Here is a 72089-nt window from a genome sequence, read left to right on the forward strand (position 1 = left end):
GAGTTTACCAGGATCCATTTTAAAACCTTCCCCAGAAATCACGTACCCAAGAAAGTCTACCTGAGACTGATCAAAACTGCACTTCTCCAATTTGCAGTATAGACCATGTTGCAGAAGTTTGTGTAACACCTTTCTGACCTGTCTATGGTGAGTCTCAATCTCCTTAGAGTGTATTAGTATATCGTCCAGGTAAACAATAACACAATCATGCTGAAACTCCCTAAGTACCTCATTAATCAACTCTTGAAATACTGCAGGAGCATTGCATAGTCCAAATGGCATAACAGTGTATTCGTAATGGCCATACCGGGTATTGAATGCCGTCATCCACTCGTGACCTTGCTGGATTCTCACCAAATTGTAAGCCCCTCTGAGATCTAACTTGGTGAAGATTTTGGAGCCCTTAAGACGATCAAATAACTCGGTAATCAGTGGGATGGGATAGGCATTTCTGACAGTTATTTTATTCAAGCCTCGGTAATCGATACAAGGTCTCAGCGTGCCATCTTTCTTTTTAATGAAAAAGAACCCCGCCCCGGCCGGAGAAGAAGACCTCCTGATGAATCCCTTTTCTAAATTCTCCTGAATATACTCCTCTAGAACCGAGTTTTTCTGAACAGACAAAGGATATACATGGCCCCTCGGAGGCATAGTCCCGGGTAGAAGCTTAATTTTACAGTCAAATGACCTGTGTGGCGGCAAAGAATCGGCATTCTTCTTGTCAAACACTGCCCTTAAGTCTAGGTAAAGGTCTGGTATTTGTCTTTCTGTGGACTGAGTAGGATTCTCCTGTATGTTAATATTAGCTAATGGAGAAACCTTGCACAAACACCGATCCTGGCAGCCCTGGCCCCACGAGAGTATCTCCCCTAACTCCCAATCAATAATAGGGTTATGTTCTTTCAACCATGGGTACCCCAGAACTATGGGAACGGAAGGAGACGAAATGAGCAGAAGAGATAAATTCTCCACGTGTAGGATACCAACATTTAACTCAATGGGTATGGTCTCACGAAAGATAACAGGGTCTAGTAGTGGTCTACCATCTATGGCCTCAACGGCTAAGGGTGTCTCCCTTAGCTGGGATGGGAAATTGTTTTTACTAGCAAAGGCTTGGTCGATAAAATTCTCAGCAGCACCGGAATCTATCAAAGCCATAGCCCTTACTACTTCCCTCCCGCAAGTTAAGGAAACTGGTAGCAGAAGCCTGTGATCTTTATAATTAGGAGTAGAGGACAAAATAGAAACACCCAAGGCCTGTCCTCTAGAGAGACTTAGGTGCGAGCGTTTCCCGGGCGGTTAGAACAGTTTGAGAGTAAATGACCCTTAGCTCCACAATACATACACAAACCCTCTCTTCTCCTGTACTGTCTTTCCTCCTCAGAGAGCCGGGTATACCCTATCTGCATAGGTTCAGGAAGCAAAGATACCGTGGAGTCAGGACTTGGAAAAGCGGGGGCTAACCTAAAAGAAGGTCTCCGGTTCCTCTCTCGAGTGTTCTGTCTCTCTCTTAAACGTTCATCTATACGAGAGATGAACAAAATTAAATCCTCTAAATTCTCAGGGAGTTCTCTGGTAGCAACCTCATCAAGGATTACTTCAGATAAGCCATTCAAAAATACATCCATATACGCCTGCTCATTCCACTTGACCTCTGACGCCAGAGACCTGAACTCTAGTGCATAATCCACCAGTGTTCGGTTCTCCTGTTTCAGACGCAACAGTAATCTGGCTGCATTAACCTTTCTACCTGGAGGGTCAAATGTTCTTCTAAAAGCCGCTACAAAGGCGTTATAGTTATAAACTAATGGGTTATCGTTCTCCCATAATGGGTTGGCCCATCTCAGAGCTTTCTCAATAAGTAGGGTGATAATAAATCCTACCTTTGCCCTATCTGTAGGATAAGAGCGAGGTTGCAATTCAAAATGGATACTAATTTGGTTTAAGAAACCACGACACTTCTCAGGAGCCCCACCATAGCGTACTGGGGGGGTAATGCGAGAAGAAGCACCCACTGTGGCTACCTCTAGACCTGAACCGACAGGAGAAACAGGGGTATTACGTATCTCCTCTGGTGGGTTATTGGCACGAGATAATAGAGCCTGTAGCGCAAGCGCCATCTGATCCATTCTGTGATCCATGGCTTCAAACCTAGGATCAGGAGAAGCAAGCTGACTGTTTGTACTTGCAGGATCCATTGGCCCTGTCGTAATGTCAGGATCGGGACAGGGATCCAACACGCAGAGTACAAACAGTAGCCAGATACGTATACCGGACCTTAGAATGGCCGGACTAACGTAAGTAGTACAGTATAGAATGGTCAAAGACAAGCCGAGGTCGAGGGTAACAGAAGACAGGTAAGCGAGAGACAAGCCGAATCAAGGGTAACAGAGATAAGCAGAGTAAGGTAAACAAGCCGGGTCAAAACCAAAAGGGATAATAGAATACACAAGCACTGAGTGACTAGAACAAGCTAGAACCACGACAGGGCAATGAGCTAATGAACGAAGCTCTGTTAAATACCCTGTTCAGAGCAGTAACCACGCCTCCGAGGCGTCCTGATTGGTCCTGCAGCAATTGAGTGACAGGTCGTTCCGGAGGAGTGTCCTGATGACAACTTCCTGCCTAGATGCTGTAAAAGGCAGTCACTCCCTCGCGGCCGGCCTTGCATGACCGGATAGACCTTGGGGAAGGGAGCCATCAGGCCGTCTGGATGGAGGAACAGCTAAGTCTCTACCTCTTTCGGAGGTAGAGACCGCAGGTACCCTGACAGTGTACCGGCAGTGGTAAGAAATCCTCTTGTTTTCCAAATGAGGCCGAAGTCATGTGCCACACCCAGGGCATATCTCGAATCTGTATAGATGTTGGCACGTTTTCCTTCGGAAATTTTGCATGCTGAAGTCAGGGCTTGTAATTCAGCTTCTTGTGCAGACATTGCTGGTGGTAGAGATGATTATTTGATAATTTCATCTGTTGTGGTCACGGCATATCCTGTGTGGTATTTTCCTTCTTCATCAGCATACCTTGAGCCGTCCACAAACAGGGTGAGATCAGGATCTGTTAATGGAGTCTCATGTACTGTTGGTAGGTGCATTGTTTCCATTTTCATTTGTTCAAAGCAGTCATGAGGTGTTTCTGGGTCATATTCATTCTCTATGACCAGATCTTGAAATTCATTTTCCAGGAAATGGCGTGGCCATGCTTCAAGATGGTCATTTGTTGGGTATTTGGCAATGCCATTTTCCTGTAGCTGTAATTCATCCATGGTGGCCCATACTTTTGCCATGGGCCCAAGATCATTCCATGATTTTGTTTTCAATTTGGTGACAGGGACATGTGGAATGGCAGTGTCCCAATGACGGTACAAGTATTTGAGCTCTGAGGGTAGTTGGATCAGGACCATGCTATTGCCTTCAGAGTCACAATAAAAGTCTTGAGCAGTGAGTGTCACCTCCACCTGATGATAGAGTTCATCTTCATAGCAAGGTTCAGGAGAGATGTTTGGTTTGTACCACATGGTACAGAAGGCATATCCTGGACCCTCACAGAGAGGTTTTTGTCCTTCATGAAAGGTGTGCATTCTCTTGATGGTACCAGTGAGAAGGTTGATGTAGGTTTCATCCATGATAAACCCATAGTGGATACCCCCCTCAGGGAGTGGAAGAAGAGTGGATGGATTAAGAACTTGACATCTTTGAATGGTAATGTTGTCAGGTAGCAGGAGATGACACTGTAGACGCAGGTGTCTGGCAGGAGACACATGCTTGAGCTGGACTTGGTTGATGATGGCTGAAATATCATGAGGGGCCAAGACAACTAGAGGGTGGCCAAGGACCAGGTCTGCAGTTCTTTCAATAAGTTCTCTTGCTGCAAAGACTGCCCGAAGGCAAGATGGGGTCCCTCTGGCCACAATATCCAGTTGGCAGGAGAAAAATCCAATGGGCCTTTGACGGCCTCGTGAGTCATTTGTTTGAGTAAGAACTCCTGTGGCGTGGCCTTGTCTTTCAGAGACAAACAACTTGAAGGTCTTGGTGTAGTCTGGTAGGCCTAGAGCAGGAGCAGATGCAATGGCACGTTTTAGTGTATGGAAATTATCCAGTGCTTCATTGGTCAGGCAGAATGGGTCTGACTTGAGTGCATCATAGAGAGGTTGCATGAGCAGGGAGGCCTCTGGGATCCAGGCCCTGCAGTAGGAAATGAGGCCTAAAAAGGCATGTAGAGATTTTGAAGTCCTTGGAGGTGGGATATCCAGTACTGCTCTGACTCGGTCCCGAGTGAGATGTCTGGTACCCTGAGATAGACAATGTCCAAGGAAGATAACAGTGTTTTGACAAAATTGAAGCTTGAGAAGTGAAGTTTTGCATCCTTGTTCTGCTAGATAGCAGAGGAGACTAATTGAACATTCTTCAGTTGTGGGTATGTCATCCCCACAGAGCAGTAAATCATCCACATACTGGAGTAGGACAACTTTTGGATGGTCTGCTTGCCATGGGTCCAGGATGGAGCACATGGCCTTTGCAAATTGACTTGGAGAGTTTTGTGCCCCTTGGGGCATGACAGTCCATGTATACTGTTGCATTTCATGGGTGAAGGCAAACAGGTATTGGCAAATTGGATCCAGTGGAACACTGAAGAAGGCATTAGCCAGATCAATGACTGTGAAGTATTTTGCAGATGGTGGGACTCCAGAGAGCAGAGTGTGAGGGTTTGGCACAATAGGGGTGTCCAGGACAGTTGCTTCATTAACAGCACGGAGATCCTGAACCATTCTGTACTTCTCTGGCTCACCTTTTGGAGTTTTCTTCTTCACAGGAAATAATGGAGTGTTACACTTTGATTCACATTTCACGAGAGCACCCTTCTCCAAGAGTGCTTTGATTTGAATTGAAATGGCTGCAGCTTGTGCTGGCTTTAAAGGGTATTGTGGTTTTCTTGGTAATTTTGCTCCTGGGATGAGCTTTACCACCACAGGTGGAACCTTTAGGTGGCCTATGTCTTCTGGGCCTGAGGACCATAGTTTTGCAGGTACCCTTGTCTTCAGTGAATCTGGGAAATTGGACCTCAGTTCCTTTGCCTCCCCAAGGGGTTCTTCTAGATGGAGCATTAGGGGCAGGGAGCACAAGGCTGAGGTATCTGATACAGATAGAGGGGTAGACAGTTCTACTTGTCCATCTGGAGTGAATGTAATAGAGGCCTGCAGGCGGGAGAGGACATCAGCGCCTAACAGGTTAATTGGGCATGTGGAGGATACCACAAAGCGAGCAAGCAAGCTGGGGTAGTTGCCAACTCGTAATGGAGTTGTTAAGGGATTGTGTCTTGGTTGGCCATCCACTCCAACACAAGAGACATCAATATTTGATAGAAATTATGGATCTGGCAGGTCTTGTTCTCTTAGAACACTTCGGGCTGCACCTGTGTCAACCAAAAAGGTAGTAGGTTGTCCTTCAATGGGTAGAGTCACAGTGGCAAGTGCCCCCCCCCTTATCCCCTGAAGACACTGCCATGACAGGGGTTAATGACACAGGCTTGCCAATTTCCTAATCATCTGGTTCCTCAACAATTGGAACCGTTTTTGTTGCCTTGGGGGCAGGGGCAGGCTTGGACATCCTCTTGGGTTCTTTCTTGGGTTCTGGGCAATCACTTCTGAAATGTCCCTTAGCCCCACAATTAAAGCAATGTTTGGTGCCTTTTGGGACAGGGGTGGAGCGGGACACCATGAGAGGAGCTGAGGTGGACCTTCTGGGAGTCTGGGCAGATTCCAGACCTCTAGCAACTAAGAGTAAGGTATCCAGAGGGACTACCTTATATTCAGGGCGTGCAGCAATGATTCCCTTTCGTATGGAGTCTTTAACACCTTGGACAAATGCACCAGACAGCATTTGTGAGTGAATCTTGTCAGTAAGATCAAAACCCAAATCTGTAAACATTTGAAACAGTCTTGCATGAAACCTTTCCACTGATTCTCCTTTGTCTTGTATAATATCAGTAAGGCCAGCAGCCTGATCTGCAAGTTTGTCCTTAGCCCACTCTTTTAGTTGGTTGCAAAAAGTTACTCCAGAGGGGTAATCAATGTCACTTATAAGCAGATCTGTACTGAGGTGGCAGGCCATGCTGGGCCAATATGCATCCCCGGCCTTAATAGCACAAATGCTCAGTAAATCACGCCATGCTGCGGAATAAGTCTTTTGAATCTGAACTATCCCTCGGTAAAAAGGCATAGGTTGCTTTTCTGGGTCAGGGAGTGATTTCATTAAAGCACTAGCTTGAGTAGGATTAAAAGCAACATATTTAGGAGGGGCCCGATCCCCCCGACCTGTATGTCCGAAAGGATCATCGATGGAACGGCGGGGCGGGGGCCCCGCAACCTCCAATGAGTCCTGGGAACCCTCTTCATCCTCATCCTCATCTGTGGTCTGGGCCCTTCTGCGTAATGGGACCACCTGAGGTGTCAGAACCGGGGGAAATGAGGGATTCCCAGATGCTGGGGTGGCTAGTGGGTTATGAGCTTGGGGTGAATAGTCATCGGGAAGTACCGGCATCAGGGGTGCTGGATGACTGGGGGCCGCCATATTGGAGGCGTGAAAGGAAGCTGCGTTAGGGTTAAGGGAAGAAGTGGCGGCCATGTTGGATGTGGGCACATCGGGGGCAGACTGTGCAGGACTGGGCATGACCGGGGTCTGGGGAGTGGCTTGGGGAAGGGGGTATGGATAATTTGGATAGGGCAGGGGCATGGGGTAGGGGAAGGGGTATGGCCAGGCCATCTGGGTGGGGATTGGGGCGGAACCTGGGGAGGGCGGGACAGTTGGGTAAGGATTAGTGAAGAAGGTGGGGACCTGGGCTGTGGGAGGAGTGAGTAAGGGAGAAGACAGGGAGAGATTAGTAGAGGTGGGTGTAGAAGGAGGAGCCAGAGCGGGTGCAGTAGGATCGGCAGTAGCAAGGGAGGAGGGGTTAGTGAACTGGGTGGATGCAGATGGAAGGTTGGGATTATCAACGGAGAGAGAGCGTAGGGAAGGAATGGTAGATGAAATGTTTGGATTGGACACAGAAGGTAGTGCAGGGATGGATGAGGATGATGGGAATGTTAGGGATGGTGAAGGGGAAAATAAAGATCCATCAGAATTCAGGACCGGGCAAACAGGGGAAGTGACGGGATGGGTGTTGGGAGGATTGGGAGTGGGGAACATGGTCAGCTGGCTATCACCTATTGGTGACTGAACCTTGGGAATGGACATCCCCTGGGCGCCATTTTGGGGCGCTGGCTGAGGGAATGCCCCAGCAACACAATTATTATGATACACATACAGTTTTACACCTTTATGATCTATTTCTTCCTCAACCCAACCTTCCTGCTGAATAGCCTTCGCTACTCTGTACCATGCTTCAGCAGTACGCAATAAATCATTATCTGCAAGCTTGCCTTTCTTCTCTGTCAGTAATCTACGCCAGCTTTCTGGCTGCAATCTACCACATGAAGGCACAGCAATTTTACACACTTTAGCAATCTTTTCAACACCTTTAACCATCTCCTCACCCTCTCTGTCTTCAACTAAATCACATGCGAGCCAGCCCCTACCGGGCTTACTCAATTCCTGCCCCATATCCTCCTATACAAGGCGTCCCGAATATAGGTAAAGGAAAATGAAACAGAACGTCTACAATGCTCGACTGCCACTCAAGAAGGGTGGGTCCCCCTCTAGTGCGTCTTCCCAAAACGTAGACCAGTCACTGAATCCGTGTACCCGAGGTGGTAGCCACGGATTGGAGCGGGGTGAGAAGTGTGTGACCAATCACTTCTCTCACAAGAGAAATAGGAGTGGATAGTGAGAATAATACAGGAAGTAGGGTAAGAGTCAAAGTGAAGTGAAAGTAGAGACAGACACGGGAGTTCGAATGACTCCCAATTAAACAAAAACAACAATTCAATTAAAATACAGTGCATGCATCACAGTTCAAATAAAATCAACAGTAATCCCTTTCCTTTACTCGTGTGACCAAAGTCACCTCCCTCAACCTCGTAGTGTCCCCGCTCGGAGAACGACTTTCGTAAGTCTCACTACCAGCGGCCACAGGAAACAGCAATCCTCTCCGACCCGAATCCTGTATAGCCTCCCTCGGTACAGCAGTCCACTAAGTGTGGCCACCTCTATCCTCACTCCCGTAGTGCCCCTACGGACCCACCCGTAAGTCTCACTACCACGTGGTGCTGGAGACAAGCAATACCTGCTTGAATCCGCCCGCCACAAATAAAATTGGAATGCCACCAGCCTCAGCGCTCGAAGCTGGAGGGTACCACCTCTCTGCAAGCAGAGTTATGTGCACAATGAGGCTAGCTAGGCTATCAAAGTGACACCATGGGGAATCCCCAGAAAGCAATGAGTCTACACCCCTCCACAGATTCCCCCCTCCTCTTTTTCCTTACTGCTGCAGCTACCCAGCACCTAAAAGAGGTAAACAGGCAAAGAAGACCCCCAGGAAAACTTCCACAGGTCCACCCCCCTTTTTCCTTACAACCACAGCCACGTGGTTCCTAAAAGGAGTAAACAGGCAAACAGAGGACCCCCAGGCAAACTACCACAGGTCCACCCCCCTTTATCCCAAAAGGGGTAAACAGATAAACACTCTACCCGGGCACTTAAGCTAAAACAGGCCAATACAAACACACCCAGGCAACAGATAGACTAAATGCAGGTAAACAAGTGAGTAACAAGACACCGGGCAAGATATTACCTGTCTTTGATGTCCTCCCGGAAAGCAGTCACAGACACGTGGACGGGTCAATCAAAGGGGCTGGAACATACCGGTGGCTCTGCAGAAGTCTCTACCGTGTATTCGGAGGTGATCAGTCTCCCTTCCTTCCCCCCGGATTCCTCCGTCCAACAGCGTCTACCTTAGGACGGCTTACCGGCCGGAGGCCATAGCCCGATGCCCCACGTTCTGGGCGCCAAATTGATGTAGATTAATTTAGAAATAAACAAATATGTTTAAATGTCTATCTGTTCCTGTCCAAATCTGAGATGAATAAATTGCGTATACGCAGAAGTAATTCAGACTGACACACGGAGTGCAGGTTAAAATAACTTCGAGGAAATTTATTGGCATCTGGTTAAAAGTGGGCTCGCAGGCCCTTATAAAAGCAAAATTGCGTCATCATTGAATATCAAGATATCAGTAAATAAACATCGTTAATTGGATTAATTGTTAAGTGGCTGTGTCAATGTCCACCCATCAATATGATTAATTGGCTCAAAACTAAGTGGTTAGCTAGGTGTCCTCCCACCGAGAGGTGGTATTGTTCTGGACACGGGTGTGGACGGAGCACGAGGCTTACTCGGTGGAAAGGGGGGCTTGGGCGTCATTTGTGTAGTTAGTGATGTCAGTCTCGTGGTCAGGTGCAAGGTTCTTTTATGAATAGAACATTTCATTAGGCCGGCGTTCTCATGGCCTTCATATTATACTATGTTGCAAATTACAGGAGATTCAGCAATTCCGGGGTTAGTCATGTCTTTATAGAAAATACAGTCTCTTATTCATTATACTAAATGCTGTTAGGAAATTCTGTCATGTAATGTGGACAAAATGGAGGGTCTGTCATAATGTGAGGTTATGTGAGATCAAAATGGAGTTAGTAAAATAATTCAATACAGGTACAAAATAAAGATCATTTTTAATAATTCTACATCAAATGTAATGAGTTTTTTGGGTTTGTTTTTAACATGCTACTGATTATAATAAGGGATACAAGAATAATAATAGTGATAGAGAGGGTGCGAAAAGTAAAAAAAAAAAAATCACTTAAGTGAGATTTCACACAGGGTTATTCGCTAAGGAAAGAATTCAAAGTGAATTTAAAGGGACACTACAGCTTATAGGAGCACTATAACGTTAGGAATACAAAAGTTTATTCCTAACATTATCGTGTCCCTCTGTCCCCCCCTCCCATGTGCCCCCTGGCAGGAATTGGGACAGTCACACCAGGACAGCTGGAAGCTATGGGACAAGAGACTGGAATTGGTACGGTCCAAGTATGGAAGCGGCTGCAGAGCGGAGTTACAGGGAGGTTTATTGCTTTTTATTCATTTATAAACAAGGTGTGAGCAAGGAACCCATCTTTATTTGGAATGTTCTTTGAAGTTGGTCTCATAAGACCTCTGTAAGAATCACTGAATGTTTGCTCCCAGCACTGTGACTATTACTCTCTCACTGCGCATGCGCCCTGGGCAGATCAGCGCACGCGTGCAGGACAGGCAATCAGCTGGTACTACACGTTTCCATAGAGACGGTGGAACCTCCGCGCATGCGCCCGAGACCGGTATGCGGTAAAGAAACTACGTTTCCCGTGATCCTCCGCACTTGCCTGTCTGGCGATTGTGACGTAATGTTCCGGCCAAATCACAGAAGAAAGGGATGAGTAATGGATCCAGAGCTCAGGTATCAGGTGTTTGGGATGCTGCCGGGCTCAGGGCTCAATAATGAGAGTAAGAACCTCTGCCCAGACTGAATAATGGCAGACGGTGCCCTGGGGGAGGGGTAACATGGGTAAAGAGAGGGGTACCTGGGGGAGGGGTAATATGGGTAAAGAGAGGGGTACCTGGGGGAGGGGTAATATGGGTAAAGAGAGGGGTAACTGGGGGAGGGGTAATATGGGTAAAGAGAGGGGTACCTGGGGGAGGGGTAATATGGGTAAAAAGAGGTAACTGGGGGAGGGGTACCATGGGTAAAGAGGGGTACCTGGGGGAGGGGTACCATGGGTAAAGAGGGGTACCTGGGGGAGGGGTAACATGGGTAAAGAAAGGGGTACCTGGGGGAGGGGTACCATGGGTAAAAAGAGGTAACTGGGGGAGGGGTAACATGGGTAAAGAAAGGGGTAACTGGGGGGAGGGGTAATATGGGTAAAGAAAGGGGTACCTGGGGGAGGGGTACCATGGGTAAAAAGAGGTAACTGGGGGAGGGGTAACATGGGTAAAGAAAGGGGTAACTGGGGGGAGGGGTAATATGGGTAAAGAGAGGGGTACCTGGGGGAGGGGTACCATGGGTAAAAAGAGGTAACTGGGGGAGGGGTAACATGGGTAAAAAGGGGTAACTGGGGGAGGGGTACCATGGGTAAAGAGGGGTACCATGGGTAAAGAGGGGTACCTGGGGGAGGGGTAACATGGGTAAAAAGGGGTAACTGGGGAGGGGTAACATGGGTAAAGAGGGGTAACTGGGGGAGGGGTAACATGGGTAAAGAGGGGTAACTGGGGGAGGGGTACCATGGGTAAAGAGGGGTACCTGGAGGAGGGGTACCATGGGTAAAGAGGGGTAACTGGGGGAGGGGTACCATGGGTAAAGAGGGGTAACTGGGGGAGGGGTACCATGGGTAAAGAGGGGTAACTGGGGGAGGGGTACCATGGGTAAAGAGGGGTAACTGGGGAGGGGTAACATGGGTAAAGATGGGTAACTGGGGGAGGGGTAACATTGGTAAAAAGGGGTAACTGGGGGAGGGGTACCATGGGTAAAGAGAGGGTACCTGGGGGAGGGGTAACATGGGTAAAGAGGGGTAACTGGGGGAGGGGTAATATGGGTAAAGAGAGGGGTACCTGGGGAGGGTTAACATGGGTAAAGAGAGGGGTACCTGGGGGAGGGGTAACATGGGTAAAGAGAGGGGTACCTGGGGGTGGGGTAATATGGGTAAAGAGAGGGGTACTTGGGGGAGGGTTAACATGGATAAAGAGAGGGGTACCTGGGGAGGGGTAACATGGTTAAAGAGAGGGGTACCTGGGGGAGGTGTAACATGGGTAAAGAGAGGTAACTGGGGAGGGGTAACATGGGTAAAGAGAGGTAACTGGGGAGGGGTAACATGGGTAAAGAGGGGTACCTGGGGGGAGGGGTAACATGGGTAAAGAGGGGGTACCTGGGGGGAGGGGTAACATGGGTATAGAGAGGGGTAACTGGGGGAGGGGTAACATGGGTAAAGAGAGGGGTACCTGGGGAAGGGGTAACATGGGTAAAGAGTGTGCACCTTGGGGGGAGGGGTAACATGGGTAAAGAGTGTGCACCTTGGGGGGAGGGGTAACATGGGTAAAGAGAGGGTACCTGGGGGAGGGGTAACATGGGTAAAGAGTGTGCACCTTGGGGGGAGGGGTAACATGGTTAAAGAGAGGGGTACCTGGGGGAGGTGTAACATGGGTAAAGAGAGGTAACTGGGGAGGGGTAACATGGGTAAAGAGAGGTAACTGGGGAGGGGTAACATGGGTAAAGAGGGGTACCTGGGGGAGGGGTAATATGGGTAAAGAGAGGGGTACCTGGGGGAGGGGTAATATGGGTAAAGAGAGGGGTACCTGGGGGAGGGGTAATATGGGTAAAGAGAGGGGTACCTGGGGGAGGGGTAATATGGGTAAAGAGAGGGGTACCTGGGGGAGGGGTAATATGGGTAAAAAGAGGTAACTGGGGGAGGGGTAACATGGGTAAAGAAAGGGGTAACTGGGGGGAGGGGTAATATGGGTAAAGAAAGGGGTACCTGGGGGAGGGGTACCATGGGTAAAAAGAGGTAACTGGGGGAGGGGTAACATGGGTAAAGAAAGGGGTAACTGGGGGGAGGGGTAATATGGGTAAAGAGAGGGGTACCTGGGGGAGGGGTACCATGGGTAAAAAGAGGTAACTGGGGGAGGGGTAACATGGGTAAAAAGGGGTAACTGGGGGAGGGGTACCATGGGTAAAGAGGGGTACCTGGGGGAGGGGTACCATGGGTAAAGAGGGGTACCTGGGGGAGGGGTAACATGGGTAAAAAGGGGTAACTGGGGGAGGGGTAACATGGGTAAAGAGGGGTAACTGGGGGAGGGGTAACATGGGTAAAGAGGGGTAACTGGGGGAGGGGTACCATGGGTAAAGAGGGGTACCTGGAGGAGGGGTACCATGGGTAAAGAGGGGTAACTGGGGGAGGGGTACCATGGGTAAAGAGGGGTAACTGGGGGAGGGGTACCATGGGTAAAGAGGGGTAACTGGGGGAGGGGTACCATGGGTAAAGAGGGGTAACTGGGGAGGGGTAACATGGGTAAAGATGGGTAACTGGGGGAGGGGTAACATTGGTAAAAAGGGGTAACTGGGGGAGGGGTACCATGGGTAAAGAGAGGGTACCCGGGGGAGGGGTAACATGGGTAAAGAGGGGTAACTGGGGGAGGGGTAATATGGGTAAAGAGAGGGGTACCTGGGGAGGGTTAACATGGGTAAAGAGAGGGGTACCTGGGGGAGGGGTAACATGGGTAAAGAGAGGGGTACCTGGGGGTGGGGTAATATGGGTAAAGAGAGGGGTACCTGGGGGTGGGGTAATATGGGTAAAGAGAGGGGTACTTGGGGGAGGGTTAACATGGGTAAAGAGAGGGGTACCTGGGGAGGGGTAACATGGTTAAAGAGAGGGGTACCTGGGGGAGGTGTAACATGGGTAAAGAGAGGTAACTGGGAGGGGTAACATGGGTAAAGAGAGGTAACTGGGGAGGGGTAACATGGGTAAAGAGGGGTACCTGGGGGGAGGGGTAACATGGGTAAAGAGGGGGTACCTGGGGGGAGGGGTAACATGGGTATAGAGAGGGGTAACATGGGTAAAGAGGGGTAACTGGGGGAGGGGTAACATGGGTAAAGAGAGGGGTACCTGGGGAAGGGGTAACATGGGTAAAGAGTGTGCACCTTGGGGGGAGGGGTAACATGGGTAAAGAGTGTGCACCTTGGGGGGAGGGGTAACATGGGTAAAGAGAGGGTACCTGGGGGAGGGGTAACATGGATAAAGAGTGTGCACCTTGGGGGGAGGGGTAACATGGTTAAAGAGAGGGGTACCTGGGGGAGGTGTAACATGGGTAAAGAGAGGTAACTGGGGAGGGGTAACATGGGTAAAGAGAGGTAACTGGGGAGGGGTAACATGGGTAAAGAGGGGTACCTGGGGGGAGGGGTAACATGGGTAAAGAGGGGGTACCTGGGGGGAGGGGTAACATGGGTATAGAGAGGGGTAACATGGGTAAAGAGGGGTAACTGGGGGAGGGGTAACATGGGTAAAGAGAGGGGTACCTGGGGAAGGGGTAACATGGGTAAAGAGTGTGCACCTTGGGGGGAGGGGTAACATGGGTAAAGAGTGTGCACCTTGGGGGGAGGGGTAACATGGGTAAAGAGTGTGCACCTTGGGGGGAGGGGTAACATGGGTAAAGAGAGGGTACCTGGGGGAGGGGTAACATGGGTAAAGAGTGTGCACCTTGGGGGGAGGGGTAACATGGGTAAAGAGAGGGTACCTGGGGAGAGGGGTAACATGGGTAAAGAGAGGGTACCTGGGGGAGGGGTAACATGGGTAACGAGAGGTTACTGGGGGAGGGATAACATGGGTAAAGAGTGGGTACCTGGGGGGAGGGGTAACATGGGTAAAGAGAGGGTACCTGGGGGAGGGGTAACATGGGTAAAGAGAGGTTACTGGGGAGGGGTAACATGGGTAAAGAGAGGTTACTGGGGGAGTGGTAACATGGGTAAAGAGGGGTAACTGGGGGAGGGCTAATATGGGTAAAGAGAGGGGTACCTGGGGGAGGGGTAACATGGGTTAAGAGAGGGATACCTGGGGGAGGGGTAACATGGGTAAAGAGGGGTAACTGGGGGAGGGATAATATGGGTAAAGAGAGGGATACCTGGGGGAGGGGTACCTGGGGGGAGGGGTAACATGGGTAAAGAGCGGTTACTGGGGGAAGGGTAACATGGGTAAAGAGTGGTAACTGGGGAGGGGTAATATGGGTAAAGAGAGGGGTACCTGGGGGAGGGGTAACATGGGTAAAGAGAGGGGTGCCTGGGGGAGGGTTAACATGGGTAAAGAGAGGTAACTGGGGAGGGGTAACCTGGGTAAAGAGGGGTAACTGGGGGAGGGGTAATATGGGTAAAGAGAGGGGTACCTGGGGGAGGGGTAACATGGGTAAAGAGAGGTAACTGGGGGAGGGGTAATATGGGTAAAGAGAGGGATACCTGGGGGAGGGGTAACATGGGTAAAGAGAGGGGTACCTGGGGGAAGAGTGCGTACCTGGGGGAGGGGTAACATGGGTAAAGAGGGGGTACCTGGGGGAGGGGTAACATGGGTAAAGAGGGGGTACCTGGGGGAGGGGTAACATGGGTAAAGAGAGGGGTACCTGGGGAGGGGTAACATGGGTAAAGAGAGGGGTACCTGGGGGAGGGGTAATATGGGTAAAGAGAGGGGTACCTGGGGAGGGGTAATATGGGTAAAAAGGGGTAACTGGGGGAGGGGTAACATGGGTAAAGAAAGGGGTAACTGGGGGGAGGGGTAATATGGGTAAAGAGAGGGGTACCTGGGGGAGGGGTACCATGGGTAAAAAGAGGTAACTGGGGGAGGGGTAACATGGGTAAAAAGGGGTAACTGGGGGAGGGGTAACATGGGTAAAAAGGGGTAACTGGGGGAGGGGTACCATGGGTAAAGAGCGGTACCTGGGGGAGGGGTAACATGGGTAAAAAGGGGTAACTGGGGGAGGGGTAACATGGGTAAAGAGGGGTAACTGGGGGAGGGGTACCATGGGTAAAGAGGGGTACCTGGGGGAGGGGTAACATGGGTAAAAAGGGGTAACTGGGGGAGGGGTAACATGGGTAAAGAGGGGTAACTGGGGGAGGGGTAACATGGGTAAAGAGGGGTAACTGGGGGAGGGGTACCATGGGTAAAGAGGGGTACCTGGAGGAGGGGTACCATGGGTAAAGAGGGGTAACTGGGGGAGGGGTAACATGGGTAAAAAGGGGTAACTGGGGAGGGGTACCATGGGTAAAGAGGGGTAACTGGGGAGGGGTACCATGGGTAAAGAGGGGTAACTGGGGAGGGGTAACATGGGTAAAGATGGGTAACTGGGGGAGGGGTAACATTGGTAAAAAGGGGTAACTGGGGGAGGGGTACCATGGGTAATGAGAGGGTACCTGGGGAGGGGTAACATGGGTAAAGAGGGGTAACTGGGGGAGGGGTAATATGGGTAAAGAGAGGGGTACCTGGGGAGGGTTAACATGGGTAAAGAGAGGGGTACCTGGGGGAGGGGTAACATGGGTAAAGAGAGGGGTACCTGGGGGTGGGGTAATATGGGTAAAGAGAGGGGTACCTGGGGGTGGGGTAATATGGGTAAAGAGAGGGGTACTTGGGGAGGGTTAACATGGGTAAAGAGAGGGGTACCTGGGGGAGGGGTAACATGGTTAAAGAGAGGGGTACCTGGGGGAGGTGTAACATGGGTAAAGAGAGGTAACTGGGGAGGGGTAACATGGGTAAAGAGAGGTAACTGGGGAGGGGTAACATGGGTAAAGAGGGGTACCTGGGGGAGGGGTAACATGGGTAAAGAGGGGGTACCTGGGGGAGGGGTAACATGGGTAAAGAGGGGTAACTGGGGAGGGGTAACATGGGTAAAGAGGGGTACCTGGGGGGAGGGGTAACATGGGTAAAGAGGGGGTACCTGGGGGGAGGGGTAACATGGGTATAGAGAGGGGTAACATGGGTAAAGAGGGGTAACTGGGGAGGGGTAACATGGGTAAAGAGGGGTAACTGGGGGAGGGGTAACATGGGTAAAGAGAGGGGTACCTGGGGAAGGGGTAACATGGGTAAAGAGTGTGCACCTTGGGGGGAGGGGTAACATGGGTAAAGAGAGGGTACCTGGGGAGGGGTAACATGGGTAAAGAGTGTGCACCTTGGGGGGAGGGGTAACATGGGTAAAGAGAGGGTACCTGGGGAGAGGGGTAACATGGGTAAAGAGAGGGTACCTGGGGGAGGGGTAACATGGGTAACGAGAGGTTACTGGGGAGGGATAACATGGATAAAGAGTGGGTACATGGGGGAGGGGTAACATGGGTAAAGAGAGGGTACCTGGGGGAGGGGTAACATGGGTAAAGAGAGGTTACTGGGGAGGGGTAACATGGGTAAAGAGAGGTTACTGGGGGAGTGGTAACATGGGTAAAGAGGGGTAACTGGGGGAGGGCTAATATGGGTAAAGAGAGGGGTACCTGGGGGAGGGGTAACATGGGTTAAGAGAGGGATACCTGGGGGAGGGGTAACATGGGTAAAGAGGGGTAACTGGGGGAGGGATAATATGGGTAAAGAGAGGGATACCTGGGGGAGGGGTACCTGGGGGGAGGGGTAACATGGGTAAAGAGCGGTTACTGGGGGAAGGGTAACATGGGTAAAGAGGGGTAACTGGGGGAGGGGTAATATGGGTAAAGAGAGGGATACCTGGGGGAGGGGTAACATGGGTAAAGAGAGGGGTGCCTGGGGGAGGGTTAACATGGGTAAAGAGAGGTAACTGGGGGAGGGGTAATATGGGTAAAGAGAGGGATACCTGGGGGAGGGGTAACATGGGTAAAGAGAGGGGTACCTGGGGGAAGAGTGCGTACCTGGGGGAGGGGTAACATGGGTAAAGAGGGGGTACCTGGGGGAGGGGTAACATGGGTAAAGAGAGGGGTACCTGGGGGAGGGGTAACATGGGTAAAGAGGGGGTACCTGGGGGGAGGGGTAACATGGGTAAAGAGGGGGAGAGGGGGTACCTGGGGGAGAGGTAACATGGGTAAAGAGGGGGTACCTGGGGGAGGGGTAACATGGGTAAAGAGAGGGGTACCTGGGGGATGGGTAACATGGGTAAAGAGAGAGGTACCTGGGGGAGGGGTAACATGGGTAAAGAGAGGGGTACCTGGGGGAGGGGTAACATGGGTAAAATGGGTAAAGAGAGGGGTACCTGGGGGAGGGGTAACATGGGTAAAGAGAGGTTACTGGGGGAGGGGTAACATAGGTAAAGAGTGGGTACCTCATGAATTATCTGGAGATTAATTATTTACCTATGAGGACTGTACTCTTTATGTGTTTTATATAACATTTATATGTATATTATTTTAATGTTTTACAATTGCTCTTTCATTTTAACAGCATTGTAACCATGTTATAAATCCAGTATCTTCCACTACCTGAGGAGGTAATTTCAAGGACAGTCCTGTCCACAGAGACCGTATCCTATTCTCCGAGCACCTAACTGACCTAGTGAAGATGAAGAAGGACAGGAATCAGATGACGGAGAGGATCCTGGATCTGACTCTGGAGATCATTTACTTGCTGACTGGAGAGGTGAGGCATTCAGGGAACGTCATGTCTATACTATAGGGATTAAAACATCTTTTCATTTTGTCCTGGGGGTTCACTGGTGTTACACAATGGTAACACCACCTTCCAGGCCTTCCCTGGTGCCTAGTCTCTAATGTAATGGCGCCTGCTTGGGGTCTTTTTCCCATTTAAGATAATACTCACTAACGATACCGAGCTACTAACTGCATTACATGTATAAATTATATATATTTGGTTTAATATAAACTGTGATTAAAACTGCGTCCATTACTAAAGGTTGAAGTTTGAAACACAATGTCTGTCTGTGCTCATTTGCATGTCAAGCTGGGAACTCTGGGATAATTGTGGATACATGATTTCCCAAGTTTCTATTGTTAAAGTCCATCTTGAGAGAGGTGACTTGCACCTGACCCTGGCATTATAATTCTCTATATGGCCTAAATGCAAGGAATTACTGGAAAATATATATTTATATATAGTTGCAATCAAATTAAAGACATATATTTCCTTAAAAAACATATATAATATGGATGGGTGTATTATATGAGAAAAAGGGATGTTCTGAAAAAGCAGAGTTGGCAAAAAAAAAAAATACAAACAAACAAAATTGTGTCCTGGGCAGTAGCAGTGACTATAGTACACATCAGCCTCAAAACATACAATAAAAACCAAAGGAAAAATGTTATTGTGCTCTATCCCAAATTCCTACACACATTTATACGACAAGGTTTTTAGTATCATTTCAGTGGCCATTAAAGTGTAAGCTCACCTGCCACATCAAGGCAAGACTTCATAGGTCCTACACTAACAATTCACCCTGATGCTTTTTAGTTTAAAGGGACACTATAGTCACCTGAACAACTTTAGCTTAATGAAGCAGTTTTGGTGTATAGAACATGCCCCTGCAGCCTCACTGCTCAATCCTCCGCCATTTAGGAGTTAAATCCCTTTGTTTATGAACCCTAGTCACACCTCCCTGCATGTGACTTGCACAGCCTTCCATAAACACTTCCTGTAAAGAGAGCCCTATTTAGGCTTTCTTTATTGCAAGTTCTGTTTAATTTAGATTGTCTTATCCCCTGCTATGTTAATAGCTTGCTAGACCCTGCAAGAGCCTCCTGTATGTGATTAAAGTTCAATTTAGAGATTGAGATACAATTATTTAAGGTAAATTACATCTGAAAGTGAAACCATTTTTTTTTTCATGCAGGCTCTGTCAATCATAGCCAGGGGAGATGTGACTAGGGCTGCATAAACAGAAACAAAGTGATTTAACTCCTAAATGACAGTGAATTGAGCAGTGAAATTGCAGGGGAATGATCTATACACTAAAACTGCTTTATTTAGCTAAAGTCATTTAGGGGACTATAGTGTTCCTTTAAGGTAAAACCTCTCTAAATAGACAGAGAGGGGTATTATTCTAAACACCTACACAGTACAGACAAAAAATAGACATGGAGATGAAATCTTTACTGCACTTTAGACGCAGTACCTAAGGGAGTAAAATATATTTAATAGAGATTGAATGGACTGAATAATGAATAATATTTTTCTGCAGACTAACATCTTATATTACATTTAAATGTATAGGATTGCTTTGTGGTGAATAAGTCCGGGGAACGTGTTGCACACAGTAGAGGTCCGCATGTGTCTGACTGTTTCTCCAGGACCCAGAGCCCCAGCACGGTGCCCCCACCTCACTCACTGATACATGAGAGTAACAATGATGACAAGATCCTGGAACTGACCAATCAGATCATCCACCTGCTGACTGGAGAGGTAAAGCTGCTGGGGATGGGACACTATACAGTAAAACCAAGGGATGTGTCTGGATGGTGACTGGATCATTGTGTGTGTCAGGTTCCTATAAGCTATATGAAACCAGGGTGCTGCACTCACCTGAACATGAATAAATGGGGTGCTGCTGGGGGTCAATTTATAAACCGCTAATCTAAGCAAAAATAATGGGGGTTTAGTTACATTATATGATCATACATTGCATAAGCCTGCCACAGCATCAATGTGCCCCATCTTTAGCAGGTCCTACTCTAACAGCCTAATGTCTGCTCTTATGAGATTAACTCGGGGAAAAATCCATCTGAGGCTCTCAGCAGTACAAGGCTAAATAGGGCCCTGGGATAGGTTCCTATGATGTGTGAAGATGTCACTGTCTATTTATCCATTTAGGAGTGGGAGTATTTTGAAGGAGACAGTGATCTGTACAAGGACATAATGATGGAGAATCACCAGCCATTAATCTCATTGGGTAAGTGATGATATTGTCGCTGTAATCCGTAAATAACACAATGTTGTATTATTTTGAGGAAGACATTCACGTGGACCTTTGTGATCTTGTAAAATTCATGAATAAACAATTCATTTATCATCACGGTTCGTTAGTATAACCAGTTACAATAATGTAATTATTTAGACAGGCATTTGCAGGCTACTATCTATCTGGCAGTTCTGGGGATATAATTGTTTATTGCGTTTTTTTTTTTTTTTTAAACTAATAATTGAATGGTAGAAAAAAGAAAGACGTGCAAGGAAATGAGACACAAAAATGGAAAATAGGAAATCCCTCTTCATACTGGCTGGGTTTCATATTGGTAATATTTTATATAAAGTCTCATGATGATCAACCAAAGAGGTGCTCTCAGAAGAGCTCGGTGGAATCCATTCAAAAAGAGAGATGTGAAAGAAGATAGAATGTACTGTACAAAGTTTAGACCCAGGGGAAGGCAAAACAAATTGTGTAAATGATATGTTTTCGAAGATGTGAAGAATATGGTCACTGTACACAGAGAAAACAAAATATTATCCATTGGATCCATCGAGGTAACGGTCAATTCATCCATTAGGTCTTCATTAGGTGGGCAAATGGATCATGAGAACATTCTTATGAAGGAAGTACACTAAAGGGTACAATGTAGAAATCAAAAAGAAACGGGGGGGTGTCTTGTCTGGTTCTTCAGTAAATAGAGTGTGATTTATTTTTTTTCTCTCTCTCTTTCTGAGACACAAGAACTGGGCATTCCTTCCCACCATAAGTGAAATAGGAATGTTTAGCCACACTAACATTGTCTATTTTATAGAAGTTCATTTCCATTCCTCCCTCTACCATCTCCCATCTACTGTGCTCCTTCCCTGGGCCGGGCTGTCTATACCTACTGTTCCAGTATGTTAATCATGTTTTGTTAGAATTTAATGTGTGTGTGTTTTTTTTTTTTTTTTTCTCCTATTGTACAACACTGCACAAAATATGTTGGCGCTATATAAATAATTGTACAGATGTATGCTACCAAAATGATCATTTAAATGTAAGCTCTTGACCCAGCTTTTAGTAGAGCAATCACAGCTGAGATTAATTATTGAACTATCGTTGACTAGTAATGTGAACATTTACAATGTGAAGTCAGTAAAATTGGGAATTAACATGTTTAAAGGGACCTATGCTGTTTTTTTCTTGACTTGTAATGCGTTGGTGCACAGTAGATTAAATTGTTAAGGAATAAACTTGACAAAAGAATTCAGCTGAGCGTAAATACAATGGTTTAACGGGATGGTGAGTGTATAGGATACCATTCAGAAAATCAGTGAGGGCAAGTACCTTTTCAGAGTCTTGTAATTCAATCTGTCCGTCATTTCATTTTAATTTTGGAAACAAAGTGAAAAGAGAAAGTATTTGAATTCTTATCTGTGAAATTTGCACTTAAACTTTAATAAAGTCATATTGATTACCTTTATATCTCCACCAGATGGATCAGTGGATAGAACTTATCACGAAGGATTCCACAGCCCTATCTCTTCAGTAGATTGTTTTAATGGAGATAAAAGCGAAAACAAAAGATGCCTAAAAACAAACAAACCACGAAAGAAACTCAAAAAGTTATCAAAGAGGCCGGAGGACGAATCCGCGCCAGAGGGGGTCAATTTTGTGGATACCAATATATTTCCTTTCCCTGAACCACCACAGACAGAATACACATCAGTACATGTTAAGGAGGAATTATCGTCCTATGACGAGGAACATCTCACATGCACGGCCATGTTTTCACCTACAGAGCATACACAAGCCGAATACAAGTCTACTCAGAAGAAGGAGGACCATGTATCATGTGAAGAAGGAAGTTTCCCAGAGATTTTTACAGCTACTGAAAAGACACAGCCAGATTACATATCTACTTTTATTAAGGAGGAACCAACATCTTGGGAAAATGGAACCCTACCGTACAGTGACATTTTTACACCCACAGAACATACACAGACAGATTATACATCTATTCGTATTAAGGAGGAACCAACATCTTGGGAGGATTCAAACGCGATCTACACCAGCATTTATGCAACCACGGAACATACACAAACAGAATATCCATCTACTCATATTAAGGAGGAGTCAGCCTCATGTAACGAAGGACATTTTGCAAATACTGACATTTTTACCTCCCTAGAACATACACAGCCAGGACATTCTTCTACTCCTATGACAGACAGCAGCAGCAGCAGCCAAGGGAATATAAGTAAATCTACAATAAATGACACTTTGGTTCTGTCAAAGAGCAGTGAGTATGACAAAAACATTCCTTATAAATCAGCGTATGAACCTTTGCCAAAAGCACAGACAACTGATCAAGTATTTCATTGTTCTGTTTGTCAAGAATGTTTTACAAGTAACACGGATCTTGTTAAACATCAAAATGTCCACAAGGCAAAAAAAATATCCTGCAACGTATGTGGGAAATTTTTCACCCGCATCTCCCATCTAGTCGTACATCAGCGAATTCACACCGGTGAGAAACCATTTTCATGTTCTGATTGTGGGAAATGTTTTTGCCAGATCTCTCACCTAGTTATCCATCAGAGAATACATACAGGAGAGAAACCGTTCTCATGTTTTAAGTGTGGGAAATGTTTTACGCAAAGCTCACATCTTGTTAAGCATCAGAGGATTCACACGTGATTGGAGTTTTGTATTCTATATTAACTTCTTGTATTTTGAATGTGAATTGGCTCTCAACTGCAGCCAACCAGCCTGCTCACATTCTGCCATCACCTTATAGCAATCATTCTGTCACCTCCAGAATGTGGCTGGGGCCTCATTAGGTCTTTTAATCAATTAAAGACTCCTTTTATCTTTTTATTTTGTAATGCTCCCTTTGGCAGTGTTGAATGATATGTGCAATAAATCATTTATTTATTTAATTGTGTCATTGATAATCAAAAATGGAGCATTCGGTATCAGGTGACAAAGAGCTGTGTTTAAATATGTTCAGTGTAGTCACCAACTGGGGTTTAAGAAGTGTAGTTTGTGGACCACCTACAGTGACCACAGGGAGGAAACCATAAAATCGCTGTTTGTGTTGGCAGAGAGCTCTCCTCTACTGATCTGTCGCAGGGACTTAAGACACTGGGATGTGACATTATAACACCTCTCATTTCTGCCAGAATATAGAGCTTTACAACGCTCATTTTATAGAGCTACTGGAAGATTTCTCAAAGTACAGTATTATTGCCTGATTCACGCCAATCTGCTATAATTCTTTCTATGAGTGGGTTTACAACACATTTGACATGCCAACCTACAATCTGGAGACATACCTCATCAGATAAGCATACCATACAATAAGAAATAATGTGTGGCTTAGACTACACTAAACGAACATTACTTGTCCAAACATGTTACATTACGGTCTTGTATGTTAGTGTTTGTTCAACTCTCCTGGGGTCTGTAGTATTAATCTGGTACAACACAAGTTTAAAGGAACACTCCTGGCACTATAATCACTGCAGGACATTGTAGTGATTGGTGTTTCAGGATTGCTCTGGTGCTCCGTCATTGTAAGTAGTCAAATCGTTTTAGAGTGGTTTGACTTCTTACCTGGTGTATGCCGGGTGCTGCTAACTGCCTCCACTACTTGAGAACGAGAGCTGGAAGCTCCTTAGAGGCTTCTCTTGACTTTCCTGAACTAAGCCGTGCATTGCAGGGCTGGCTTATTGGCTGAGAGCATCAGCTGATTGCTCTCAGCCAATGAACTAAGCCCTGCACTGCTGTGCTTAGTTCTGACTGAGAGATTCCAACTCTCTGTCTGAGGTCATGGAGACAGGGACCGATTCCGGAAGGACACCAGGTAAGAAGTCAAACAGTACAATGAGGGGCACCAGGGCAGTCCTGGCACCATAACCACTATGAAATGCTGTAATGGTTAGGATGTCTGGAGTGTTCCTTCAAAGGTATACCTCATATATCCTACGTTATATACCCTATATTAATAAATTTGTGAATGAGATGTCTGAAAAACAACGTTAAATGTAGAAATTCAGAAGCACCTTATTTAAAGGGATTTTCCAGTGCCAGAAAACATTAATTTTGCTGGCTATGTAGGACTCTGTAGTGCCTCTCTCCCTCCCACCCCCCATCCCAAGTTGCTGAAGGGGTTAAAACCCCTTCAGTGACTTACCGGAGTCCAGCGCCAATGTCCCTCGGCACTGGGTCAGGCTCCAACTACTCTCCTCCCTCGCCGACGTCAGCCGGCGGGGGAGACCTAATGCGCATGTGCGGCAGCGCACGCGCATTCGACCTCCCCATAAGAAAGCATTGAATAATGCTTTCAATGCTTTCCTATGGGAATTTCGGCGACGCTGGAGATCCTCACATAGCGTGAGGACGTCCAGCATCGCTTAAAACACCTTTCGTGTTCTATGAACACGGAAGTCCCTCTAGTGGCTGTCTAGTAGTGTGCCTGAGTGTATAAACAGAGCTCCACAGCAATAATACTCCCAGTAATGTGTCTGAGTGTATAACAGAGCTCCACAGCAATAATACTCCCAGTAATGTGTCTGAGTGTATAACAGAGCTCCACAGCAATAATACTCCCAGTAATGTGTCTGAGTGTATAACAGAGCTCCACAGCAATAATACTCCCAGTAATGTGTCTGAGTGTATAACAGAGCTCCACAGCAATAATACTCCCAGTAATGTGTCTTTAAATTACAGTAAATGTGTTTAGAAATCAGTCTGTGTAAATAAGAGACATTGTTCTTGTTGTAAATTACATTTTAGTTCTATATATTTTAGTAAGGCACCAGGCCCGCCGCTGGCCACACTCACACCCCTATAGTTTAACGTGCCGCTCTTCGTATATTAGAAGTATTGGCCGATGTGCAGTATCGGTAGTGCGCCAAGCGCCGGTTAGTGAATTTGGTGCCGATGTGGCGCAGACGTTCCCCATATTAAATACTGACTGGATTTAATGCTGAATGGAAATTAAACCACAGCCCCTTCTCTATCCCAATACACACAATAAACCCCGCCTCTATTATAAGCCACGCCCTTCACATTCAGCCCCGCCCCCGCGGTTAGCTCTGCTGCTCAAGCTCCGCCTATTGTACTGCTCTTTCATTGTTTACGTTTCTGACGTAAGCTGTCGTCACTAGCCACGCCCCCTACCGGCACAGAGAAAGAAAGTAAATGCAGTTCCCTCGAACAATAGTCTTAGCGTCCTGTCACCATGGAGACGGCTAACCGTGACACCTTCCTTTCTAAGCACACTTACAGAGAAACGCTAAGCCTCAAGGACTACATGTACCGTGAGCCTCCGCGCTCCCAAGACGCAGCGTTCAGGTCATTTATTGAGCGCAGAGCGTCTAGCCAAAGCCGCGCAACGTACTGTGCTGCGTGAGTGTCTCCACCGTAGGCGCCATGTTGCCGTAGCCGGTTTAAGTCTCCTCCCATGGAAGCTGCTCTCCGATAAAATGGCCGACCAATAGGACAGTACGAGCAGTAGCGGAGACATAGTTTACCGACGTGGTCAGGACTCCAGTGTTTGGGACTCTGGGCACACACTGCTATCTGGAGAAAGAGATCGTGGTGTTAGAGCTCTCCCAGCAGGTATGGTTACAGCGTTACTTATTATATAACAATATGGCTAAACTGGGGGCTCAATGTAAAGCAGCTATTCTACCTCCCATTATATCATTCATCTAATCAGCATTCCAGCTCTGAGACTGTAAACAGACACCAATATACACAATGTACACAGTATACACAATGTACAGCCTGCTCCTCAATATACAGCCTGCTCCCCCAATAACTAACACACTATACACAATGTACAGCCTGCTCCCCCAATAACTAACACAATGTACACAGTATACACAATGTACAGCCTGCTCCCCCAATATACAGCCTGCTCCCCAATAACTAACACAGTGTACAGCCTGCTCCTCAATGTACAGCCTGCTCCTCAATGTACAGCCTGCTCCCCAATAACTAACACAGTGTACAGCCTGCTCCTCAATGTACAGCCTGCTCCCCAATAACTAACACAGTGTACACAATGTACAGCCTGCTCCTCAATATACAGCCTGCTCCCCCAATAACTAACACAATGTACAGCCTGCTCCTCAATATACAGCCTGCTCCCCCAATAACTAACACAATGTACAGCCTGCTCCTCAATATACAGCCTGCTCCCCCAATAACTAACACAATGTACAGCCTGCTCCTCAATATACAGCCTGCTCCCCCAATAACTAACACAATGTACAGCCTGCTCCTCAATATACAGCCTGCTCCCCCAATAACTAACACAATGTACAGCCTGCTCCTCAATATACAGCCTGCTCCCCCAATAACTAACACAATGTACAGCCTGCTCCCCCAATGTACAGCCTGCTCCCCCAATAACTAACACAATGTACAGCCTGCTCCCCCAATGTACAGCCTGCTCCCCCAATAACTAACACAATATACAGGATACAGCCTTCTCCCTTGTTAACCTGCACAGCACACTGCCTTTATTTAATACTAAACCAACTATGGGACGTAACATGCTCTGTGTGCTGTGGGTACCAGTGCAGTGATTGATGGGTGGTGTGGGTACCAGTGCAGTGATTGATGGGTGCTGTTTGGGTACCAGTGCAGTGATTGATGGGTGCTGTTTGGGTACCAGTGCAGTGATTGATGGGTGCTGTTTGGGTACCAGTGCAGTGATTGATGGGTGCTCTGTGGGTACCAGTGCAGTGATTGATGGGTGCTCTGTGGGTACCAGTGCAGTGATTGATGGGTGCTCTGTGGGTACCAGTGCAGTGATTGATGGGTGCTCTGTGGGTACCAGTGCAGTGATTGATGGGTGCTCTGTGGGTAACGTGCTCTCTGTGGTGTGGGTACCAGTGCAGTGATTGATGGGTGCTCTGTGGGTACCAATGCAGTGATTGATGGGTGCTCTGTGTGGTGTGGTTGACCGTGCAGTGATTGATGGGTACTGTGTGTGACATGCTCTGTGTGGTGTGGGTACCAGTGCAGTGATTAAACCAAAATGTTTTGAGATGCTGCCTGTGCCCTAGCTCTACATTAAAGCATCTCTGTGATAATGTTCAAAGACCAGGTGCCAAGGGGTACTGGGGAAGTTAATTTATATTTACCTGAACCTGCCCATCGATGCCACAGCCATGCTGCTCCTTATGATCCTTTCCAGCTCCTGGTGCTTCCGCTGTCTGAGCCCATATCCGCATTGTTTGCATGTGTGAGAGTGCAATACTGAGGTCTGTGGACCCATATCAGTGAAATTCCAACAGCATCATAAAGAGTTAACAATGCCGCTTTTTACATGTGAAGCCCAGGTTTTTGCCTATACTGTACTGTGCACGGTGTACAATTTACGGAAATGATGGGAGTATTGTCATTGATCTGGTAATATAAACCGTTCCCTTCATGTCATTATGTTTGTACTGCCATATGCACTATGTTAGTTACCAACTGAATTTGCTGGTTCCCAGATAATTAAATATTTGTCAAATCTGTCTTTATAATGGGGGATATGTGATTTCTCTTCCACTTTGAGCTGAGTGCACAGTGCTGCTCTGCAAGGATTTCCGTAACATTTGAGAATACTAGCACTAACTGTCCGCTGATTCAAAGTCTTTCCAGCATACTAATCTGGTCAGCCAAGGTCTCCAGAATCCACTTTTTTTTTTTGGTAACTAATTTTAAAGGGAAACCATAGTCACCAGAACAAGTACAGCTTAATGTAGTTGTTCTTGTGTCTATACTCTGTCCCTGCAGGCTTTTTGCTGTAAATGCTGCTTTTTAAGATAAAAGGCAGTGTTTACATTACATCTTTGGAACACCTCTAGTTGCAGTCACTCAGACGGCCACTAGAGGTGCTGCACAGTGTGAACGTTCCCCATAGAGATGCATTTTGACACACATGTGCAATAGCCTTGCAATGTTTTCCTTTGGTAAAGCATTGAATTGGCTGATCTCGTTAAATTTGATCTCCGCTATGGAGGCGGAATGGGGCGGAGCCAGCCGTGACAAGATCGGCACGGCGATGGAATAAAGGTACGTAAACTTCCTTCTTAACCCCTTAATGACCAAACTTCTTGAATAAAAGGGAATCCTGACATGTCACACATGTCATGTGTCCTTAAGGGGTTAAAGGGAGAGCAAGGGAGCTGGCCACCCAAACTGGGTTTTTACAACTAGTGTGAGGAATAAATGTTCGTATTCCTGATAGTGTCCTTTATCCTTCAGAGTGACTCCACTGTCCAGAAGAAACATGCATGGATTGATATAAATCTTACAATGACCATCTTATCATTCATAAATCTAAATCCATGTCTGGCTGCTGAATAGATCTTCAGCAAGTTACCAGCCACGGCATAATATAAGGGCATGGGCCATAGTACTGAAAAGAGTGGCCATGCTTAACTCTAAGATAGAAAGTAGACATAGCAGCAGTAAGTTAACAATGTGTTTAGGGCACGAAAAGAAAAAGTAAAAAGTCAGGAACTAGCAAGGGTGTCATACACTGGTGAATCACAATCAGGAGCAAAGTAATGTTCTTAAGGAAAATTCCAAGAGCCACGAAAGGTCATTGAGCAATAAGCACGGTGAGTGTATATAGGCCCAGGTTCTTTGTGTCCGTTCTGTGTACAATGATGCATGCGCAGTGCGACAAAAAGAACAGTGTATCAAATATTATAGAAGGTGGACCTTTTTAGAAGCCGCACTGCTAAAGGAATTAACTTGGCTAATGTTTGATATGGTCCTGTCAGTCCAAGAGGATGGAAACTGATTTTGATGCAAGCGTCTGAATACAATGGAATGCGGAGCAGTAGGTGTGTCATTCTTGGTAAATGCTCTGGATTTTGATGCTGATGTGTCAGTTTTGTCTTCTGGCTCTCGATATCAGGTTTGACGTTCGTAAAAACTTTTTTCATAATCATATAAAAGTGCTACAGTTTTTTGTAATTTTTTTTTTTGCTTAAAGTAAAACTGTCTGCTTTCAGATATCTTCTACCCTAAATACTACTGAGGTTAGTTTATACCGTAGCTGTTAGTTTTCAGAGTTAACTGTGAGTAAGCTGAAATCCATATCCATCTATAATATGGTAAATCACTTCCCGATACTATCTAAGTGAATAGAGAAAATGAGTTTCATGTTTTTGTTCCTGATTTTCAGTGATGGCATCTGTTGATCTGAGAGACGAGCTGACCTGCTCCATCTGCATGGACATTTATACCGATCCTGTAACTCTGACATGTGGACACAGCTTCTGCTGGGTCTGTCTTTGGAATGTGCTGGATACCCAGGTGGGATCTGGAGTTTATAAGTGTCCTGAATGTAGAACCCAGTTTCGGCAGCGTCCTGCACCAGAGAGAACCTTGAAACTGTGCAACATTGTGGAGAGTTTTTGGACTACTCAGCAAAATCAGAATGCGTCTGGAATCCTCTGTACTTATTGCATCCATTTGTCTGTACCTGCTGCTAAAACATGTCTACATTGTGAAGCTTCTCTTTGTGAAAAACACTTGAGAGTACACAAGAAGTCAGAAGAACACATCTTAACTGAACCCACCACTTCCTTTGAGGACCGAAAATGCTCCTTCCATAAGAAGGTTTTGGAGTATTATTGCTCTGAGGATTCTGAATGTTTGTGTATCATATGCTGCGTGATCGGACAGCACAAGGGGCACCAAATGATGACACTGTATGAAGCCTCTGAGAAAAAGAAGGTGAAACTGAAACATGTTCTAGAGGAACTAACCTCAAAAAGACAGGAGATTGATGTAAAGGTGAGGAGCCTGCAGAAACACAAGGAAGCGGTTCAGGAGAAGGCAGTTGATGTAAGGAAGAAAGTCATTGCCCAAATTAGAGATGTAAGGGAACAACTGGAAGCCCTAGAGAAGAAGGTCCTGAGTGACATCTCCATTCAGGAGGAACAGATTTCACTCCACGTCTCCGATCTAATCAAACAGCTAGAGATAAAGAATGAGGATCTGTGCAGTAAGATGGGTCACATTGAGGAGCTATGTAACATGGCGGACCCATTAACTCTCTTACAAGGACAGGAATCAGACAGTGCTGGTTATTGTAATGGTGAGGTAGGAGATGAGGACCAAGTGGAAGAAGATAAAAAGGTCTGTGCTGTAGATAATCTAGATATCGGTATGATCTCTGTTACCCTATATTCAGGCTTGGATGATATTGTTGCTAGTATTAAAAAACGTTGCCAAATGTATGGGCATTCAGACATATTACTGGACGAAGACACGGCTGGTTATTATGTAGCTCTATCAGGTGATTTAAAGACCGCATCGTACTCTGTGCAAAATCAGAATCGTAGAATAACCTCAAAGAGCTTTAAGATCAATCAGATTTTAAGTACAATGAGTTTTTGCTCTGGTCGACATTACCTGGAACTGGAAGTCAGTAAATACGGGGCATGGAGGGTAGGAATGACTTATCCAAGTGTAGGCAGGGAAGGAGAACCTGCATTAATTGGAAATAACGATAAGTCCTGGAGTTTGCGGAAGTGTGAGAATAATATGTATTACAAGAGGCATGGCAGTAAAATAATCCAATTACCCCACGACCCTTCCTGTCAGAAATTAGGAATCTATTTGGATTATGACGCTGGACAGCTGACCTTTTATGAGCTATGTAATCCAGTCCGATGCATAGTCACATTCACTGCCACCTTCACTGAGCCTCTTTACATCGGACTTTACTTAGGGAGCAATAGCTGGATGAGAATTGTTACCCAGAATTAAAGGGACGCTCCAAACACCAACATCACTTAAACTTCGAGAAGTATTTTGATTTAATTTTTTTTTTAAATTTTAACCATGTAAACTATTGCAGTTTCCGAGTAACGGCAATGTTTACCTTTGTCTGAAACTACATCTTTTTAATGGTTGTCATAGATTTTTGAGTGTTTGTTTTTTGGTATTTGTTTTAAATGTTTTTTTCTAAACCAGCAAGCAAACTTTTTTTTTTTTTTTTTTTTATACAAATATTTATACATTTTAAAATAAAGCCAGAAAAGAAGAATAGTAAATAATAAATGTTTATCAACTTACTTTAAACTTTGTCCGTTTGCGTTCTCTGGCTTCCCTCTGAGGAAATGTCTTCAGCCCTCCCCTCACACATCCGTTAATCCATTCATGAACTAGCATGTGACGTTATATACACACAGTATGTATCTGTCTGTCAGTGTGTATTGGTGTCTGTGTGCCTGAAAGTAGGTCTGGCAGTGAGTTTCCCTGTCATCTTTGAGTGTATATTTCTGTGTATCTCGGTGTTTGGGAGCCTATGTGTGAAAAGAGGCTGGCTGTATATATGGAGGAGCTGCTTGTGGTCTTGATGTGTGGGTTGTGTTTATGGAGAGGCTGTGACCAGTCTGTATGAGGGTGAATGTTTGGGGGTGATTATGTAAGGGTAAGTGTGGTATGGTAACTGTGGCAAAGTGTCTGTGATAGGGTGACTAGGGGGTGAGGGTTACAAGGGAATGTGTGGGGTAATTATGCAGAGATGAATGTAACAGGATGATTGTGTGGAGAGGGTTGGGGTGTGTGTGTGTGTGTGTGAGACAGGTAGTTCTTTTTTTTTATTGGGGGGGGGGGGGGCACTGGGTGAATTAGAGGTTAGACTGTGTGGGGTGCTTCTTTTGTTCAGCCTCCCCACACAGTGTAGTGCATTTTTTTTTTTTTTTCGTTTGTTTTTGTATATTAATTTACAATTCCCCCTACTCCTGCTTACATCCGTGAGATAGTGCTCACTCAGTGTCGCAAGCTATCATGGGGAGTGAGCAAGAGGAAGGATCCCAACCTCCTCCTTTGTCCCGGCCAATGGCGTCTAGGGCCGGCTGGGAATGCACATCTCGCAATGTCATTGATGCCGTTGCAAGATATTTTAAATAGCAATTAATTGTTCTGCAAAAACTAGGGAAAGGACACTGATTGGCTGGATCCGTGGCCCCAGTGAGGTAGGTGTGGAAAACAGGGAAGAAAAAGGTAAAAAAAAAAAAATGTAATTTACCAACTTTTACTGCCCGACTGAAAAAGCCTTGAAATGAAACCTCAAAAGGATGGATGTCCATTTAATCTTGGTTTTTCTTTTTAGATTTATTTATATGTATATTTGAATTTGTTTAAACTTTTGTAACTATTTTTGAAATATTATGTGAAACCTTCTTTGTTAAATAATACAACCACTCCAATAAAGTGCCATTTTACTGCCTTGTATTTCTAAATGGAAGGTTCCACTAAATTTTTTTTTTTTTTTTTTTTTTTTTTTTAATATTAAGATTTACGTAAGAAACTAGCAGAGAGATTCACTGCTTTCAGACCCTTTTGGAGGTTTTCGGCAATATCTTTCTTCAAGACTGTTAAAATGGACACTATAGTCAGAAGATCCATTACAGCTTAATGTAAAGCAGTGTTCACATTACTGCCTAGGAACACCTAGTAGCAGCCACTCTAACAGCCACGAGAGGTGCTTCCTATGTCAGTGTTCCACAGTGTGCAGCACCTACATTTAGCATCTCTACACTCTGCATGGTGTGGGGATATGTATAGGATGATAATATTATATAGTTGAGAATTGCCCACTATTTCAATTCTCTTAGATCTTAGAGATCGTTATCATGTAAGTGAAATGTATTCCATACAAATAAAATCACAATTTGTTATAAAAATAGATATAATTTATTGTGACAAATATAATAATACTAATATTAGGCAGCATGCATGATGATAATAATCAGTGAATATTTAGTATAGCGTCATATACAATGGCAATGGAGTTGGCTAAACACAGTACAAAGCTACAGCATCAACTGTCAAGACTTACAAGATTTATGGGGGTACTTCACAAACCTTCACACAGCAAAAAGCCATAAAACCTTGGCTAGCAGTTAGATCAACTGAGTAACCCTTTCAATGCTGGCTAGATCCTCCTAGGCATATAATATCCTATTCTCATGTAATTTTCAATTAAAATAACATTCAAACCAGCTCATTAATCATTTCCTGGAACCATCCAATAAGAATAATCTACCAGATTTTTACACAAGCCGAATTTAACTCTACCTAAGAGATCTTATCTTATTTCAGAGCAAATCAACACACATGGATAAAAACAGCGGTATGCTAACATGTGGTAAGATACCAATACTAGGTAATTATCTGACTCCACCTGCAGAATGGAGTGTTATAACTACATATTCTTTAATTAAAGGAACACTATAGTCACCTAAATTACTTTAGCTAAATAAAGCAGTTTTAGTGTATAGATCATTCCCCTGCAATTTCACTGCTCAATTCACTGTCATTTATGAGTTAAATCACTTTGTTTCTGTTTATGCAGCCCTAGCCACACCTTCCCTGGCTATGATTGACAGAGCCTGCATGAAAAAAAAAACTGGTTTCACTTTCAAACAGATGTAATTTTCCTTAAATAATTGTATCTCAATCTCTAAATTGAACTTTAATCACATACAGGAGGCTCTTGCAGGGTCTAGCAAGCTATTAACATAGCAGGAGATAAGAAAATCTTACTTAAACAGAACTTGCCATAAAGAAAGCCTCAATAGGGCTCTCTTTACAGGAAGTGTTTATGGAAGGCTGTGCAAGTCACATGCAGGGAGGTGTCACTAGGGTTCATAAACAAAGGGATTTAACTCCTAAATGGCAGAGGATTGAGCAGTGAGGCTGCAGGGGCATGTTCTATACACCAAAACTGCTTCATTAAGCTAAAGTTGTTCAGGTGACTATAGTGTCCCTTTAACTAAGATTTCTCAATTATTGAAATATGACAGTGATTTATCCAGTCATATATCATGCTATTAGTAAATTTTAATTAATTTAAATAAACCCAGCATAATTACCAGTTATGTAGATGTTCTCATCAGATGAGTAGTTAGTCCCAGGAACTTGAATGCGAGTATGATTGGTTGTATGGAGGTATGTAAGTAATAGAGAAAAGTGATGTTGGTTAGAAAGTAATAGTAACATTTTAAGTGTCAAGGATTGTTTCTTGAGTTGTGTCCAAGAGAGTTTGAGAGTTGAGTGTTAGTCCCAGAGTGTCCTGAATATCTGTCCTGGATATCTCTGAATGTCCGAATCTGAAATCCCAAACTAACCTCTCTTCCCTTTGTCCTAACTTTTTAAAGGGAAAGATTCTTTTTAAAGGGTATGATCAGGACTCAGACTTTGCTGTTTTTTGGTGACATTAGTCCCTCTGAGCCCCGGTCGGTGAATCGAATAAAGAATCTCTTCCTTCCTGAAGAAACCTGTGTCCATCTCTCTGTGCTTGGCTTCCGTCAGTTTCTCCGGTATCATTAACAGTTAATAAATTAAGCTGATGATCCCATTAGTCACACGTCTACATCAGTAGTGATGATATCCTGGCAGAATTTAGCAGTTAAACTGCCCCAAAAGCACGCCATTGAGCAAACGTTGTTTTAGTGCTTATACAAGTCATATACATATATGACAACACAATTTAAATGTGATCATGTTTAACAGTTGTGGAAACTGAAATTAGAAGCAAGAATGTGTAGTCAATAAACAAACACCCGGTAGGGTCACACTCCCAACCTTTTACATGACTAGCCTCATTCTCTACATCCAGGCTACCTGCATAGGGCATCTAGATGCAGACACCCACCAGGAACTTAAATTAGGAAATTCAGAAATCAACTCTAGTAGCAGAAAAAGCATGTCTGTGGTCTACTCCGATGGGGCGTTTTTCACAAATGCCCTAAATTGTACATATGCCCAACTACTATCAAATGCTTATCCTGACAGTCCTTGTTTATTATCAATGAAACCATTGGTGCTGTGGAAAGAGAGATATTACTACTGTGCTGTATGGCATGTGGTTATCATATATAATTAAAGATTGCAAGTGGTCTCCCCCACCCCCAAGAATAACATCTGGTGCCCCTGTTGACAAGCCACCATTGATGTGGTGTGTGTTTGTATGCAGTGTATCGGTGCATGTGCTGATAATCATTCTGTGTACCAAGAATGTGTGCAAGCACAAAGTATGCATTTGTGTGCAGTGAGTATCTGTATGTGCTGAAGACTTGGGTGCAACGTGTGTCTTCATGTGCAGAAAATATATATAGTAAGTATCATTGTTATGATTATGTGTGAAGTTTTTTTTGTGTGTGTAGTGTTACTTGTGTGTGTGTACTGACAATATCTGATGTGTGTGTGACTGTACCACAAGTGAGTTCATTGGGCATGTGTCTTTTGTAAATCACGGATGGGGCTGGAGTTAAATTCAATGGGTGGAATCTAGCACCCCACCATCTTAAGACTACACCAGCTGCATTGCATACATATGGAATTGAAGCTTTGTCAGGTTTACTAAAAAAATAATCTTTTTCTTCCTTTTTAGGTTCCTAAATAAATGAGAACATACAATATATCATTATTGGTTCCCTTTGTAGTTTCTCTGACTGATTTGCTCAAGATGAAGAACAGAAATCAAATGACGGAGAGGATCTTGGATCTCATCCTGGAGATCATCTACCTGCTGACTGGAGAGGTGAGGGATTCTGGGTAATGTCAGTATGGAGATCATCTACCTGCTGGCTGGAGAGGTGAGGGATTCTGGGTAATGTCACCATGGAGATCATCTACCTGCTGACTGGAGAGGTGAGGGATTCTGGGTAATGTCATTATGGAGATCATCTACCTGCTGACTGGAGAGGTGAGGGATTCTGGGTAATGTCAGTATGGAGATCATCTACCTGCTGGCTGGAGAGGTGAGGGATTCTGGGTAATGTCATTATGGAGATCATCTACCTGCTGGCTGGAGAGGTGAGGGATTCTGGGTAATGTCATTATGGGGATCATCTACCTGCTGGCTGGAGAGGTGAGGGATTCTGGGTAATGTCAGTATGGAGATCATCTACCTGCTGGCTGGAGAGGTGAGGGATTCTGGGTAATGTCATTATGGAGATCATCTACCTGCTGACTGGAGAGGTGAGGGATTCTGGGTAATGTCAGTCTGGAGATCATCTACCTGCTGGCTGGAGAGGTGAGGGATTCTGGGTAATGTCATTATGGAGATCATCTACCTGCTGACTGGAGAGGTGAGGGATTCTGGGTAATGTCACCATGGAGATCATCTACCTGCTGACTGGAGAGGTGAGGGATTCTGGGTAATGTCATTATGGAGATCATCTACCTGCTGACTGGAGAGGTGAGGGATTCTGGGTAATGTCAGTATGGAGATCATCTACCTGCTGGCTGGAGAGGTGAGGGATTCTGGGTAATGTCATTATGGAGATCATCTACCTGCTGGCTGGAGAGGTGAGGGATTCTGGGTAATGTCATTATGGAGATCATCTACCTGCTGGCTGGAGAGGTGAGGGATTCTGGGTAATGTCAGTATGGAGATCATCTACCTGCTGGCTGGAGAGGTGAGGGATTCTGGGTAATGTCATTATGGAGATCATCTACCTGCTGACTGGAGAGGTGAGGGATTCTGGGTAATGTCAGTCTGGAGATCATCTACCTGCTGGCTGGAGAGGTGAGGGATTCTGGGTAATGTCAGTATGGAGATCATCTACCTGCTGACTGGAGAGGTGAGGGATTCTGGGTAATGTCAGTCTGGAGATCATCTACCTGCTGACTGGAGAGGTGAGGGATTCTGGGTAATGTCAGTATGGAGATCATCTACCTGCTGACTGGAGAGGTGAGGGATTCTGGGTAATGTCACCATGGAGATCATCTACCTGCTGGCTGGAGAGGTGAGGGATTCTGGGTAATGTCATTATGGAGATCATCTACCTGCTGGCTGGAGAGGTGAGGGATTCTGGGTAATGTGAGTATGGAGATCATCTACCTGCTGACTGGAGAGGTGAGGGATTCTGGGTAATCTCAGTATGGAGATCATCTACCTGCTGGCTGGAGAGGTGAGGGATTCTGGGTAATGTCAGTATGGAGATCATCTACCTGCTGACTGGAGAGGTGAGGGATTCTGGGTAATGTCATTATGGAGATCATCTACCTGCTGACTGGAGAGGTGAGGGATTCTGGGTAATGTCATTATGGAGATCATCTACCTGCTGGCTGGAGAGGTGAGGGATTCTGGGTAATGTCATTATGGAGATCATCTAGCTGCTGGCTGGAGAGGTGAGGGATTCTGGGTAATGTCACCATGGAGATCATCTACCTGCTGACTGGAGAGGTGAGGGATTCTGGGTAATGTCAGTATGGAGATCATCTACCTGCTGACTGGAGAGGTGAGGGATTCTGGGTAATGTCATTATGGAGATCATCTACCTGCTGACTGGAGAGGTGAGGGATTCTGGGTAATGTCATTATGGAGATCATCTACCTGCTGGCTGGAGAGGTGAGGGATTCTGGGTAATGTCAGTATGGAGATCATCTACCTGCTGACTGGAGAGGTGAGGGATTCTGGGTAATGTCACCATGGAGATCATCTAGCTGCTGGCTGGAGAGGTGAGGGATTCTGGGTAATGTCACCATGGAGATCATCTACCTGCTGACTGGAGAGGTGAGGGATTCTGGGTAATGTCATTATGGAGATCATCTACCTGCTGGCTGGAGAGGTGAGGGATTCTGGGTAATGTCAGTATGGAGATCATCTACCTGCTGACTGGAGAGGTGAGGGATTCTGGGTAATGTCAGTATGGAGATCATCTACCTGCTGACTGGAGAGGTGAGGGATTCTGGGTAATGTCACCATGGAGATCATCTAGCTGCTGGCTGGAGAGGTGAGGGATTCTGGGTAATGTCACCATGGAGATCATCTACCTGCTGACTGGAGAGGTGAGGGATTCTGGGTAATGTCATTATGGAGATCATCTACCTGCTGACTGGAGAGGTGAGGGATTCTGGGTAATGTCATTATGGAGATCATCTACCTGCTGGCTGGAGAGGTGAGGGATTCTGGGTAATGTCATTATGGAGATCATCTACCTGCTGATTGGAGAGGTGAGGGATTCTGGGTAATGTCATTATGGAGATCATCTACCTGCTGACTGGAGAGGTGAGGGATTCTGGGTAATGTCAGTATGGAGATCATCTACCTGCTGGCTGGAGAGGTGAGGGATTCTGGGTAATGTCAGTATGGAGATCATCTACCTGCTGACTGGAGAGGTGAGGGATTCTGGGTAATGTCACCATGGAGATCATCTAGCTGCTGGCTGGAGAGGTGAGGGATTCTGGGTAATGTCACCATGGAGATCATCTACCTGCTGACTGGAGAGGTGAGGGATTCTGGGTAATGTCATTATGGAGATCATCTACCTGCTGACTGGAGAGGTGAGGGATTCTGGGTAATGTCAGTATGGAGATCATCTACCTGCTGACTGGAGAGGTGAGGGATTCTGGGTAATGTCAGCACTGGTAGTTTTATAATAAAGATAAATTGAAAACCTATAAATATATGTTGAGAATATGGCATCTACTGGACTGGCCAAAAACATCCCATTTGCAATTCCATCCGATTACATTGTGATTGGGGACAGGCAGGAAGACCCTTGCCAGGGTTTATTTAGAACAGTCTGCACACCAGAAAAAAAACTATTTCACTCAGCAGCGATTTTATAAATGGAGTTAAAGGGCTCTAAGCAGTGCTGCTTCCAGCTCATCAGTCAGTCTCGGGCCACTAAAAATGGCCCCAGGTATCCATTGATTTAACCATGCTCACACCAAACCTGCAGGGAGTACCGTGCCACCCTACAGGCATTCAAGCATCCTCTTTGCAGGACGGCATGGAAAATCAGAATAGCGGGTAAAGGTTAACACTTTAAAAAATGTTTTCTACTCTTTCATTTAATCTCGTATGCCATGTTTAGGGGAACCTTCACATAACTCTTGTCCATCATATACATACACAATGACAATAAACATAACTGCAATTGTTCTAAAAATGGGGTAACCATTGAAAGTAATGGCATGCTCCTGTAAAGAGTTTCCTTGCAGCACTTGCCCCCGAATTGCAGTATAGTATCTGAACGTTTAATACAGTGGACAGTGTAAAGCGCCAAGCTTAGGCTTTCCCCAATCACTGACAAAATTTATGATTGTGCCATTTCACTGAATCTCAATAAATAGGAACAGTGCCGCGCACGCGCATTAGACCTCTCCATAGGAAAGCATTGAAAAGGCTTTCAATGCTTTCCTATGGGGGTTTTAGCGACGCTGGAGGTCCTCACACAGCCTGTGCTATAAACCAGGAAGTGGTGCTATAAACCAGGAAGTGCCCTCTAGTGGCTGTCTAGTAGACAACCACTAGAGGAGGAGTTAACCCTGCATTATTGCAGTTCATGAAAACTGCAATATTTACAGTTGCAGGGTTAAGGGTAGTGGGAGTTGGCACCCAGACCACTCCAATGGGCAGAAGTGGTCTGGGTGCCTGGAGTGTCCCTTTAACTAACCATTGCATGGAGTGATAAATAGCTCAACCCAAACACTAGACAAGTCTTGAAGGGATAAGAGAGCTCTTTTATTTAACAGGCTGGGTATTTATAAAGAAGAAGGTTTCAAATAAAGGTGGGACAAACAAGTCAAACTGTAAGATCTAATTGGAGAGTACACTGGTCAAGTACCCACCTTTTTGTGCCAAGATATCTGGGCTTTCATGAGAGTTTGTGTGTATACACGGTGAACATAAGAAAGGGAACTTCTCTGTGAGAAGGGGAGCTCCCTCACTCTCCAGATAGTCTCCCTACGATACCTACCCTGACGAGCATTCTAGTCACCAGAGCGACACACCAGAATGTTAGCAGCCATCATTACTTAGATGCACTGTCACATCCTCAATTTTACACGACCTGATAACTTTTAGTTGGCTATCTATAGGCTGGTGTAACATGTTAACATTATTTATAGTTTTATTTTAAACAAAATACTTTGCTGAAACATGGAAGTGCAGCAAAGGTCAGTTTTATTACCCATCTCTGCTTCATTCACCCCAGTAACTGCTGCAATAGCTGGAGTGAAGGAACAAGGAATGGTGAGTTCTCTAGATGTGAGTGACCGTTTCACTTTGACTTTGAATTTATACCTGCTGTTCATGTGTTCTCGATGGAGAAGCCAGAAGGCACTGGAGCATTTCCAAGGGTGATCAGTATGTATTTTTCAATGGTGACATGCGGTGGGTGGAAGCGGTCTTCATGTGCAGATGTATAGTGAGATGCTTAGTTTCTGTGAGTGTTGAGTTGTAACAGTATGCTTGTTAATCCGTCTGTGCTAAGCTTATTGGATAAAATATTGTACATCAACTGCTGTGATGATGCATTTTGGATAGAGTCCAAGTGGCTATCTGTATCTTAAATGTGTGTCTTCTTGATGAATGTTCCTGCATCTCTCTCAATTTGACATAAACACCTTGTATGGTTCCGCACTTCATGGCCTCTCTGCTGGAAGCTCCTTCTCTGGAACTTCCATTAGCTCTTCAGAGCTAAACCCTGCAATGCAGGGCCATCTCATTGGCCAAGTGTCAACCAATGGAGCATGCATTGCACTGCCGCACTTAGCTCAATGTAGAAAGCTTCTGGCAGAGAGGAGACGTGGACCCTAGGTAAAAAGCCAAACCATTACTAGAGGGAGAATCAGGGCACCTCTTGCACAATAACCACTACAGCACGCTAGTGGTTACGGTGCTTGAAGAATTCATGTGTAATGATAAGTATCTCTATACACTGATTAATTAAACATTAATGTTTCTCTCAATATGTAGGAATATATTGTGATAAAGAAGTATCATGAGCATCTTACGCATAGTAGCAGAGTCCCAGTTTCAGAGTTAAACTGTAGGACCAAGAACCCGGGCACAGGGCCTTCACCGCTCTTCCTGATGCACGAGAGGAACAATGACAAGAAGATCCTGGAACTGACCAATCAGATCATCCAGCTGCTGACTGGAGAGGTGAGGCTTCTGGGAATGGGACATTATACAGTAAAACCAAGGGATGTGTCTGTATGGTGACTGTATCATTGTGTGTGTCAGGTTCCTATAAGATTTCACTGTCTATCTCTCCATGTAGGAGTGGGTGTTTTTAGAAGGACATGAGGATCTCTCCAAGAATGTGACAATGGAGACCCACCTGCTCCCAGGCTCTGGTAAGAGGGGCGTTGCATACAGTTATATGTTAAACCTGTAGTGACTGTATTTACTGTGGACTGACACATATTATTACATTTGTTAAAAGGCATGACAGCCATGCTAGTTGGTGTTTTTTGTGGCCTGTAGTTAAAGTTATGACACTGCCAGAAAGTATAATCCAGAATAGTCTTGCTTCTACGTGAACATCACAGAAAATTCCCATGCCTTAAGCAGGACGAGTAGAAATTCAACGCGGTGAGCATGCAATGAAGTCTCCTGGCTCGCAGTGTCAAGGGTTACTTCAAGCAGCATTACCACTTCAGTGTTGTGATGTAGTCATGATGCAAAGTACCTCTATGGACAGTGTTTCACTATGAACGTGTTGCAGGCTTGCTAATGTCAATTCTGTACATATTTTTGTGCAAAGATGCCCATTCATTGGCTGAAAGTGCTTAACTAATGCTTTCAGCCAATGAATGAGCAGCATCAGCAAATCTGCAGAAGCTGGATTCGGATCAGCCACCATGACAGCAGGCTTGCCCCCTAACTAAGGAATGGTACCAGGATACTTGTAAAACCATAACCACTACAGTCTGCTGTAGTGGTTATGATGCTTGGAGTAACCTTTGAAGGCCAGGCAAGTAGTGTAGGACTTTAAATTTTAAGCCATGCTTTAACCCCTAAGGACACATGACATGTGTGACATGTCATGATTCCCTTTTATTCCAGAAGTTTGGTCCTTCAGGGGTTAAGGCTAGTGATTGGGATAAGGCAAGACATAATGGATGTAGCGGTATTTCTACTATTGCCTATACTGGTTCCTGGAAAATGGATTTGTAGCTATTTTAACAATAGATTTAGAGAGAAATCATACGTAGAGGGTAATGTTGCACTCTTCATCACAAGGCATGTTAGCAACTGTATTATGCACTTTTTTTCAAAATGAATCATTTTAAATATTTCCCAAATCATATTAAAAATCGGTTTGGAAGATATACTCCCAATTAAACACACATGGGTTTTTGAAATTGGGGTATATCTAAAAACAGCTTGCAGTAGTTGGTTATCTTGTCTGCATCCTTTGCAAGCCCTCCTCTTCTAACCCCGCCCACACTTTCTGTGGCTGTCCAATCACAGACTTCCCAGCGCAGCACAATAAGAAGTCTTTGCAAGGCAGGTGCTCTGGGCAATTGCTGTCTCGTCACTGAGCTAAACAAACCAGGAAGTAAGAGGAGCGGTTGTCTGGTTGAAAGCCAAGGGAGCGTAACTAGGTTAATTTATAAAAAGTGCCAATATCTATTGAAATCTTCTATTCCACTGAAATCTACACATTTTGTAAAATGAAAAAGGAGGACACATAAGGCATTTCAGTAAGCTAATGTGCTTTAGAGGCCTGAAGGGTCACTTTAAGATACAGAACATCAGAGTAGCAGTTAAAAAGAAAATATAAATATAAATCTCAAACCCAAGGCTCTATATATTGGGAAGGGTATGGGTTAAGAACCAGGTGACTTGCTGTTAGTCTGCAAGAGTGAAGAGAAGACCCAATTACTTGGTAGATACATATTAGTAATCTCAAGAAGCCAGATTAAATCCACCTAAAATTTGACCTTTACAACATTATCCTCGGCATGCTCCTTTACCTGGATCAGGACATAAACATGTATTTTGAATTGGTTGAGAGAACATTCATTTAGTGTATTGACTTCATTTTGTCTTTTTAAAAAAAAAAAAAAAAAAAATCTAATTATATATTTTGTTGTAGATGAACCAAGGATCACACATGTCAGTGATGGGCTTAACATTTTTGCTTCGTCAAAGTTTTGTGGAAATGAAGATAAAAGGGTCAGTGAAATAACCAAAAAAGCACAAAGCACAAGGAACAAGAAGCAGGATAATGATGCCTGGATTACAACAAAGGAATGTATCCCAAGTGTAGAAGAAAATAACAGGGGCACCCCCGTTTATACGCCCTCAGAATATCCCTGTGTAAAAGTTGAGGAATTAGCCTTACTTGAAAGTGAAAATCTGAAGGCCTCTGAAATTCATGAACGCACACAACATAGACAGACGAAATGTACCTCTGATTCTATTAAAGAGGAACAAGGCTCACATGGTAAAGGAGGTCGCACAGAACTTTGTACTGACGCAAAACAGCCACAAACGAACTACATTTCTGCTCACAGGTCAAAGGATTGTGTAGGAAATTACACATCCACAGATCATCCACAGACAGACTATGCATCCCTTAATATTAAGGAAGAATTGGTTTCATGTGCAAAGGGAAATCTCACAGACATTGACATACATACACAGACAGGATGTCCATCTACTCATATTAAGGAGGAATCAGCCTCAGGTGAAGGTCAAATCCACACTTACATTTATAAACCTACAGAATACGTCAATGAGGAGAAAACAGCCTTGTGCGAAGAAAGAAATCTCCCTAACTTCAACATGTATACCCCTACACAAACATCTACTCAAATTAAGGAGGAACCAACGTTATTTAATGAAGAAAAACTCACTTATACATATATCTACACACCCAAAGAGCAGGCACAGATAGCCCATGCATCTATTTATATTAAGCAGGAACCCACATGTGAAGAAGGAATCCTCACATATACTAATTTGTATACACCCACAGAACATAAACAGAGGGAATGTAGATCAAAACATGTAACAGACCACCTCAGTGGGCCTCTTAATACACATGTAATACATAATGGGTTGTCCTTAATGAGGAGTATTGAATCAACCACAAATGGTAATGCACTAGCTCATTCCCACCAAGGTTTGTCCATCTCAGACATGATACACAGCTGTTCTCAGTGTCAGAAATGGTTTTCTAGCACTTCGGATCTTCTTAAACATCAATATGTACACCGAGCAAAAAAGCTCTCCTGTTCTGATTGTGGGAAATGTTTCTCGCGGGTTTCACATCTGATTGTCCATCGAAGGATTCACACTGGAGAGAAGCCATATTCTTGTTATGACTGTGGGAAATGTTTCAGTCAGATCTCTCATCTTGTTATACACCAGAGGATCCACACAGGAGAGAAACCTTTTTCGTGTTATAAATGTGGGAAATGTTTCACACAGAGTTCACATCTAGTCAGACATCAGAGGACTCACACATGAGAAAGGCCAACTGAGCCATAGGCAAAACGAAGAAGTCTACTTGGCAACATGGGCAGCACCTGCTGATGTGAGGACCACATCTCTAGGTTCACAGTGTCTGATTGCCTTTTTTTTTCTACACTAAACTATATTGTAGGAGCAAGAGAACCACTATACAGTAATAATGAAAATGATATAAGCAGCAGTAAGAAGTAGAATTATATGAACAGCTATGGCTATGTTAAGCTCAATCCCCATTACAGTTTTATTGGAAAGCAGGGATGTGAAACTTATATTGCCCAACGCCCAGGGCATGCAGTTCCAGGTGCCAGGAAGCAGGTGTTCTTTTTTTTTTTTTTCTTCATTTATTCAGGGCTGCCATGGGAGGGCTGGTGGTAGCCACGGAGTGTACCTCCATCCAGTGCAGAGCTGGACTGGCCCGTCTGGAAATTTTCCGGTGTGCCGCTATAGCTGAGGCCGACTGCTGCTTGAGAATGGCTTACAGGGAGGAACAAGGAGTGGCCACAGCCAGCTACTCCTTGTGATGCACAGGGTTGAAGCCATCAGGGATACATAGTAACATCAGATCCTGGTGACTGGCACTGCATGGCAGAGAGTATGAGACAGGCTGCACACCCACCACCTAAACAATGAAACATGCTGGCACCTGCTAGTACTTAATGAGACTGCTGAGTGTGCGTGTCAGAGAATGTGTAGTTTGTGTGTATGGGTCAGAGTGCGAGTGTGAGTTTGTATCAGAAAGTGTATCACAGTCACATACAGCCAGCACACAATAGACACATTACATACATCCAAAACACACCACAAACACTAAGACCGAGTGAGAGACTATGAGAGGGCAGAGGGTAATTCACTAAACTCATTAAATAAAAACCAAAAAAAAAAATAGCCATGAGGTGACTAGTGGAGATTGACTCAGTTTTTCCATTCAGATTTCATTTGTGAAGTAAAGCTAAGCAAATAGTCCTGTCAATGTCCAGGGCAGGGGTCACACTCTTTGTAACTTAAATTATTTTGTGTCAGGACAAGTAGATTGTCATGATGGACAAGCAGAATGAGCTATATCTTCAGTCCCCTGGACAAGTAGATTTTTTTAAATCCACACCCCAGAAAGGAAATGCTGCATGGATGGGGAGGATTAGAGAGGGGTAGAAGAAGGGGAGAAAGTATTGGTTAGGATTAGGATAGGCAAAATGAGATGGAGAGAAAAAAAATCCTGTTTGGGGAACAAGACAAATAAGGGTTTCTGTCCTCCAGAAATGCCTCCAGCCAGGGGCGGCTCTAGGTTTCGAATCCGCATGGCCGATTACTTTTTCTGAAAGTGGAAATAGTTGCCTGTGCACAAGGTGATATATGTTCCAGATTGTCTAGATGTGACCTTTTAGGATTAGGATTGTCCTAAAGGTCACATCTAGACAATCTGGAACATGTAGCGGGCTGTGAAATGTATTCTTATTCCGCTTTCTTACATCACATTCATTGATGTGGCCATGCCAGTCTCAGTGCCAACAATGAACTACATAAAGACTTAGTGAAATAAAGTAATCTTTCATTTATTTTTTTTCCCGTTTATTTGCACCGAGGGTGTGGGGTATGTTTTGGGTTTAAATAGACATTTGGGAATGAACACAGAAAACGTTTCTATTTATTAAATAATGAGATTAATTTTATTAAACTTTTATACCTTATTTATATAATGTTGTCATTTTTTAAAGTTTGTGAAATGATTACATTATTGGATAGCAGTTTATCTCGGCTGACATTAAGAACAAATTATACCTTTGTCAAAGTAAAGTTTATTTAAATGTACTGAAATGTATTATATGTACACATACAAAGAGCATGGACTGAGGACCATGGATTCATTAGAAATCATCAGTATCAACAGGAGAACTGCTTTATGTTAACCGTTTCTGTGTATTAAACTGATCATTTTAAATTTCAAATTTGAGGTTAAAGGATCACTATAGTGTCAGGAAAACAAACTGGTTTTCCTGACACTATATAACCCTTAGGCCCCCCCACCCTCAGGGCCGCCCCTCTATGGTGCTGAAGGGGTTAAAACCCCTTCAGCCACTTACATTTATCCAGCGCGGTGACCTCTCCTCCCCCGCCGACGTCAGCTCCCAAGTGGAGCGGAATGCGAATGCGCGGCAAGAGCTAAGCGCGCGTTCAAACAGTTCGTAGGAAAGCATTTCTCAATGCTTTCTTATGGACGCTCTGCACGCTGAATGCGATTTTCACATCCAGCGTTGCAGAAGCGCCTCTAGCGTTTATCAGGAAGACAGCCACTAGTGGCTGGATTAACCCTATAATGTAAACATAGCAGTTTCTCACCAGAACAAATACAGTTTAATGTATGGTAAGTATAGCCTGTCCCTGCAGGCATTTTCATGTAAACCCTGCCTCTGCAGTATTTACATTGCTGCATAGTAACACCTCCTGTGGCAGTCACTCAGACAGCCATTGGAGGTGCTTCCTGGGGCAGTGCGTTCAGCGTGTCCACTCTCTGCATGGAGACATTTAACATTCCTCATAGAGATGCATTGATTGGCTATGGAGGCATTTGGCTCCCCCCACCCTCCCTCCTCCTTGGCTGAGATCATCAGAATTAACTGGCGAAAGTGACCTCGCCACTGGTACTTGGAGGGGCCTGCTTGCCAGCCTCCTGCCCACAGACTGTGGTCCCTGCAGGGAAACCTGTAAAAGACTACCAAACTTGACCGAATATTAGCACTGATCTCTCTGGAATTGTTTTGGGCATTGGACCATGTGCACGGTCGGTCAAAACTATGACTTCATGGAAATTCCTTAACCCCCTGAACCGATCTGGGTGATTTTTGGATATGTTGTTCACCCAGATCAGGGCTATCAGGTGATGTAACTTTATGTGTTTTTAAGGTACTTTTTGGGGTTTCATAAAATTGTATGTTTTTTTCTGTACTTGAAGATAATTGGGTTAGATTAGTACAGTTCCTGATTCATTTATCTCCCAAGCACAGGAGGGATTATATTGTTTGTGTATGGGAGTGTCTCACTGTATGACTTTGTTTTTATTGGTTTGTTCACTTTATGTCATTGTGTCACCCTTGTTGGGAAACTTGCATAAAAGGCCAGTGTGCCTCCATTAAAATTCTGTTCCTGCTTACCCTCAACATAGAGTCTCATCTCATGTGTGGGGGAACCGGCTGTATCTGTCCTGGGGATTGCTATATCACTATACTCCCCAGGAATTATAATCACTAGCTCTTATAAGAGCTGTTACTGCTACGCTCCCTGTGAGTAGGAGAGGTCGTCCCACTGGAGGATGGATCCTGGTCTCGAGTCCAGGGTGTGTGAAGAACGGCGAGACCCCAACCAAGCTGCGGCAGTTCGTGGGGTTTACGGTGGTTATGGTGTTTCAGTACAGTGTCTTATGGTGCTCGCAAGTACTAGGAAGCAGCGATTGACAGAGGTACCCGGTCAGGGTGCCAGGCGGTCCGTCACATTAACGATCTCAGCCAATCTTATGCTAATGATGCCCGCCAAGGATGTGGATCGGGGTGGACCTGCATGGGGCTAGAATAAAGGTAAGTGATCAATCTATTGAAGGGGGATGATGGGGAAACTAAATAGTGTTTTTAACACAATAGGTTCAGCAATACACAGTTTTATTCCTGACCCTATATTGTGTCTTTAAATTTCAAATTCACTTTGAATTCCTAACAGTTCTCACTGTAATTTATTATTCAGACTAAACATTGAGGCTAAAATTGTAAGGCTGTAACCGTTATGGTGCCAGGAGTGCTCTGACACCCTCCCAGTATTGGCAGTCAAACCTATTGCAAACAGCTCGAAGACTTTCCTGGGGTCTGCCGGGTGCCAGTCACAGCCTCAAATGAGCCAGAAACTGCACAGAATGTCCGCTAAGCGCTCTCAGCCCATGAACTGCATCAGGGCAGAGTGCTAGAGAGGCTGTCATGGAGGAGGTGACCAGTGCTCGGCGGACCCCAGGTAAGTTGTAAAATTATTTGTAAAGGGCACCAGAGCACTCCTGGTGATTGGAGTGTTTCTTTAACCACATAACCGCATATACACTAGTAATATACAATCTTATTAATGAAAGCCACCTGCCTTTTTTTTCTTCAAGATATAATTAATTGCTTGTAAATGATACAGAAACTGGGTGCTTAAATAGGATATAAGGTGTTGGAAATTGCTTCACACTCTGGTATAATTCCCAAGTACTACCAACAAGAAATAGTGTGCAATGATGAGTGGAGCAAAGAAAAACACCAAGTATAAAGAGGATGAGGAAAATAAACAAAGTATAATACAGACTTTATATTGGTATGCAGGTTCCTCCAAACGATGTAGTTATATGTAAAAAAGAAAAAGATATACAATAATAGTGCAGATGGTTAACACGGACAGAAACCGTGTTTCTCATCTATTAAACAGAACTTATTGTCACTTGCTGCAACCTTTTCATAAAAAAGTGCTTTCAATATATGTGTAAAAATGACGTCGATTTATTATCTGCTACATGCAGGGAAAACATCAATACAATAAAATATAAAAATAGTATAAATTCTAAATAAAAACGAAGGGTGAATTGACCCCTTACTGAAACAGGTGGTGAGTTTAACCCCTTAAGGACCAAACTTCTGGAATAAAAGGGAATCATGACATGTCACACATGTCATGTGTCCTTAAGGGGTTAAACAGCCCACGCTGTAACTCACAGTCTTCGCTTTTGGTAGTAGGGTGGAAGGCAGGCTGCAATTTGCTTCCCGGGCTAATACCACTATCCACTCCAGTAGATGCCTGTGGAAGCTTTTCCCTACACGGGTTTATGGGATATATTGTTTAACATTCAATCTTTTAAGAATTCCGTTTAAAGGATTTAGGGGTTTAAGAGTAGGAGAGGCCTATATCTAACAGTCACAATGAACAGACTGAAGATAAAGAAGTTCTTTGGACCATGATTTGTGGTTTCAGATTCAAGCTTACATTGTCACCTTTTTGCAGATTTTAGAGTACATTGTCTCTTGAAAACCATGCTGTGCAGGAAGTAAAACATTGACACATGTTGGACTGTGTTTGGATTTGATAAACAAAAACCCCAAACTTTCATCTTAATGTGTTCCACAAGATTCCATTACTTATCGGATATTCCTTCTACCAATTGGAGAGGTAGAGTCAATCCCAGAATGCTTTAGAGTTTCTTTATACTTCCTCCGAATGGCAGGGGGATATAAAATATGGGGGGGGAATGGACGCTGAAACCCACGCTACGCTGCTATGTCCGGTGTGAAGAGGGGGTCCGGGAGGGGAGAGGAAGTGTCCCTGAATGGCATTTTCGAAATGTGGTCACCCTAGTAGACAGACAGTAACCCTGCTCTGTGCAGACAGACAGACAGTAGCCCTGCTCTGTGCTGTCACGTCTAAACATTTGTTATGAAGGAACACAACTGCAGATTTCTTATAGTTTGAATATTTATTATAAAAAGTAAAAGGTATTGACTTTAATTCCAATTTACAGGTACTGTAGCTTTAAGTAATAAATGATAACTGAAGTCCACAATTATAGGCACTGTAGCTTTAAGTAGTAAACGATAACTGAAGTCCACAATTATATGCACTGTAGCTTTAAGTAGTAAACGATAACTGAAGTCCACAATTATAGGCACTGTAGCTTTAAGTAGTAAACGATAACTGAAGTCCACAATTATATGCACTGTAGCTTTAAGTAGTAAACGATAACTGAAGTCCACAATTATAGGCACTGTAGCTTTAAGTAGTAAACGATAACTGAAGTCCACAATTATATGCACTGTAGCTTTAAGTAGTAAATGATAACTGAATCAGATAGAGTCCTTTAGAAGTAGTAATTAATTAGGTGATAAGAAGTTACAATAGCTGTTCCATAGACTTTAACTGAAGTAAGATAGATGCAGCTAACTGAGACAAAGTATGAGTTGAAGTTAGCTGTAACAGGTTTGTTTTAACGAAGGACTTTGGAGACAGGAAATAACAGCTTTGAGATGCAACGCTTATCACAGGGGTTTTACTTAGCTTCCGGCACATAGAACACTGGTTCCCGAGATCTCCTCAGAGGCGGTTTATCCTGAATGGTGAGAGTTCAGCTTTAGTCGTGGATGAGGAAAGGTGAAGGGAACTTGAAGTCTTCCAGTCCGGTCCGGTAACAGAGGGCTTTCACAACGATGTTGCACCCGGTTCATGAGTACGGAACGTAGTTCAATAATCCAGCGTCGATCAGCTGGTGCGGTCAGATTAAATAGGGAGACCGTGTCATAAAGAGGTGTGGCTAAGCTCCGTGGAACCAGGAAGTAAGAGGATATCATAATTAAGGCATGACAGTATCCCCTCCTTAATGAGCAACCTCTGGGTGCTATTGACTTGGCTTAGAAGGGTAACGTTTGTGAAATTTGGAAATTAATTTGTCAGCATGAACGACAGAGGAGTTTTCCCATGTATCTTCATCAATTCCATATCCTTTCCATCTGATGAGGTATTGTAAGGAGCCACGATGGATCCTTGAATCCAGTATACTTTGAATTTCGTATTCTTCTTCACCCTGGACCAATATGGGATCAGGAGAAGTAGTGACATTTCTTTGGAAAGGGTCAGGATGATGAGGCTTCAACAAGGACACATGAAAAACAGGATGTAGCTTTAAAGTTGGTGGAAGTTTCAATTTAACAACATTACGGTTGATAACCGATATTATTGGAAAAGGACCAAGAAAAAGAGAACTTAACTTCTTTGATGGACGATTTGTAGAGATGTTCTTTGAGGAAAGCCAGACAAGATCACCGATTTTATAAGAAGGTGAAGGTTGTCTTTTTGTATCAAAAAACTTCTTTTGATTGGAGGAGGCCAATTCTAGATTCTCATGCAATTTCTTGAATAAAGAGGACATATGAAAGATTTGATTCGAATCGGAGAGATTAGATGAAGAAACTGTCTGAGCAGGAAATGAGGAAGGATGAAATCCATAATTGGATAGAAATGGAGTCATTTTACTGCTGGTATGAAAAGAGTTATTGTATGCGAATTCTGCCATAGGTAACCAAGTTATCCAATCGTCTTGTAAGTGAGAGCAATAACATCGTAGATATTGTTCTAAGCATTGGTTGACTCTTTCAGTTTGTCCATCTGTTTGAGGATGATATGCAGATGATAGTTTACGTTGGATATGAAGAGTGGCACATAATGCATTCCAGAATTTGGAGGTAAATTGAGTTCCTCGGTCTGAAATGATTTCGTCTGGCAGTCCGTGAAGTTTAACTATGTTATCAAGAAATATTTTCGAAAGTTCAGAGGATGAGGGTAACTTCTTTAAAGGAATGAAATGAGACATTTTCGTGAAGCGGTCTACTACCACTAAAATGGTGGTATGATGATGAGAAGGAGGTAATTCTACCAAGAAATCCATAGAAATGGATTGCCAAGGTCGTTCAGGAATTTGTAAATTCAATAATTGACCAAATGGTTGATGATGGACATGTTTTGATCTTTGGCATACAGAACAAGATTTGACATAAGATTCAATAGTTTGGTCTTGACGAGGCCACCAATAGTATCTTTTAGACAATTCAAGGGTCTTTTTTATACCTGGATGACCTGCCAGAGGAGAATCATGAATAAATTCGAGTACTTTAATTCTGAAAGAGGGAGGTACGTAAATCCGGTCTTTGAAATAGTAGAGACCGTTTTTCTTGGATAATTTAATTGATTTAGGAAGTTCGAGAGCATCTTCACTGAGATCTTTAATGTCATCAATAAGAGAAGATAAGATTCCAATGACTTTAGGCGAAGGAGGTTCAATTTTAGTGTCTTTATGGATCCTGGAAAGGGCATCAGCCTTTTTGTTTCTAGATCCAGGTCTAAAGACGATTTGGAAGTTGAACCGGGAAAAAAAGAGATTCCATCTTACTTGTCGAGCAGACAGTGTTTTATTGGAGTGAAGATATTCGAGATTTTTATGGTCAGTATAAATGATTAAAGAGTTCTGAGCGCCTTCAAGAAGGTGTCTCCAGGTTTCTAAAGCCACTTTGATACTTAATAATTATTTTTCTCCTGTAGGATAATTCTTTTCGGCAGGAGATAATGATCGTGAGAAGAAGGCGACAGGATGAAGAGGTTCTTGAGGAGTTTTGTGTTGAGAAAGGACAGCTCCAATTGCAATTTCCGAAGCATCCGTTTCAAGGACATAAAGATATGAAGGATTTGGAAGTTGAAGAATAGGAGCTGTTGTAAATTTTCTCTTTAATTCAGTGAAGGCAGTTTGAGCCTTCTCGTTCCAATTGAAGGGATGTTTTTTACTGTTAAGTTGATTGAGTGGGTGAGCTATCTCAGAGTAGTTTTTAATAAATTTTCTGTAGAAGTTGGCGAACCCTAGAAATCGCTGTAATTCTTTTACTGTAGAGGGAACAGGCCAGTTGATGATACAATCGACTTTTGAATTATCCATACCTATTGAATGAGGGGAGATGACATAACCTAAGAAGGTTATTTCTTTGACGTGAAAAATACATTTTTCGGGTTTAGCGAATAATTTGTGAGTTCTGAGTCTTGATAACACCCATCTGACATGTTTTCTATGTTCCTCAGGAGTGTTGGAGTATATGAGAATATCATCTAAATAAATGATGACACAGACGTCCAATAGGTCTCTAAAGATATCATTTATGAAATGTTGAAAAGTTGCAGGGGCGTTGCAGAGGCCAAAAGGCATCACCAGATATTCGAAGAGGCCATATCTTGTTCGGAAAGCAGTTTTCCATTCATCATTAGCCTTTATCCTGATGAGATTATATGCCCCGCGAAGGTCAAGCTTAGTGTAGATGGTAGCAGTTTTCAATCGTTCAACCAGTTCATTGATGAGGGGAAGAGGATAACGATTTTTAACTGTTATTTTGTTTAAAGCTCTGTAATCAATGATAGGACGTATAGTCTGGTCTTTGTTTCTTACAAAAAACATACTTGAGGCAGCAGGTGAACTAGAGGGTCTAATGAACCCTTTCCGTAGATTTTCATCTAGATATTCTTTGAGAATTTGCAATTCAGCCTCAGAGAGAGGGTATATGTGCCCAAAAGGTACTGGGGCAACAGGTATGAGGTCTATAGGACAATCGTAGGAACGATGAGGTGGGAGCGTTTCAGCTTCTTTTTTACTGAAGACATCTGAAAAGTCTGAATAACAAGAAGGTATGGTTGGTTCTTTGGAGATCTGAAGAATAGGAATTTGCTGTAAACATGTTTCTTTACAATAATGTGAGTTAAAGGTGAGAGAGAAAGGAGACCAAGAAATTTGAGGGTTCTGGTTCCTTAACCAGTTGATCCCTATTATAACGGGATAGAGAGGTGATGGAATAACATAAAATACTAGAAATTCAGTATGAATATGATTGGTGGTTACCTTTAGAGGGATGGTTTCATGAAGAATCGGTCCCGAGGAGATAAAGGAGCCGTCAATCACTTTAATAGGAACAGAAATGGTTTTTCTAACACAAGGAATTTTATTCTTTGTTACAAAGGTTGAATCGATGAATACTCCATTTGCACCTGAATCGATGATAGCTTCAGTAACAATTCTCACCTTATCCCACTGTATTACAAGGGATATAGGTGTGAACGGAGTGGTCGGTGTTGAGGGGAGTGCACTGAAGATCGCAGAGGTATAGGCTTGTCTACCGGCCTTTGTCCGTTTTAATAAGGGACAATCAGAGACCAGATGATCTTGAGAGGCACAATACATGTATAGGTTTAATTGACGTCTTCGGTTCTTCTCTGCAGGAGTGAGAGGACTTCTTATTACCCCTATTTCCATAGGTTCACTTGGTAAGGAAGTCTTTTCTGGAGCTTTTGAGGGAGTAAAAGGTTTACGGTCTTTAGAATGAAAAAGGGCTTTTTCGGCCTTTCTTTCTCTTAATCTTCTGTCAATGTTGATTGATAAGTGAATTAGAGCGTTCAAAGTAGTTGGGAGTTCTGTTCTAGATAGTTCATCTTTTACAGCTTCAGATAAACCAATTCGAAATTGGTTGCGCAATGTGATGTCATTCCATTGCGTTTCTACAGCCCATCTTTTAAATTCAGCAATGTAATCTTCAACGGGTCTATTTCTTTGTTGTAGAGTTCTGATTGTTAAATCAGCTGTAGCTTGTTTGTTAGGATCTTCATAGAGAAGAGACATGGCTTCAAAAAATTCATCCAGTGAGTCTAAGATGGGGTCATCGTTTTCCAGAAAGGAATGGGCCCATGACATAGGTTCACCTCTTAGAAAGGAAATAACCGAACACACTTTAGTTCTTTCTGTAGGATAAGATCTAGGTTTCAAAGCAATTAATAATTTGCAGGTGTTGAGGAACTCCCTGTATTTTGAACGATCTCCAGAGAACTTTTCTGGGTTACATACAGCAGGATCACTAGCCGAGTGCAGAATAGTATGAGGAGTATGAGTTTGTAGATCTCTGACATAAGTGAGAATTCTTTCGTTAGTAACTTGCAGGTCTTGCACACCTTGGGCTAGTGTATCAACTCTTTGATTCAGCGTAGTTTAGTAGAATCGAAATCTGCTGGATCCATTACAATGGCTGGATTATTCTGTCACGTCTAAACATTTGTTATGAAGGAACACAACTGCAGATTTCTTATAGTTTGAATATTTATTATAAAAAGTAAAAGGTATTGACTTTAATTCCAATTTACAGGTACTGTAGCTTTAAGTAATAAATGATAACTGAAGTCCACAATTATAGGCACTGTAGCTTTAAGTAGTAAACGATAACTGAAGTCCACAATTATATGCACTGTAGCTTTAAGTAGTAAACGATAACTGAAGTCCACAATTATATGCACTGTAGCTTTAAGTAGTAAACGATAACTGAATCAGATAGAGTCCTTTAGTAGTATTAATTAATCAGGTGATAAGAAGTTACAATAGCTGTTCCATAGACATTAACTGAAGTAAGATAGATGCAGCTAACTGAGACAAAGTATGAGTTGAAGATAGCTGTAACGGGTTTGTTTTATCGAAGGACTTTGGAGACAGGAAATAACAGCTTTGTGATGCAACGCTTATCACAGAGGTTTTACTTAGCTTCCGGCACATAGAATACTGGTTCCCGAGATCTCCTCAGAGGCGGTTTATCCTGAATGGTGAGAGTTCAGCTTTAGTCGTGGATGAGGAAAGGTGAAGAGAACTTGAAGTCTTCCAGTCCGGTCCGGTAACAGAGGGCTTTCACAACGATGTTGCACCCGGTTCATGAGTACGGAACGTAGTTCAATAATCCAGCGTCGATCAGCTGGTGCGGTCAGATTAAATAGGGAGACCGTGTCATAAAGAGGTGTGGCTAAGCTCCGTGGAACCAGGAAGTAAGAGGATATCATAATTAAGGCATGACATGTGCAGACAGACAGACAGTAACCTAGCTCTGTACAGACAGACCGTAACCTAGCTCTGTGCAGACAGACAGACAGTAACCCTGCTCTGTGCAGACAGACAGACAGTAACCTAGCTCTGTACAGACAGACAGACAGACAGTAAGCTAGCTCTGTGCAGACAGACAGTAACCTAGCTCTGTACAGACAGACAGTAACCTAGCTCTGTACAGACAGACAGAAAGTAACCTAGCTCTGTGCAGACAGACAGTAACCTAGCTCTGTGCAGACAGACAGACAGTAACCTAGCTCTGTGCAGACAGACAGACAGTAACCTAGCTCTGTGCAGACAGACAGACAGTAACCTAGCTCTGTGCAGACAGACAGTAACCTAGCTCTGTACAGACAGACAGTAAGCTAGCTCTGTACAGACAGACAGTAAGCTAGCCCTGTACAGACAGACAGACAGTAACCTAGCCCTGTACAGACAGACAGTAACCTAGCTCTGTGCAGACAGACAGACAGTAACCTAGCTCTGTACAGACAGACAGTAACCTAGCTCTGTGCAGACAGACAGACAGTAACCTAGCCCTGTACAGACAGACAGTAACCTAGCCCTGTACAGACAGACAGTAACCTAGCTCTGTGCAGACAGACAGTAACCTAGCTCTGTGCAGGCAGACAAACAGACAGTAACCCTGCTCTGTGCAGACAGACAGTAACCCTGCTCTGTGCAGACAGACAGTAACCCTGCTCTGTGCAGACAGACAGTAACCCTGCTCTGTGCAGACAGACAGTAACCTAGCTCTGTACAGACAGACAGTAACCTAGCTCTGTACAGACAGACAGTAACCTAGCTCTGTGCAGACAGACAGACAGTAACCTAGCTCTGTACAGACAGACAGTAACCTAGCTCTGTGCAGACAGACAGACAGTAACCCTGCTCTGTGCAGACAGACAGTAACCTAGCTCTGTACAGACAGACAGTAACCTAGCTCTGTGCAGACAGACAGTAACCTAGCTCTGTAAAGACAGACAGACAGTAACCCTGCTCTGTGCAGACAGACAGACAGTAACCCTGCTCTGTGCAGACAGACAGACAGTAACCCTGCTCTTTGCAGACAGACAGACAGTAACCCTGCTCTGTGCAGACAGACAGACAGTAACCCTGCTCTGTGCAGACAGACAGACAGTAACCCTGCTCTGTGCAGACAGACAGACAGTAACCCTGCTCTGTGCAGACAGACAGACAGTAACCCTGCTCTGTGCAGACAGACAGACAGTAACCCTGCTCTGTGCAGACAGACAGACAGTAACCCTGCTCTGTGCAGACAGACAGACAGTAACCCTGCTCTGTGCAGACAGACAGTAACCTAGCTCTGTGCAGACAGACAGACAGTAACCTAGCTCTGTACAGACAGACAGACAGTAACCTAGCTCTGTACAGACAGACATACAGTAACCTAGCTCTGTACAGACAGAGAGACAGTAACCTAGCTCTGTACAGACAGTAACCTAGCTCTGTGCAGACAGACCGTAACCTAGCTCTGTAAAGACAGACAGACAGTAACCCTGCTCTGTGCAGACAGACAGTAACCCTGCTCTGTGCAGACAGACAGACAGTAACCCTGCTCTGTAAAGACAGACAGACAGTAACCCTGCTCTGTGCAGACAGACAGACAGTAACCCTGCTCTGTGCAGACAGACAGACAGTAACCCTGCTCTGTGCAGACAGACAGACAGTAACCCTGCTCTGTGCAGACAGACAGACAGTAACCCTGCTCTGTGCAGACAGACAGACAGTAACCCTGCTCTGTGCAGACAGACCGTAACCTAGCTCTGTGCAGACAGACAGTAACCTAGCTCTGTGCAGACAGACAGTAACCTAGCTCTGTGCAGACAGACAGTAACCTAGCTCTGTGCAGACAGACAGTAACCTAGCTCTGTGCAGACAGACAGTAACCTAGCTCTGTGCAGACAGACAGTAACCTAGCTCTGTACAGACAGACAGTAACCTAGCTCTGTACAGACAGTAACCTAGCTCTGTGCAGACAGACAGACAGACAGTAACCCTGCTCTGTGCAGACAGACAGTAACCTAGCTCTGTACAGACAGACAGTAACCTAGCTCTGTACAGACAGACAGTAACCTAGCTCTGTGCAGACAGACAGTAACCTAGCTCTGTGCAGACAGACAGTAACCTAGCTCTGTGCAGACAGACCGTAACCTAGCTCTGTACAGACAGACAGTAACCTAGCTCTGTGCAGACAGACAGTAACCTAGCTCTGTGCAGACAGACAGTAACCCTGCTCTGTGCAGACAGACAGTAACCTAGCTCTGTGCAGACAGACAGACAGTAACCCTGCTCTGTGCAGACAGACAGTAACCTAGCTCTGTGCAGACAGACAGACAGTAACCCTGCTCTGTGCAGACAGACAGACAGTAACCCTGCTCTGTAAAGACAGACAGACAGTAACCCTGCTCTGTAAAGACAGACAGACAGTAACCCTGCTCTGTGCAGACAGACAGACAGTAACCCTGCTCTGTGCAGACAGACAGACAGTAACCCTGCTCTGTGCAGACAGACAGACAGTAACCCTGCTCTGTGCAGACAGACAGACAGTAACCCTGCTCTGTGCAGACAGACAGACAGTAACCTAGCTCTGTGCAGACAGACAGTAACCTAGCTCTGTACAGACAGACAGACAGTAACCTAGCTCTGTACAGACAGTAACCTAGCTCTGTACAGACAGACAGTAACCTAGCTCTGTACAGACAGTAACCTAGCTCTGTACAGACAGACAGTAACCTAGCTCTGTGCAGACAGACAGTAACCTAGCTCTGTGCAGACAGACAGTAACCTAGCTCTGTACAGACAGTAACCTAGCTCTGTGCAGACAGAAAGACAGACAGTAACCCTGCTCTGTGCAGACAGACAGTAACCTAGCTCTGTGCAGACAGACAGTAACCTAGCTCTGTACAGACAGACAGTAACCTAGCTCTGTGCAGACAGACAGACAGTAACCTAGCTCTGTACAGACAGACAGTAACCTAGCTCTGTGCAGACAGACAGACAGTAACCCTGCTCTGTACAGACAGACAGACAGTAACCTAGCTCTGTACAGACAGTAACCTAGCTCTGTGCAGACAGACAGACAGACAGTAACCCTGCTCTGTGCAGACAGACAGTAACCCTGCTCTGTGCAGACAGACAGTAACCTAGCTCTGTGCAGACAGACAGTAACCTAGCTCTGTGCAGACAGACAGTAACCTAGCTCTGTGCAGACAGACAGTAACCTAGCTCTGTACAGACAGACAGTAACCTAGCTCTGTGCAGACAGACAGACAGTAACCTAGCTCTGTACAGACAGACAGTAACCTAGCTCTGTACAGACAGACAGTAACCTAGCTCTGTGCAGACAGACAGACAGTAACCCTGCTCTGTGCAGACAGACAGTAACCTAGCTCTGTACAGACAGACAGTAACCTAGCTCTGTGCAGACAGACAGTAACCTAGCTCTGTAAAGACAGACAGACAGTAACCTAGCTCTGTAAAGACAGACAGACAGTAACCCTGCTCTGTGCAGACAGACAGACAGTAACCCTGCTCTGTGCAGACAGACAGACAGTAACCCTGCTCTGTGCAGACAGACAGACAGTAACCCTGCTCTGTGCAGACAGACAGACAGTAACCCTGCTCTGTGCAGACAGACAGACAGTAACCCTGTGTAGCGGTACTTACCTTATCCGGGGGCCGGACGCGGTCCTCTCTTCAAGCCGCGCGCGGTCCTGCGGCTGCACGAGCCGCGCGCGGCTCGTCCGACTGTTCAGACAGGAAGGCGGGCAGTGACCGCGAGAAGCGGTCACGTGTCCCGCCTGCAGCTAAGAGCGCGCCGCGAATCTCGGGCGCGCTCTTAAAGAGACAGTGGGAGCCTAAATTGCAAAAAGGCTCCCATTGGCTCCTGTCATGCCAATCACCCCATACACTTACCTGTTGGGGGAGTGGAAGTGACAGGAGCCAATCACATTAGTTTGAAGGCTACTTATACTTACCCTTTTCCCTTAGTTCCTTGCCCTATCGTGGTTTCTGCTACAGTTCCCTTTAGTGCTTGTTGTGTTCAGTTGTGTTTCTCCGTATTTGACCTTGGCTTTGTATTCTGACTTCGTTTTCGCTTTATCCTATTCTGTACTGTTTGCCGGCTTGCTGATTCCTGTGTACCAGTCCCCGGCTAGTTTTCGTTTACGCTGTCTCTTTGTGCCCTTGACCTCGGATCGTTCCTGACTCTGTCTTATCCTATTACGTCGAGTCCGGCCACTCTAAGGTCCGGTAGACGTATCTCTCCTCTGTACTGTCTTCTGTTAGGCTGGATCCTGCGTGTAGGGGTATATACTCGTTACACCCTGCTCTGTGCAGACAGACAGACAGTAACCCTGCTCTGTGCAGACAGACAGACAGTAACCTAGCTCTGTGCAGACAGACAGACAGTAACCTAGCTCTGTGCAGACAGACAGTAACCTAGCTCTGTACAGACAGACGGTAACCTAGCTCTGTACAGACAGTAACCTAGCTCTGTACAGACAGACAGTAACCTAGCTCTGTACAGACAGTAACCTAGCTCTGTACAGACAGACAGTAACCTAGCTCTGTGCAGACAGACAGTAACCTAGCTCTGTACAGACAGACATACAGTAACCTAGCTCTGTACAGACAGACAGACAGTAACCTAGCTCTGTACAGACAGTAACCTAGCTCTGTGCAGACAGACAGACAGACAGTAACCCTGCTCTGTGCAGACAGACAGACAGTAACCATGCTCTGTACAGACAGACAGACAGTAACCTAGCTCTGTGCAGACAGACAGTAACCTAGCTCTGTGCAGACAGATACACAGACAGACAGACAGACAGTAACCTAGTTCTGTGTAGACAGACACAGTAACCTAGCTCTGTACAGACAGACACAGTAACCTAGCTCTGTACAGACAGACAGTGTGGCGAGATTGCTCAATTGTAATAAAAACCAGGCTGGGTGTGCCAGCACCTGAGACCACTGCTTGACCCTCAACACGGAGCCTTGTCTCGTTCTTGGGGGGATTCACTGTATGCTGTTGGAGATCGATTGCTAGGAGTGTAAGCTGATGTCTGCTTTTCCTGTTCGTCTGCTAGCAGCTATTCGTGAGGTTCCAGTTTGAAGTGCTATTTTGTATCCAGTTCTGGAGTTTGGTGTTCTGCAGTAGCTGTGCCTGTCTCTCAGAAAGGGGCATATCGCCTAAACGGATTTTAACCCCTTGTCTGCTGAAACGGTCCGTTACAATTGGTGGCAAGCGGCGGGATCGTTCCTACAGCCAGAAGGACAGCTACAGGAAACACCATTTCTTTGGATTTACAAGTGGGGGCAACGCATGTCCCAGTACAGCGACTCTAAAAGCAACAGAATGGAACCAGCAGTGTTATACGAGGAGGAGGACCTGGATCGCCGGGATGCATTAAGGAAAAGCATCTGGTACCAGGCCCTGGATGTACAATACCAGCGGGGTGAGAGTCTCCCCAGTGAAGAGCAGCGGTTGCAGAAGCAAGTGGCCCTGCGGATGCCCTTCCTGGGAGAGCAGCCCCTGGAGGAATGGGTGAAGGAATTGGAGCTCCGAGTATGGCAGGAGATTTGGCTGGAAGATGCCTACCAGGCACTCTGGTGGTATATGGCACAGTATATACCCTGGACAGCCGAGCATGACAAGCCAGAGGGAGAGGAGTTTGATGGTCCTGTCTTGTTATGGGAGTCCTTTGCAGAGACGGACTTCGGGAGCCCTGCGCAGACCAGACTTCAGGATATTTTCTACACAAGGGAGGCTAGGCATGACTGGGATGACCCCCATGAGGTAGGGCAAGACCTGCTTCACCTAGCAACCATGGAGTGGGAACTGGAGCAGGACTACCGAGATCTCTTCCACTCCATTGGGAATGCTCAGCAGGACAGTAAAGTGACAGACCCAGATCCAGACCCATTCCGCTGGGAAGATATTGTGGAGATTTACTGGGAAGAACCCCAGGTGGCCGGTAGAGATGGGACCGAGGTCTCTCCACCGGTCCTGCAGGGAATTGGGAGCCCAGTCTCCATTCCCCAGCGGCAGGATGAGTTACAGGGGGCAGAGGTAGTTGGTCCTACCCCCCAACAGCAGAGTGATATGCCGGGAAGGCAGTGTGAAGTGCAGGGAGAGGAGAGCAGCGTCCTCCCTCCCCAGCGGCAGGCTGAGTTACAGGGGGCAGAGGTAGTTGGTCCTACCCCCCAGCAGCAGCGTGATTTTTTGGGAATAGAGAGCCCAGTCTCCTTTCCCCAGCAGCAGGACACTGTATTGGGAGAAGAGACAGTCGGTCTCCCTCCACAGAGGATGGAAGTATGTATGGGAGAGGAGCTTGCTACCACCTCTCCCCAGCGGCGGATCATTGATGAGCAGGGAATAGAGAGCCCAGTCTCCTTCCCCCAGCAGCAGGACACTGTATTGGGAGGAGAGACAGTCGGTCTCCCTCCACAAAGGCGGAAAGTATGTATGGGAGAGGAGCTTGCTACCACCTCTCCCCAGCGGCGGATCCGTAATGTGCAGGGAATAGAGAGCCCAGTCTCCTTTCCCCAGCGGCAGAGTGTTCTATTGGGAGAGGAGCCTGTTACCCCCTCTCCCCAGCGGCAGCTTAAGGTACCAGGGGGAGACTGTAAGCCCCCCACCGGTGCAGATGGGACCGTGGTCTCTGCACTTACCACACAGGGGGTAGGGATGGTCGGTCCTGCCTCCCCACGACAGGGCTGTTTAGCCAAAGGGGAGACAGTCGGTCTCCAGCAGCAGAGCTGTGTAACTAAAGGGGAGACAGTCGGTCTCCAGCAGCAGAGCAGTGCAGCTAAAGGGGAGACAGTCGGTCTCCAGCAACCAGGCTTCAACCAGACTACTCCCGTGGTAGTGCTGGCATCAGGGCAGAGTACCGCTGGTCTCTGCCCACTCAGCAACCCACCAAGGCAGCCTACCAGTCCCCCACACAGCCATGGTGAGGCACCTGGACATGGACAAATTTCTCCTCTACCCAGGTGTAGTAACCAGTTATTGTGGGTGGGCTGTACTGCTGTTTCTGTTTTGTGGGTGGGCTGCTGGACTAACAAGGGCACTGACCGGCAGGAGGTCAGATACCCTGTTAGTCTGTTTGGAAAAGGGGAGAGATGTGACGAGAGCAATCTCGCCACATTGCATTGGAGAAGCCTGGCTGCCCGCCTGCTGCCTTTGGACTATGGCCCTGGGAGATTGGGCCCTTTAAAAACAGTATTCGGCCATACCAGAGTGTATGTCACTCATTCTGGCTCTTTAAATACAGTGGGGTCATTTGGTACTTGCCCTGTGTGAGCTGTGGTAACCCAGATAGCTATGCCATGGAGCCTATTCGTGTGATTAAAGACTTTGGCTCTATGGCGATTAAACTGTATTCGGTTGGTCTGAGTGCCATTCACCTGATAATGTGCACTCAGACCTGAGCTATCTGGGGATATGTGAAATGTCTGTGTGTTATGTGTAAAATGTGACTTTATGTATTTTAAAGAGTTTTATGTTGTTTTGCAACCATGTGGTTAATGGAGTCTGCCTCTAGTCCTGGATAATTGGATTACTTCTCCAATTATCTCCAGGGCAGAAGGGATGAAACCAGGATGCATTGTGGGGATGTTTTTTGCCATGCTGCCAGGGGTTTTAAAAGATACTTTACTAACTTTTGAACCCCTGGTCTGATTCATGCCAATTTTTAATATGTTGTTCCCCTGAATGGATTGATTGTGGATATGGATTTTTATGTGAATGTGATGTATGGTTTTAGAGTTATGAAAGTTGGGTAAAAAGTATGTTTTAACTGTATGTATAATGGGATTATGTGTCACACTAAGGGGAGAGGATGTGAGGGTTGCACCCGTGATACTATTGGTCATTTTATGCCTCCCCCTGGGTGTGGCCTGTATGTGTTCACTTGTAATAAAAACCAGGCTGGGTGTGCCAGCACCTGAGACCACTGCTTGACCCTCAACACGGAGCCTTGTCTCGTTCTTGGGGGGATTCACTGTATGCTGTTGGAGATCGATTGCTAGGAGTGTAAGCTGATGCCTGCTTTTCCTGTTCGTCTGCTAGCAGCTATTCGTGAGGTTCCAGTTTGAAGTGCTATTTTGTATCCAGTTCTGGAGTTTGGTGTTCTGCAGTAGCTGTGCCTGTCTCTCAGGAAGGGGCATATCGCCTAAACGGATTTTAACCCCTTGTCTGCTGAAACGGTCCGTTACAGACAGTAACCTAGCTCTGTGCACACAGACAGTAACCTAGCTGTGTACAGACAGACAGACAGTAACCTAGCTCTGTACAGACAGACACACAGACAGTAACCCTGCTCTGTACAGACAGACACACAGACAGTAACCCTGCTCTGTACAGACAGACACACAGACAGTAACCCTGCTCTGTACAGACAGACACACAGACAGTAACCCTGCTCTGTGCAGACAGACAGACAGTAACCCTGCTCTGTGCAGACAGACAGACAGACAGTAACCCTGCTCTGTACAGACAGACAGTAACCTAGCTCTGTGCAGACAGACAGACAGACAGACAGTAACCTAGCTCTGTACAGACAGACAGTAACCCTGCTCTGTGCAGACAGACAGTAACCCTGCTCTGTGCAGACAGACAGTAACCTAGCTCTGTACAGACAGACAGACAGTAACCTAGCTCTGTGCAGACAGACATACAGACAGTAACCCTGCTCTGTGCAGACAGACAGACAGTAACCCTGCTCTGTGCAGACAGACAGACAGTAACCCTGCTCTGTGCAGACAGACATACAGTAACCTAGCTCTGTACAGACAGACATACAGTAACCTAGCTCTGTACAGACAGACAGACAGTAACCTAGTTCTGTGCAGACAGTAACCTAGCTCTGTGCAGACAGACAGGCAGTAACCTAGCTCTGTGCAGACAGACAGGCAGTAACCTAGCTCTGTGCAGACAGACAGGCAGTAACCTAGCTCTGTGCAGACAGACAGGCAGTAACCTAGCTCTGTACAGAAAGACAGACCGTAACCTAGCTCTGTACAGACAGACACACAGACAGTAACCCTGCTCTGTGCAGACAGACAGTAACCTAGCTCTGTGCAGACATGCAGACAGTAACCCTGCTCTGTACAGGCAGACAGTAACCCTGCTCTGTACAGACAGACAGTAACCTAGCTCTGTGCAGACAGACAGTAACCTAGCTCTGTGCAGACAGACACTAACTCTGCTCTGTGCAGACAGACAGTAACCCTGCTCTATACAGACAGACAGTAACCCTGCTCTGTGCAGACAGACAGTAACCTAGCTCTGTGCAGACAAACAGTAACCTTGCTCTGTGCAGACAGACAGGCAGTAACCCTACTCTGTGCAGACAGACAGTAACCTAGCTCTGTGCAGACAAACAGTAACCTTGCTCTGTGCAGACAGACAGACAGGCAGTAACCCTACTCTGTGCAGACAGACAGTAACCTAGCTCTGTACAGACAGACAGGCAGTAACCCTGCTCTGTGCAGACAGACAGTCAGTAACCTAGCTTTTTGCAGACAGACAAACAGGCAGTAACCTAGCTCTGTGCAGACAGACAGTAACCTAGCTCTGTGCAGACAGACAGACAGTAACCTAGCTCTGTGCAGACAGACAGACAGTAACCTAGCTCTGTGCAGACAGACAGACAGTAACCTAGCTCTGTGCAGACAGACACACAGACAGTAACCCTGCTCTGTACAGACAGACAGTAACCCTGCTCTGTGCAGACAGACAGTAACCTAGCTCTGTACAGACAGACAGACAGTAACCTAGCTCTTTGCAGACAGACAGTAACCTAGCTCTTTGCATACAGACAGACAGACAGTAACCTAGCTCTGTGCAGACAGACAGACAGTAACCTAGCTCTGTGCAGACAGACAGACAGACAGTAACCCTGCTCTGTACAGACAGACAGTAACCTAGCTCTGTGCAGACAGACAGACAGACAGTAACCTAGCTCTGTACAGACAGACAGTAACCTAGCTCTGTGCAGACAGACAGACAGACAGTAACCCTGCTCTGTACAGACAGACAGTAACCTAGCTCTGTGCAGACAGACAGACAGTAACCTAGCTCTTTGCAGACAGACAGACAGACAGTAACCTAGCTCTGTGCAGACAGACAGTAACCTAGCTCTGTGCAGACTGACAGACAGTAACCCTATTCTGTGCAGACAGACAGACAGTAACCCTGCTCTGTGCAGACAGACAGACAGTAACCTAGCTCTGTACAGACAGACAGTAACCTAGCTCTGTGCAGACAGACAGACAGTAACCTAGCTATGTGCAGACAGACAGACAGTAACCTAGCTCTGTACAGACAGACAGTAACCTAGCCCTGTACAGACAGACAGTAACCTAGCTCTGTGCAGACAGACAGACAGTAACCTAGCTCTGTGCAGACAGACAGACAGACAGTAACTCTTCTTACTTGAAGTCCCCCCCCCCCCCTCCAGTAGGAGCCTGTATCACATGACCCATAGTCACATGACTATTGTGATGTCACATGGTCTCTTGGTGGATGGGAAGTAGCTGCTGTCAGGCCTCGGTGTGATAGCAGGCAAAGTAGTGGATACAGTGCTGGGACACCCGGCCAGGTTGGTATAGTGACTTTCTATTCCCAGGAGTATATGGAGATTATTGATGTTTTACTGATAGCATACAGTGCTCTTTCAGGCATGCTGGCTGGGGGTATACAGAGAGGGAAGCAGCCTATGGGCACATTGCTGGCTGGGGGGATACAGAGAGGGAAACAGCCTATGGGTACATTGCTGGCTGGGGGGATACAGAGAGGGAAGCAGCCTATGGGCACATTGCTGGCTGGGGGGATACAGAGAGGGAAGCAGCCTATGGGCACATTGCTGGCTGGGGGGATACAGAGAGTGAAGCAGCCTATGGGCACATTGCTGGCTGGGGGGATACAGAGAGGGAAGCAGCCTATGGGCACATTGCTGGCTGGGGGGATACAGAGAGGGAAGCAGCCTATGGGCACATTGCTGGCTGGGGGGATACAGAGAGGGAAGCAGCCTGTGGGCACATTGCTGGCTGGGGGGATACAGAGAGGGAAGCAGCCAATGGGCACATTGCTGGCTGGGGGGATACAGAGAGGGAAGCAGCCTATGAGTACATTGCTGGCTGGGGGGATACAGAGAGGGAAGCAGCCTGTGGGCACATTGCTGGCTGGGGGGATACAGAGAGGGAAGCAGCCTGTGGGCACATTGCTGGCTGGGGGGATACAGAGTGGGAAGCAGCCTATGGGCACATTGCTGGCTGGGGGGATACAGAGAGGGAAGCAGCCAATGGGCACATTGCTGGCTGGGGGTATACAGAGAGGGAAGCAGCCTGTGGGCACATTGCTGGCTGGGGGATACAGAGAGGGAAGCAGCCTATGGGTACATTGCTGGCTGGGGGGATACAGAGAGGGAAGCAGCCTATGGGCACATTGCTGGCTGGGGGGATACAGAGAGGGAAGCAGCCTATGGGCACATTGCTGGCTGGGGGGATACAGAGAGGGAAGCAGCCTATGGGCACATTGCTGGCTGGGGGGATACAGAGTGGGAAGCAGCCTATGGGCACATTGCTGGCTGGGGGGATACAGAGAGGGAAGCAGCCTGTGGGCACATTGCTGGCTGGGGGGATACAGAGAGGGAAGCAGCCTATGGGCACATTGCTGGCTGGGGGGGATACAGAGAGAGAAGCAGCCTATGGGCACATTGCTGGCTGGGGGGGATACAGAGAGGGAAGCAGCCTATGGGCACATTGCTGGCTGGGGGGGATACAGAGAGGGAAGCAGCCAATGGGTACATTGCTGGCTGGGGGGATACAGAGAGGGAAGCAGCCAATGGGTACATTGCTGGCTGGGGGGATACAGAGAGGGAAGCAGCCAATGGGTACATTGCTGGCTGGGGGGATACAGAGAGGGAAGCAGCCTATGGGCACATTGCTGGCTGGGGGGATACAGAGAGGGAAGCAGCCTATGGGCACATTGCTGGCTGGGGGGATACAGAGAGGGAAGCAGCCTATGGGCACATTGCTGGCTGGGGGGATACAGAGAGGGAAGCAGCCTATGGGCACATTGCTGGCTGGGGGGATACAGAGAGGGAAGCAGCATATGGGCACATTGCTGGCTGGGGGGATACAGAGAGGGAAGCAGCCTATGGTTACATTGCTGGCTGGGGGGATACAGAGAGGGAAGCAGCCTATGGGCACATTGCTGGCTGGGGGGATACAGAGTGGGAAGCAGCCTATGGGCACATTGCTGGCTGGGGGGATACAGAGAGGGAAGCAGCCTGTGGGCACATTGCTGGCTGGGGGGATACAGACAGGGAAGCAGCCTATGGGCACATTGCTGGCTGGGGGTATACAGAGAGGGAAGCAGCCTATGGGCACATTGCTGGCTGGGGGGATACGGAGAGGGAAGCAGCATATTTGCACATTGCTGGCTGGGGGTATACAGAGAGGGAAGCAGCCAATGGGTACATTGCTGGCTGGGGGTATACAGAGAGGGAAGCAGCCTGTGGGTACATTGCTGGCTGGGGGGATACAGAGAGGGAAGCAGCCTATGGGCACATTGCTGGCTGGGGGGATACAGAGAGGGAAGCAGCCTATGGGCACGTTGCTGGCTGTGGGGATACAGAGAGGGAAGCAGCCTGTGGGCACATTGCTGGCTGGGGGGGATACAGAGAGGGAAGCAGCCTATAGGCACATTGCTGGTTGGGGGGATACAGAGAGGGAAGCAGTCTATGGGCACATTGCTGGCTGGGGGGATACAGAGAGGGAAGCAGCCTATGGGCACATTGCTGGCTGGGGGGATACAGAGAGGGAAGCAGCCTGTGGGCACATTGCTGGCTGGGGGGATACAGAGAGGAAAGCAGTCTATGGGCACATTGCTGGCTGGGGGGATACAGAGAGGGAAGCAGCCTATGGGCACATTGCTGGCTGGGGGGATACAGAGAGGGAAGCAGCCTATGGGCACATTGCTGGCTGGGGGGATACAGAGAGGGAAGCAGCCTATGGGCACATTGCTGGCTGGGGGAGATACAGAGAGGGAAGCAGCCTATGGGCACATTGCTGGCTGGGGGGATACAGAGAGGGAAGCAACCTATGGGCACATTGCTGGCTGGGGGGATACAGAGAGGGAAGCAGCCTATGGGCACATTGCTGGCTGGGGGTATACAGAGAGGGAAGCAGCCAATGGGCACATTGCTGGCTGGGGGTATACAGAGAGGGAAGCAGCCTATGGGCACATTGCTGGCTGGGGGGATACAGAGAGGGAAGCAGCCTATGGGCACATTGCTGGCTGGGGGGAATACAGAGAGGGAAGCAGCCTATGGGCACATTGCTGGCTGGGGGGATACAGAGAGGGAAGCAGCCTATGGGCACATTGCTGGCTGGGGGGATACAGAGAGGGAAGCAGCCTATGGGCACATTGCTGGCTGGGGGGATACAGAGAGGGAAGCAGCCTATGGGCACATTGCTGGCTGGGGGGATACAGAGAGGGAAGCAGCCTATGGGCACATTGCTGGCTGGGGGGATACAGAGAGGGAAGCAGCCTATGGGCACATTGCTGGCTGGGGGAATACAGAGTGGCAAGCAGCCTATGGGCACATTGCTGGCTGGGGGGATACAGAGTGGGAAGCAGCCTATGGGCACATTGCTGGCTGGGGGGATACAGAGAGGGAAGCAGCCTATGGGCACATTGCTGGCTGGGGGGATACAGAGTGGGAAGCAGCCTATGGGCACATTGCTGGCTGGGGGATACAGAGTGGGAAGCAGCCTATGGGCACATTGCTGGCTGGGGGGATACAGAGAGGGAAGCAGCCTATGGGCACATTGCTGGCTGGGGGGATACAGAGAGGGAAGCAGCCTATGGGCACATTGCTGGCTGGGGGGATACAGAGAGGGAAGCAGCCAATGGGCACATTGCTGGCTGGAGGGATACAGAGTGGGAAGCAGCCTATGGGCACATTGCTGGCTGGGGGGATACAGAGAGGGAAGCAGCCTGTGGGCACATTGCTGGCTGGGGGGATACAGAGAGGGAAGCAGCCAATGGGCACATTGCTGGCTGCGGGGATACAGAGTGGGAAGCAGCCTATGGGCACATTGCTGGCTGGGGGGATACAGAGAGGGAAGCAGCCTGTGGGCACATTGCTGGCTGGGGGGATACAGAGAGGGAAGCAGCCTATGGGCACATTGCTGGCTGGGGGGATACAGAGAGGGAAGCAGCCAATGGGCACATTGCTGGCTGGGGGGATAAAGAGTGGGAAGCAGCCTATGGGCACATTGCTGGCTGGGGGATACAGAGAGGGAAGCAGCCTGTGGGCACATTGCTGGCTGGGGGGATACAGAGAGGGAAGCAGCCTATGGGCACATTGCTGGCTGGGGGGATACAGAGAGGGAAGCAGCCTATGGGCACATTGCTGGCTGGGGGGATACAGAGAGGGAAGCAGCCTATGGGCACATTGCTGGCTGGGGGTATACAGAGAGGGAAGCAGCCTGTGGGTACATTTGCTGGCTGGGGGCATAAAGAGAGGGAAGCAGCCTATGGGCACATTGCTGGCTGGGGGGATACAGAGAGGGAAACAGCCTATGGGTACATTGCTGGCTGGGGGGATACAGAGAGGGAAACAGCCTATGGGTACATTGCTGGCTGGGGGGATACAGAGAGGGAAACAGCCTATGGGTACATTGTTGGCTGGGGGGATACAGAGAGGGAAGCAGCCTATGGGCACATTGCTGGCTGGGGGCATAAAGAGAGGGACGCAGCCTATGGGTACATTGCTGGCTGGGGGATACAGAGAGGGAAGCAGCCTATGGGTACATTGCTGGCTGGGGGGATACAGAGAGGGAAGCAGCCTATGGGTACATTGCTGGCTGGGGGGATACAGAGAGGGAAGCAGCCTATGGGTACATTGCTGGCTGGGGGGATAGAGAGAGGGAAGCAGCCTATGGGCACATTGCTGGCTGGGGGGGCATGGGGGCTGCTGGGGCATGTCTGCACAACACCCTCTACTGATTGCTGGCAGAGTCCTACCAGTACAGGGAGCTGGGCAGACAGAGTACACTGTGACCACATCAATGAGCACAGAGACAATGTATCATTACATAGTGTGTGATCACAGCAGATAATCACTGAGCACAGAGACAATGTATCATTACATAGTGTGTGATCACAACAAATAATCACTGAGCACAGAGACAATGGTATCATTACATAGTGTGTGATCAAAACAGATAATCACTGAGCACAGAGACAATGTATCATTACATAGTGTGTGATCACAACAGATATTCACTGAGCACAGAGACAATGTATCATTACATAGTGTGTGATCACAGCAGATAATCACTGAGCACAGAGACAATGTATCATTACATAGTGTGTGATCACAACAAATAATCACTGAGCACATAGACAATGTATCATTACATAGTGTGTGATCAAAACAGATAATCACTGAGCACAGAGACAATGTATCATTACATAGTGTGTGATCACAACAGATATTCACTGAGCACAGAGACAATGTATCATTACATAGTGTGTGATCACAACAGATAATCACTGAGCACAGAGACAATGTATCATTACATAGTGTGTGATCACAACAGATAATCACTGAGCATAGAGACAATGTATCATTACATAGTGTGTGATCACAGCAGATAATCACTGAGCACAGAGACAATGGTATCATTACATAGTGTGTGATCACAACAGATAATCACTGAGCACAGAGACAATGTATCATTATATAGTGTGTGATCACAACAGATAATCACTGAGCACAGAGACAATGTATCATTACATAGTGTGTGATCACAGCAGATAATCACTGAGCACAGAGACAATGGTATCATTACAGAGTGTGTGATCACAACAGATAATCACTGAGCACAGAGACAATGGTATCATTACATAGTATGTGATCACAACAGATAATCACTGAGCACAGAGACAATGTATCATTATATAGTGTGTGATCACAGCAGATAATCACTGAGC

At 46.0% G+C, this 72089-nt stretch overlaps 2 protein-coding genes across 2 annotated transcripts; both read left to right on the plus strand.

Annotated features, from left to right (window-relative positions):
* The first annotated feature begins 10359 nt into the window (after nt 1–10359).
* On the plus strand, nt 10360–23287 carry LOC134575251 (oocyte zinc finger protein XlCOF29-like). Its single transcript, XM_063434509.1, has 5 exons — nt 10360–10428; nt 17891–18085; nt 19673–19861; nt 20270–20348; nt 21841–23287. The coding sequence occupies exons 2-5, from the start codon at nt 18008–18010 to the stop codon at nt 23043–23045; spliced, it is 1551 nt and encodes a 516-aa protein (XP_063290579.1). The 5' UTR covers nt 10360–10428; nt 17891–18007; the 3' UTR covers nt 23046–23287.
* Nucleotides 23288–25900: 2613 nt separating this feature from the next.
* Nucleotides 25901–46297, plus strand: LOC134575220 (oocyte zinc finger protein XlCOF29-like). Its single transcript, XM_063434474.1, has 5 exons — nt 25901–25973; nt 35831–35928; nt 41101–41289; nt 41408–41483; nt 43232–46297. Exons 2-5 carry the CDS (start codon nt 35854–35856, stop codon nt 44608–44610), a joined length of 1719 nt encoding a protein of 572 aa, XP_063290544.1. The 5' UTR covers nt 25901–25973; nt 35831–35853; the 3' UTR covers nt 44611–46297.
* Nucleotides 46298–72089: the final 25792 nt, after the last annotated feature.

This window comes from Pelobates fuscus, chromosome 10, assembly GCF_036172605.1.
Source record: "Pelobates fuscus isolate aPelFus1 chromosome 10, aPelFus1.pri, whole genome shotgun sequence".
NCBI lineage: Eukaryota > Metazoa > Chordata > Amphibia > Anura > Pelobatidae > Pelobates > Pelobates fuscus.

What these genes read in the sequence shown, in the direction of transcription:
- LOC134575220 (XM_063434474.1), top strand. Translation starts at nt 35,854, where the DNA reads ATGAAGAACAGAAATCAAATGACGGAGAGGATCTTGGATCTCATCCTG. An exon ending in TCTACCTGCTGACTGGAGAG is followed by an intron (nt 35,929 to 41,100) that starts GTGAGGGATTCT and finishes CTCAATATGTAG; the next exon opens with GAATATATTGTGATAAAGAA. An exon ending in TCCAGCTGCTGACTGGAGAG is followed by an intron (nt 41,290 to 41,407) that starts GTGAGGCTTCTG and finishes CTCTCCATGTAG; the next exon opens with GAGTGGGTGTTTTTAGAAGG.
- LOC134575251 (XM_063434509.1), top strand. Translation starts at nt 18,008, where the DNA reads ATGAAGAAGGACAGGAATCAGATGACGGAGAGGATCCTGGATCTGACT. An exon ending in TTTACTTGCTGACTGGAGAG is followed by an intron (nt 18,086 to 19,672) that starts GTGAGGCATTCA and finishes TTAAATGTATAG; the next exon opens with GATTGCTTTGTGGTGAATAA. An exon ending in TCCACCTGCTGACTGGAGAG is followed by an intron (nt 19,862 to 20,269) that starts GTAAAGCTGCTG and finishes TTATCCATTTAG; the next exon opens with GAGTGGGAGTATTTTGAAGG.